Source organism: Hyla sarda, chromosome 5 (assembly GCF_029499605.1).
Source record: "Hyla sarda isolate aHylSar1 chromosome 5, aHylSar1.hap1, whole genome shotgun sequence".
Taxonomy (NCBI): Eukaryota; Metazoa; Chordata; class Amphibia; order Anura; family Hylidae; genus Hyla; species Hyla sarda.
The window spans coordinates 18570967-18636939 of record NC_079193.1 but is presented as its reverse complement, the minus strand read 5'-3'; the positions used below and the strand labels follow the sequence as shown (position 1 = coordinate 18636939).

At 43.4% G+C, this 65973-nt stretch overlaps 1 long non-coding RNA gene across 1 annotated transcript; it reads left to right on the top strand.

Annotated features, from left to right (window-relative positions):
- The first annotated feature begins 7454 nt into the window (after positions 1-7454).
- On the top strand, positions 7455-35463 carry LOC130272919 (uncharacterized). The gene is made up of 3 exons (XR_008843790.1): positions 7455-7560; positions 24701-24811; positions 35120-35463. It is a non-coding gene; the product is annotated as an uncharacterized LOC130272919 (long non-coding RNA).
- Positions 35464-65973: the final 30510 nt, after the last annotated feature.

The window sequence follows — 65973 nt, the reverse complement described above, 5'->3', positions numbered from 1 at the left end:
AAGGGCCCATTTTACCCACAAAATGTTATAAAAATGTTAAGAATATTCTATGCTTATTGCCACAAAATTGGCGCAGACAGATGTCCATTATGGCAGAACCTTATCTCTGGTTTATGGGCTCAGCCTAAGGTCATAAAACACTTTATCAGCTACCAGTGTCGATAAGCTACTGCCATGTATTCTGCAGCGTTCATTTAAAGGGACAGTACACCGTATTTTATTTAGTATTTTCTGACCATCTCATTCAGTGTTTCCCAACCAGGGCTCCTCCAGCTGTTGCAAAACTACAACTCCCAGCATGCCTTCGGTTGTCCAGGCATGCTGGGAGTTGTAGTTTTGTAACAGCTGGAGGCACCCTGGTTGGAAAACACTGAACTAATTCCACGTTTCCCAACCTATGGTTCTCTAGCTGTAGATTATGAGCCTAACACGTAGACGTCTCGGCTGCTCGAGTGCAGGGATGTCTCTTCCGCACACCTGTTCTCGCTGGTGTCAGGGAACATGAAGCCAGATGTCCCCAGGTGTCACCTGTGATGTCACGCGGCGGCTGCACCCTCCTCTTCCTCCTCCATCAGCAGGTTCATTCAGATGGGAGAGGTCACATGGTCCTGCAACGTTAGCACAGACTGGCAGGCAACACTGGTGCACAGAGAGATGCAGAAGAGCTCGATTGGTCAGGTGTAGCAGAGCTGAGTTTGTCAGATAAAGAAGAAGAGTTGGGTTAGTCAGATGTGGCAGAGCTGGGTTGGTCAGGTGTAGCAGAGCTGAGTTTGTCAGATGAAGAAGAGTTGGGTTGGTCAGATGTGGCAGAGCTGGGTTGGTCAAATGTAGCAGAGCTGAGTTTGTCAGATAAAGAAGAAGAGTTGGGTTGGTCAGATGTGGCAGAGCTGAGTTGGTAAGATACTGTAGATAGATGGATATGAGACAGATAGATATGAGATAGATAGATAGATAGATATGAGCTAGATAGATAGATGAGATAGATAGATATGAGCTAGATAGATAGATATGAGATAGATATGAGATAGATAGATAGATAGATATGAGATATATAGATAGATAGATATGAGATAGATAGATATGAGAGATAGATATGAGATAGATAGATACTGTAGATAGATAGATATGAGATAGATAGATAAAAAGATAGATCTGAGATAGATAGATAGATACTGTAGATAGATATGAGATAGATATGAGATAGATAGATATGAGATAGATAGATATGAGATAGATAGATAGATAGATATGAGATAGATATGAGATAGATAGATATGAGATAGATAGATATGAGATAGATAGATAGATATGAGATAGATAGATATGAGATAGATAAATAGATAGATAGATATGAGATAGATAGATAAAAAGATAGATCTGAGATAGATAGATATGAGATAGATATATATGAGATAGATAGATAGATAAAAAGATAGATCTGAGATAGATAGATATGAGATAGATAGATACTGTAGATAGATAGATATGAGATAGATAGATAGATAGATAGATATGAGATAGATATGAGATAGATATGAGATAGATAGATAGATATGAGATACATAGATAGATAGATATGAGATAGATATGAGATAGATAGATAGATAGATATGAGATAGATAGATATGAGATAGATAGATATGAGATAGATAGATAGATATGAGATAGATAGATATGAGATAGATAGATAGATATGAAATAGATAGATAGATATGAGATAGATAGATAGTCGCCAATCATTGTATAAAGTAATGCCGCCATATTCCTGAGTTTTGGATTATATTAATATACAGTCCTTTACTGACACCTGCTGGTTAGTTGTGGTAGGACAGTATTATACAGCGCACAGAATCCAATATATTTATAAGCTGATGGTGTAATCTTATCCTTCATAGTTTTAGTGCTTAGAAGCTTTCAGGGTCTTGTTAGTTACAATATCAATGAATTCCACTGTACATTGATAACATTTTAACATCAGATCACATCTCCAAGAAAAACTACTTATTAGTTCACAAGGCCCAAAATGTCAATTAGAATAAAAAAGATGAAGATTGAAAAAACTATTTATTAGCAGATAAGTGACGAATAGCATTATTATAATATACTAGGATTGTAGTAGTGAGTTATGTAAATTTACACTAATAATCGATTTATTTATTTTTATTTACTTTAATGTTAGGAGTGATGTGATACTTTGTATATGAACCCAGTTGCAGGGGCCCTGTCATTGGGTATCGTTTTATATTGTAATATATTTAAATAAATAGGTACATTATATACCTGAAGCACAATCTTTCTGATATTTACATATATATCATAAAAATATAAATTTTTTTTATAAAATTCAACAGATATTATGCTCTAGTTTATTCATTTAACCTGGTGAAATTCACAAGGACTGGAATTTTGGTTTATTGTAGTGCTTAGAAATTGCACCTTAGGGTTTTGGTGATCATCCAGTTTAACCTGGTTTATTTTAAGTGTGAGCTGCACACATTATGTACATTATAGTAGTTATATTCTTGTATATAGGAGGCAGTATTATAGTAGTTATATTCTTGTATATAGGAGCAGTATTATAGTAGTTATATTCTTGTATATAGGAGCAGTATTATAGTAGATATATTCTTGTAGGTAGGAGCAGTATTATAGTAGTTATATTCTTGTATATAGGAGGCAGTATTATAGTAGTTATTCTTATATATAGGAGCAGTATTATAGTAGTTATATTCTTGTATATAGGAGCAGTATTATAGTAGTTATATTCTTGTATATAGGAGCAGTATTATAGTAGTTATATTCTTGTATATAGGAGCAGTATTATAGTAGTTATATTCTTGTATATAGGAGCAGTATTATAGTAGTTATATTCTTGTATATTGGAGCAGTATTATAGTAGTTATATTTTTGTATATAGGAGCAGTATTATAGAAGATATATTCTTGTATATAGGAGCAGTATTATAGTAGTTATATTCTTGTATATAGGAGCAGTATTATAGTAGTTATATTCTTGTATATAGGAGCAGTATTATAGTAGTTATATTCTTGTATATAGGAGCAGTATTATAGAAGATATATTCTTGTATATAGGAGCAGTATTATAGTAGTTATATTCTTGTATATAGGAGCAGTATTATAGTAGTTATATTCTTGTATATAGGAGCAGTATTATAGTAGTTATATTCTTGTATATTGGAGCAGTATTATAGTAGTTATATTCTTGTATATAGGAGCAGTATTATAGTAGTTATATTCTTGTATATAGGAGCAGTATTATAGTAGTTATATTCTTGTATATAGGAGCAGTATTATAGTAGTTATATTCTTGTATATAGGAGCAGTATTATAGTAGTTATATTCTTGTATATAGGAGGCAGTATTATAGTAGTTATATTCTTGTATATAGGAGCAGTATTATAGCAGTTATATTCTTGTATATAGGGGCAGTATTATAGTAGTTATATTCTTGTATATAGGAGGCAGTATTATAGTAGTTATATTCTTGTATATAGGGGCAGTATTATAGTAGATATATTCTTGTATATAGGAGGTAGTATTATAGTAGTTATATTCTTGTATATAGGAGCAGTATTATAGTAGTCATATTCTTGTATATAGGAGGCAGTATTATAGTAGTTATATTCATGTATATAGGAGCAATATTATAGTAGTTATATTCTTGTATATAGGAGCAGTATTATAGTAGTTATATTCTTGTACATAGGAGAAGTATTATAGTAGATATATTCTTGTATATAGGAGCAGTGTTATAGTAGTTATATTCTTGTATATAAGAGCAGTATTACAGTAGATATATTCTTGTATATAGGAGGTAGTATTATAGTAGTTATATTCTTGTATATAGGAGCAGTATTACAGTAGATATATTCTTGTATATAGGAGGTAGTATTATAGTAGTTATATTCTTGTATATAGGAGCAGTATTATAGTAGTTATATTCTTGTATATAGGAGGCAGTATTATAGTAGTTATATTCATGTATATAGGAGCAGTATTATAGTAGTTATATTCTTGTATATAGGAGGCAGTATTATAGTAGTTATATTCTTGTATATAGGAGCAGTATTATAGCAGTTATATTCTTGTATATAGGAGGCAGTATTCTAGTAGTTATATTCTTGTATATAGGAACAGTATTATAGTAGTTGTATTCTTGTATATAGGAGGCAGTATTATAGTAGTTATATTGTTGTATATAGGATCAGTATTATAGTAGTTATATTCTTGTATATAGGAGCAGTATTATAGTAGTTATATTCTTGTATATAGGAACAGTATTATAGTAGTTATATTCTTGTACATAGGAGCAGTATTATAGTAGTTATATTCTTGTATATAGGAGCAGTATTATAGTAGATATATTCTTGTATATAGGAGCAGTATTATAGTAGTTATATTCTTGTATATAGGAGCAGTATTACAGTAGATATATTCTTGTATATAGGAGGTAGTATTATAGTAGTTATATTCTTGTATATAGGAGCAGTATTACAGTAGATATATTCTTGTATATAGGAGGTAGTATTATAGTAGTTATATTCTTGTATATAGGAGTAGTATTATAGTAGTTATATTCTTGTATATAGGAGGCAGTATTATAGTAGTTATATTCATGTATATAGGAGCAGTATTATAGTAGTTATATTCTTGTATATAGGAGCAGTATTATAGTAGTTATATTCTTGCACATAGGAGCAGTATTATGTTATATTCTTGTACATAGGAGACAGTATTATAGTAGTTATATTCTTGTATATAGGAGCAGTATTATATTATATTCTTGTATATAGGAGCAGTATTATAGTAGTTACATTCTTGTATATAGGAGGCAGTATTAGAGTAGTTATATTCTTGTATATAGGAACAGTATTATAGTAGTTATATTCTTGTACATAGGAGCAGTATTATAGTAGTTATATGAATTCGGGTAGAAAAACAGACATGGTGCACATCTACAATCTTGTATAATGATCTAATTGCTTCTCAGCATAATATCAAAAACTAACAGGTTGTTAGTATACATTTTTGATCAAAAAGTACAAGCCCACTCGCCACGTCAAGGCCACCTATCCAGAGTGGGTCTCTAACGTCCCTAGCATAAAATGGCGCAACACCGGGCGGCGACCACCACCGCCGCGACACCAATGCCCACAGGGGGGGAACGACCCACTGGCAGAGCGGCCCCAATGCCACTCAAACAGTCTATGGGCCGCACCCCCCCCCGCAGACACGGCGCCACGGCAGCAACGGACACCGCACAGCACCACACCAGTGTGAACAAGGTGTAATAGTAGTTATATTCTTGTATATAGGAGCAGTATTATAGTAGATATATTCTTGTACATAGGAGCAGTATTATAGTAGTTATATTATATACTACTGGCAGAGCGGCCCCACTGGCAGAGCGGCCCCAATGCCACTCAAACAGTCTATGGGCCGCACCCCCCCCGCAGACACGGCGCCACGGCAGCAACGGACACCGCACAGCACCACACCAGTGTGAACAAGGTGTAATAGTAGTTATATTCTTGTATATAGGAGCAGTATTATAGTAGATATATTCTTGTACATAGGAGCAGTATTATAGTAGTTATATTATTGTACATAAGGGCAGTATTATAGTAGTTATATTCTTGTACATAGGAGCAGTATTATAGTAGTTATATTCTTGTATATAGGAGCAGTATTATAGTATTTATATTCTTGTATATAGGAGCAGCATTATAGTAGTTATATTCTTGTATATAGGAGGCAGTATTCTAGTAGTTATATTCTTGTATATAGAAACAGTATTATAGTAGTTGTATTCTTGTATATAGGAGGCAGTATTATAGTAGTTATATTCATGTATATAGGAGGAGTATTATAGTAGTTATATTCTTGTATATAGGAGGAGTAGTATAGTAGTTATATTCTTGTATATAGGAGCAGTATTATAGTAGTTATATTGTTGTATATAGGAGCAGTATTATAGTAGTTATATTCTTGTATATAGGAGGCAGTATTCTAGTAGTTATATTCTTGTATATAGAAACAGTATTATAGTAGTTGTATTCTTGTATATAGGAGGCAGTATTATAGTTGTTATATTCATGTATATAGGAGCAGTATTATAGTAGTTATATTCTTGTATATAGGAGCAGTATTATAGTAGTTATATTCTTGTATATAGGAGGAGTATTATAGTAGTTATATTCTTGTATATAGGAGGAGTATTATAGTAGTTATATTCTTGTATATAGGAGCAGTATTATAGTAGTTATATTGTTGTATATAGGAGCAGTATTCTAGTAGTTATATTCTTGTATATAGGAGGCAGTATTCTAGTAGTTATATTCTTGTATATAGGAACAGTATTATAGTAGTTGTATTCTTGTATATAGGAGGCAGTATTATAGTAGTTATATTCTTGTATATAGGATCAGTATTATAGTAGTTATATTCTTGTATATAGGATCAGTATTATAGTAGTTATATTCTTGTATATAGGAGCAGTATTATAGTAGTTATATTCTTGTATATAGGAACAGTATTATAGTAGTTATATTCTTGTACATATTTGGTAGTATTATAGTAGTTATATTCTTGAACATATTTGGCAGTATGTTAGTAGCTAAATACTTGGATATAGTATAGCAGTATTATAGCAGTTATATGCTTTTACACAGAAGCAATATTATAATAGTTATATTTGTGTACATAGGGCAGTATGATAGCTATATATTTGGATATAGCAGGCAGAGTTATATTGAAGCCAGGAAAAATCATTGAAATATTGATCTTGGTAAGGGTTTTTAAATGTATCTGTATTATAAGTATTTATTATAATTATGATGGTTGGCATGTGCCAGGATTTCCTTTATTTGGCAAGTTCCATAAATTGCCTGCTTTTTCAGATTCCTGTTCCTTCTATGCCCGTGGTCATCTGGCACGCTGATAGTTACTCATTTTTATGCGTAGATTTGATGGAGGAGGCAGCTCAGGCCGAACACATGAAACAAGTATCAGAGTACCGTCCGGGGTGTGATTATGTCCGCGTTCTGGAAAGAATAAATGTCACACGGATGGCAGCGGGCTTGTAATGTCACAAAACATTGCGTTTGATGATATCATTGGGACAACCACATTTTCTGTTATAGCCCAGTGACAATTCACACACAGTTCATAGTATAATATATCTACTGGAGCAGTGTTTTCAAACAGTGTGCCTCCAGCTGTTGCAAAACTCCCTCCCATATTCCCTCACATATCCCCCCATATCCACTCACATTGGCCCAGATTTATCAAACTGTGTGAGAGAAAAAGTGGAGGGATTTTCCCACAGCAACCAATCACAGCTCAGCTTTCACTTTACCTCAGCTTGTTGGCTGAGCTGTGATTGGTTGCTATGGAAAAATCTCTCCACTTTTTCTCTCACACAGTTTGATAAATCTGGGCCATTGTCTCCAGTATCCATTTGTGCTCCATCCATTGTCTATGGGCATGCTGAAGATAGTCGAGTACAGTGCCTGGCCATCTTTGGCAGGGCTGCCATCAGGTTGGTGTTGGTACAGCCACTACCCCATTAACCCCTTAAGGACTCAGGGTTTTTCCGTTTTTGCACTTTCGTTTTTTCCTCCTTACCTTTTAAAAATCATAACCCTTTCAATTTTCCACCTAAAAATCCATATTATGGCTTATTTTTTGCGTCGCCAATTCTACTTTGCAGTGACATTAGTCATTTTACCCAAAAATGCACGGCGAAACGGAAAAAAAAATCATTGTGCGACAAAATCGAAAAAAAAACGCCATTTTGTAACTTTTGGGGGCTTTCGTTTCTACGCAGTGCATATTTCGGTAAAAATTACACCTTATCATTATTCTGTAGGTCCATACGGTTAAAATGATACCCTACTTATATAGGTTTGATTTTGTCGGACTTCTGGAAAAAATCATAACTACATGCAGGAAAATTTATACGTTTAAAAATGTCATCTTCTGACCCCTATAACTTTTTTATTTTTCCACGTACAGGGTGGTATGAGGACTCATTTTTTGCGCCGTGATCTGAAGTTTTTATCGGTATGATTTTTGTTTTGATCGGACTTTTTGATCACTTTTTATTCATTTTTTAATGATATAAAAAGTGACCAAAATACGCTTTTTTGGACTTTGGAATTTTTTTGCGCGTACGCCATTGACCGTACGGCTTAATTAATGATATATTTTTATAGTTCGGACATTTACGCACGCGGCGATACCACATATGTTTATTTTTTATTTTTTTTACACTGTTTTATTTTTTTTATGGGAAAAGGGGGGTGATTCAAACTTTTATTAGGGAAGGGGTTAAATGACCTTTATTAACACTTTTTTTTTACATTTTTTTTGCAGTGTTATAGGTCCCATAGGGACCTATAACACTGCACACACTGATCTCTAATGCTGATCACTGGCGTGCATTAACACGCCTGTGATCAGCATTATCGGCGCTTGACTGCTCCTGCCTGGATCTCAGGCACGGAGCAGTCATTCGTCGATCGGACACCGGGGAGGCAGGTAAGAGCCCTCCCGGTGTCCGATCAGCTGTTCGGGACGCCGCGATTTCACCGCGGCGGTCCCGAACAGCCCGACTGAGCAGCCGGGTCACTTTCACTTTCACTTTAGAAGCGGCGGTCAGCTTTGACCGCCGCTTCTAAAGGGTTAATACCGCACATCGCCGCGATCGGCGATGTGTGGTATTAGCCGCGGGTCCCGGCCGTTGATTAACGCCGGGACCCACGCGATATGATGCGGGATCGCGGCGCGATCCCGCTTCATATCGCGGGAGCCGGCGCAGGACGTAAATATACGTCCTGCGTCGTTAAGGGGTTAAGGAGCCTGGTCCCCCCCCCCCCCCCCCGCTGAAACAGCTGCGGAGGATTTTGAGAGCCCAGCCTCAGCGTAGGATGGGCAGAAAGATTAGTGAAATTGTTTTATTCGGCTTTTAAGCCAAATCACCTACTGGGGGCATTACCTACCTGTGGCACTACATACTGGAGGCACTCCCTGGTGCTTACCTACTGGGGGCATTATCTACTATCTACCTACTGGGAGCATTACCTATGACCTACCCACTGGGGGCATTAAGTTCTACCTACTGTGGGCATCACCTACCAACTTTGTGAGTATAGAATACAGGACAGCACTAACCATTCAACGGGGCTTTATTGGAGCATTCCAGTGGTAACGGACAGGTGCATAGGTGAAGGCGAGGGACGTAACTGGGACAGACTGTTTCACGCTCTCACAGCGCTTCTTCAAGCCAGTACACAATTTCTGTACAAACACATTATACACGTTTTATTACAGTATACCAACATAAAGTTTTACTTGTGCAAAAATTATAGACAAAATATATTACTTTGATGATATATACAGACTTTCATTGCACCGCTCTACAGTTCAGGTACATTTTGGAGTTCTCAGTAAAGGTTCACGACTAAAAATCTGGGCAGGAACACTTTCGCATATTTTTACAGGTAAACTTCTTGACAAGTTCGTCAGGCACTTTTCTTAAACATTCCAAAACCAAAAACAACAATGGTTTCTGTACTCAGTCAGTCTCACGACTCAAAAATAATAATTCTTCAAATTTTGTGGCCTGGCAACTTTCCATCCCAACCTCAACGGTCACTTGCTTTCTAGGCTGGGACATGTACCTAGAACCACGAAACTGTGTCCCCTCCATGGGGCTGACATGAGTGTCCCACAGCACATGGGACAAACTGGATTCAGTGATGGTCGGGCTCACAGTGACCACCACCTGGACAGCAGCAGCTTGCGCTACTGGGGGATCACATGTAGGTGCCTGTTGGGCCGGCCAAACTTCCTCCTCAGCAGGAGTAGGCCGAGGCATTTTAGAGGTGCCCGTTGGTTAGGCCAAACCTCCTCGACCACTGGAGTAGGCCTGGGCACATTTGTAGTGGACCCTTGATGTAAATACTTGGGGTCCATAGCAGGTGTCTCAGGATACCATTCTTCTTGGACGACCTTCCCCTTGATGATCGGTGGCAGGAGACTAAATGGATCTGAGTCCCAATCTGTCCCAATAGGTGAAGGGGATTTTCATCGGATTCTTGGGCCTGGTGACGGCTGCTGCCCATTCCCCTCGCAGGCTCTGTACAAGGTTGTATTCTACAATCTCCCCGCTCTCTTCACCGCTCTCCTGTAGACTAGAATAGTATCACCGTGGTGGCAGTCCATTAACATGCCATACCCCCTCACTCTGTCAAACTTGATGACTGTAGCTCTTCGCCGTTCTAGGGGTGGCTCCCCCTCTCGGGTTTGTTCTAGCCTCCTGATATATAAGGCCTCCAGACTCATGGTGTCCTGTTGCTGAACTTGACGAATTTCATACGGCATAACTTTAGGGCCATACTCCCTTCTCCTCTGCTCCCTTTACTCTTCCATTATGGCAGCCACTTTGGCCTCACGTTTGGCCTTCTCGGCCTGGGCTGCTGGGACAGGAGGATGGGACTTCCCTGGCAGGGGTAGGAGATGGTCCCTCATGAATTGAACTAGTGCTGGCTCGTCGCCAAATAACCACTTGGGTAGCAGTGGTGACTGGGGACGTGCTGGGGGCTGCCGGGCCTGGGGCACTAGCTCTGGACTGGGGGTAGAAAACGCGGATTCAGCTGGGGTACTCACTTCTGACTCCTCTGTGTTGATCTCCTCCCAGGATCCCCAGGTCCGTTGGTGGGGTGATAGCCTCACCGACGACGGATCTCCTGAAGACTTCAGCGTACATTCCACCGGGGTTGCAGGCCATTCTCCGTCGTCCTCGGGCAGCGGGACTTGATAGCAGGCCTCCTCAGCCCCGATGAAGATCTGGAGACGGTCCGCTAACTCCTGGAACATGTGTGCCGCGGCCGTGTCGACTCTCCGGGTCTCTGGCGCCGTCTTGGGACTATGTGCATGGGTAGTTTGCTGCACATCTGTCAGGAACTTCTTGCTCTCACCAGGAACTTCCGCAAGACTAAAGAGGTCGTGCTCCGCTCCGCTTCTTATACCGGTCTCCAGCAAAATGGCAGCTGTCCGGAACTTCGTCATCAGCAGGGCCCGGAAGTGACTCAGCGATACATCCTCTTCTTCCGTCATCCTGGCAACAAGGGGCGGACCTTTCAAGTAACACTTGGGACTAGGAACTACGACTTTGCTTCCACACCTGGGGGTGGGATGCTGGCCATGATGGGATCCTTTTGCGCGCTTTTCTTGCAACAGATTAACCCTTTCAGGTATGGCACCAGACATCTTGGGATGTAACATTACTTCAGGGCGAATTTTGCACATGATGTGCACGACAGGGATCGACCGATATAGTTTTTTTTAGGGCCGATACCGATAATCTGTGGAGGTTGGGGCCGATAGCCGATTACTTATACCGATATTCCGGTATAAGTTATCGGCTATTTACCCCCCCCCCCCCCCCCACACTGCTGCACATCATTGATTTAAAGCGGGCGCTTTAAATCAATGAACTGCAGCGGCTTTTGCGGTGCCATAGACCGCCGCCGCCACCCGCTTCTCTCCCCCTGCCTGTCCGGGGGTCCTGAGTCCTATCACCACCACCACGACCGCCCCCTTCCACCGCTCCGCGTCGCACCCCCCACTGCACCGCCCCAGCCCCATTGCCTCCCCCATCCCCAGTCTTATAATTACCTGTTCCCGGGGTCCACTCTACATCTGGCTCCGATGGCGTCCTCCTGAGCTGTCACTGTGCGCACTGACGGTGATGTTGCGTCGTGTCACGTCGTTCTGTCTTTGCGCACAGCGTAACTCAGGATGCAGCAGGAGCCAAAAGTAGCGTTGACCCTGGGCCCCGGGAACAGGTAATTATAAAACCGGGGATGGGTTAGGCAATGGGGCCGGGGCGGAGCGGTGGGGGGTGCGAAGCGGTGCGGCGGGTCGTTGGGGGGGGCAGTCGTGGTGCGGTGGGGGCGGTGCGGGGGGCAGGGCATTATCGGCATATCGGCAAGGTAATTGCCGATACCGATAATGCCCAAAATCGTGATTATCGGCCGATAGTATCGGCCAAACCGATAATCAGTCTTTTCTTCACCTCCCCTCTATTTCACAAGCGCTACGAGTAAAACACTTTTCATAGACAAAGTCCCGTACACTTTCTGGCACAAACTTTACCAGCATCGGCATGCGATTTTTTTGTAGACAATATTGGACACAGTTAAGACTAGGGGGAAGGACTTGTGGCATAAGGTACACAACCGTATCCTGTTAGTGACGCCAAAAGTTTTGGCGATGGGGTGTGTGGTGCAGGGCAGATGTTGTTGCCCTAGGGGCAGATGGTATTAACCCCTTGTGTTCGTGACGCCAGGGCATGACTTAGCCTTAACCACCCAAAGGTATACCACTGGATCCTGGGCTAGGGAGAGGGGCAATTACTGAACACGGACAATGGTAGCTTTACTGAAGGTAGTCAGTTGTTACAGTCTATGCTGTACAGCCAAGGCCTGAGGAGGTGACCAGTGACACAGACACCTCGCAGGTTTGCTGGGACTTGTAGTAGACAGGAGAATTTAGTGCAGGCCACACTGGATAGACAGAAGACTTGACTGACAGGACTGTGACTTTAGCTTACTTTACACTTGACTTGTGACTGCAGGACTTGACTTGTGGCTGCAGGACTAGTCTTGAGGCTGCAGGACTAGTCTTTACAAATATGCAGTTTCTCTAGAGGCAACCGGGACACAGGATACCTCACAGGCTTGCTGGGACTTATAGTATTGAGATTTATGCAGGCCACTGTGCTACTAGTATTATTCTTGAGTTGAGTAGTAGTCACTAGAATTGTAGATAGAGCTTGATAACTCATGTTTTGAAGTGGCTGCAGGTTCTTCAGGCTTTGGCCTGGCTGAGATGAATTTAGACAGTACCGGTATTGTGCTTGTCTGAAATCCAGGAGATAAGAGAGAGTTTAGAGACTTCAGCCCCTTATGTACTAGGGGGGCCGGACTAAAGCCCATTGGTTGCTAAGCCTGTGGTTCCTGTGCCCATGGCACTCTGGGTAGTGGCACATGACAGTGGTCCACATGACTAACCTCTATACATTTGTACAACTTTATGTTTAATGAACAATATGTACGCAACACGTTTCCAATGCATTAACAAAAAGTGAGCAAGGGGTGAGCCCTGCAGGAGAGCCCTATGGACTACAGGGACTCTTCCTGAGGGGACTTAGGGATGGTACAGGACCATGTCCTGTACCGGGACACCACAACGACTTGACTGCACTTGACCTCAGGAACAAGAGAGAGAACTAGCTCCACCCATGGTTTATATGGGGGAGACTAGCAGGGAGACCATAGGTCACCTTTGGGGTCAGCTGGTCCCTAGTACCTCCTGGGTAACAATCACATGGCACATTTATTAAAGATACAACACACATTATAATACACAACATATTTACATGGGGAAACAACTACAGGGGGCCCTGGGGACACTGAGGGACACTGCCTGACAGGGCAGGAAAGGTACAGGGAAACACCCTCCTGTACTGGGCCACCACAAGTGCGTCTGAGCGATTCTTCCCCCGCTCTATGTCTATGGGACTGAGATGGCCCCACAGACCTGCATTATGAGACTGTCTCGGTCACTTGGTACAAATCTTTTAAAGAATGCACTAAATATGTATGACCTCTATCTCTATGGAACACTCACTTTTGATATGCCTCTACAACATTAATAAGTGTGCCCATTTAAGAATCTGAAGACAAAAGTTTTTTAATATAATCCATATGGAACCCAAACCCTGAGAACCTATGTATACCGCTATATAGGGTGATTGGTTGTGTGTATCGGGCAGAGTCTACCTATATGAACTGTAGGCCCAAGGAGAAGTGTTTATTCTTTTGTATATTCATATGTCAACCAAACAGTCATAGTGCTGTGGGCATGAGAGGAGGACAAGAAGGGGATTTTATTTTTTATTATTAGGGGAGGTTGTTTCTTTTTTGTAAAAATGTAAACATTTTTATTTTTTCATTTAAAATTTTTATGTGCAATCATTAGAGGGCATTCACTGTACAATGCTGCGCCTATTGCACATCATTATACAATGAGATCGGCGGTCCACTGACACAGCCTGGGCAAATTCAGGGGGGTCATGAATGGGTTAATATTACGTTTTCTCTTTCATTCATTCATTGAACCCAGAATAAAACTCTTAAAGGGGAACTGTGGTGGAAAACGTTTTTTTTTTTTTTAAATGAACTGGTGCCAGAAAGTTAAACAGATTTGTAAATTACTTCTATTAAAAAAATCTTAATCCTTTCAGTACTTATGAGCTTCTGAAGTTAAGGTTGTTCTTTTCTGTTTAAGTGCTCTCTGATGACACGTGTCTCGGGAACTGCACAGAGTAGAAGAGGTTTGCTATGGGGATTTGCTTCTAAACTGGGCGTTTCCCGAGACAGGTGTCATCAGAGAGCACTTAGACAGAAAAGAACAACCTTATCTTCAGAAGCTCATAAGTACTGAAAGGATTAAGATTTTTTAATAGAAGTAATTTACAAATCTGTTTAACTTTCTGGAACCAGTTGATATATATAAAAAATTTTTTTTTCCTGGATAACCCCTTTAATCCTTTCAGTACTTTTTAACTTATTAACAGCTGCATGCTACTGAGGAAAATCTTAATTTTTTGAATTTCTTTTTTGTGTTCTCCACAGTGCTCTCTGCTGACACCTGATGCCCGTATCAGGAACTGTCCAGAGCAGGAGAAAATCCCCATAGCAAAGCTATGCTGCTCTGAACAGTTCCTGACATGGACAGAGGTGTCAGCAGAGAGCACTGTGGACAAAGCAAAAAAGAAAATCAAAAAGTAAAGAATTTCCTCTGTAGCATACAGCTGCTAAAAAGTACTAAAAGGATTGAGATTTTTTTTATTAGAAGTAATTTACAAATCTGTTTAACTTTCTGGCACCAGTTCAAAAAAAAAAAAAAAAAAAAAGTTTTCCACCGGAGTACCACTTTAAGCAGAAAATCTGCAATGAAATCCTCAGCATCAAATCCACAATCCTTGTGTAAAATCTGCAGCATATACTCTATGGGCAAACATACTCTAAAAGGGAGTTCACTGCATGTATTATATGGGTCTGTGAATGGAAAAATAAGAAGGGTTGTGTCTCTTAGAAGGTGAAGAAAAATGAAAATTGCTAAATGGGTTGTGTCCTTAAAGGGGTACTCCGGTGGAAAACTATTTTTTTTTTTATTAACTGGTGCCAGAAAGTTAAACAGATTTTTAAATTACATCTATTTGTTTAAATCTTAATCCTTCCAGTACTCATAAGCTTCTGTATGCTCCAGAGGAAGTTGTATAGTTCTTTCCAGTCTGACCACAGTGCTCTCTGCTGACACCTCCATCTGTGTCAGGAACTGTCCAGAACAGGAACAAATCCCCATAGCAAACCTATCCTACTCCGGATAGTTCCTGACATGGACAGAGGTGGCAGCAGAGAGCGCCTGTTGAACGCTGCATCTAAAGTAACAAAAATACACTCCTGGCAGCTAAGTCGGGCTGATCGGGACCATCTCGGCGAAATGGCGATGTTCCGATCAGCTAGAATACGAGCGGAGGTCCCCTTACCTGCCTCCCTCGCGTCCGATCGGCAATTGATTGCTCCAAGCCTGAAATCCAGGCTTGAGCAATCGACCGCCGATAACACTGATCATTGCCATGTTAATGCATGGCAGTGATCTGTGTAGAAGATCAGTATGTGCAGTGAAATAGCCACTAGAGGGGGCTATAACACTGCAAAAAAATAAAAGTGTGAAAAAAAAAAGTTAATAAAGATCATTTAACCCCTTCCCTAATAAAAGTAAGAATCACCCCCCTTTTCCTATTAAACAAAAACTGTGTAAATAAAGATAAACATATGTGGTATCGCCGCATGCGGAAATGTCCGATCTATGAAAATATATTGTTAATTTAACCGCACGGTCAATGGTGTACGCACAAAAAAGTTCCAATGTCCAAAATAGCGTATTTTTGGTCACTTTTTATATAATGAAAAAATGAATAAAAAGTGATCAAAAAGTCCGATCAATACAAAAATGGTACCGCTAAAAACTTCAGATCACAGTGCAAAAATGAGTCCTCATACCGCCCTGTACATGGAAAAATAAAAAAGTTATAGGGGTCAATTTTAAACGTATTCATTTTCCTGCATGTAGTTATGATTTTTTTCAGAAGTACGACAAAATCAAACCTATATAAGTAGGGTATCATTTTAATTGTATGGACCTACAGAATAAAGATAAGGTGTCATTTTTACTGAAAAATGCACTGCGTAGAAAACGGTAGCCCCCCAAATGTTACAAAATGGCATTTTTCTTCAATTTTGTCGCAAAATTATTATTTTTTTCTGTTTCGCCGTGGATTTTTTGGTAAAATGACAAATTTCACTGCAAAGCAGAATTGGTGGCGCAAAACATAAGCCATAATATGGAACTTTAGGTGCAAAATTGAAAGGGTAATGATTTTTAAAAGGTAAGGAGGAAAAAACAAAAGTTCTAAAACGGAAAAACCCTGAGTCCTTAAAGGGTTAAAATAAGAAGTTAACAAAATGAATCTGTTCAACCGTGCAGTTTTGTTATTTTACAACATTCACTCAGAAATCAACAAGCCCTAGCCTGCACTCGCTTACATCACGCGTGACCAAACTATGTGAGTGAGTTACGCTTTAAAACGGTTTTACCTTGAAGATAAATAGGTAAAAGGTGTAAACTCATGCATTATGTGAAATTAAACATATTTCCAATGTACAAGTGTTTCTGAAAATGCCCTGTGAGAGAGATATACACTTACTAATACCCCCCATGCGCCGTCTCTGTTCTGCCCTGTTGCCCTTGGTTACGACAATCTTAGGGCATCCATTGAGATGGTCGCACGTGCTCAGTTCAAGCGCATATTGTTCGTTAGCTTAAAGTGTGGATACAAGCAAGGGGGATTGTGGGAAAGTGTGTGCTCTGTTACCTGGCAACCGCAGGGACACAGTTTGGAGGAAGGGATCAGATTCATGGGGGAGAACATTACAGGGGTGTAGGGCATTATAGCTGAAAACAGACCATTTGTTCTCCTTTACACACACATACAATGGGGATCAAAAGTTTGGGCACCCCAGGTAAAAATTTGTATTAATGTGCACAAAGAAGCCAAGGAAAGATGGAAAAATCCCCAAAAGGTATCAAATTACAGATTAGACATTCTTTTAATATGTCAACAAAAGTTCGATTTTATTTCCACTCATCATTTACACTTTCAAAATAACAGAAAACAAAAAAAATGGCATCTGCAAAAGTTTGGGCCCCCTGCAGAATTTATAGCAGGCACTGCCCCTTTGCAAAGCTGAGACCTGCCAGTGTCATGGATTGTTCTCAATCATCATCTGGGAAGACCAAGTGATTTCATTCTCAAAGGTTTTAAATGCCCAGACTCATCTGACCTTGCCCAAACAATCAGCACCATGGGTTCTTCTAAGCAGTTGTCTAGAAATCTGAAACTGAAAATAGTTGAACCTCACAAAGCTGGAGAAGGCTATAAGAAGATAGCAAAACGTTTTCAGATGTCAATATCCTCTGTTCGGAATGTAATTAAGAAATGGCAGTCATCAGGAACAGTAGAAGTTAAAGCAAGATCTGGAAGACCAAGAAAAATATCAGACAGAACAGCTCGCAGGATTGTAAGAAAAACTATTAAAAACCCATGTTTGACTGCACAGCCCCTCCAGAAAGATCTGGCAGACACTGGATTTGTGGTACACTATTCCACTATAAAGAGATACTTGTACAAATATGGTCTTCATGGAAGAGTCATCAGAAGAAAACCTCTTCTACGTCCTCACAACAAAAATCAGCGTTTGAACTTTGCAAATGAACATATAGACAAGCCTGATGCATTTTGGAAACAAGGTCTATGGACCAATGAGGTTAAAATTTAACTTTTTGGCCGGAATGAGCAAAGGTACGTTTGGAGAAGAAGGGGAACAGAATTTAATGAAAAGAACCTCTGACCAACTGTTAAGCATGGAGGTGGATCAATCATGCTTTGGGGTTGTATTGCAGCCAGTGGCACAGGGAACCTTTCACGAGTAGAAGGAAAAATGGATTCAATAAAATTTCAGCAAATTTTGGATGCTAACTTGATGCCATCTGTGAAAAAGCTGAAGTTAAAGAGAAGATGGCTTCTACAAATGGATAATGATCCTAAACAAACCTCGAAATCCACGGGGGGTTACATCAAAAGGCGTAAACTGAAGGTTTTGCCATGGCCTTCACAATCTCCTGACCTCAACATAATTGAAAATCTATGGATAGACCTTAAAAGAGCAGCGCATGACAGACAGCCCAGAAATCTCGAAGAACTGGAAGACTTTTGTAAGGAAGAATGGGCAAAGATACCTCAAACAAGAATTGAAAGACTCTTGGCTGGCTACAAAAAGCGTTTATAAGCTGTGATACTTGCCAAAGGGGGCAGTACAAGATATTAACTCTGCAGGGTGCCCAAACTTTTGCAGACGCCATTTTTTTTACCTGGGGTGCCCAAACTTTTGATCCCCACTGTATGTATATATATATATATATATATATACCGTATTTATCGGGGTATATCACGCACCGGCCTATAACACGCACCCTCATTTTACCAAGGATATTTGGGTAAAAAAAGTTTTTTACCCAAATATCCTTGGTAAAATGAGGGTGCATGTGTGTGCATGCGTATACCCCGATACACCCCCAGGAAAGGCAGGGGGAGAGAGGCTGTCTCTGCCCGCTTCTCTCCCCCTGCCTTTCCTGGGGTCTAGAGCCCTGCTGCCGGCCCTTCTCTCCCCCGGGCTATCTGTGCCGCTGCCCGTTCTCTCCCTCTGACTATCGGTGCCGGCACCCCATTGCCGGCGCCGATAGCCAGGGGGAGAGAAGCGGTGCCGGCAATGGGGCAGCGGCGCCGATAGCCAGGGGGAGAGAAGGGGCAGCGGCACCCATTGCCGGTGCCGCTGCCCCGTTGCCTCCCCCATCCCCGGTTGTATAATTACCTGTTGCCGGGGTCGGGTCCGCGCTGCTTCAGGCCTCCGGTGTGCGTCCCATGCGTCGTTGCTATGCACTGCATGGCACGACGCAATGATGAGTGACGTCATTGCGTCTCGCAGTGCATAGCAACGATGCAGGGGACGCACACCGGAGGCCTGAAGCAGCACGGACCCGACCTGGCAACAGATAATTATACAACCGGGGATGGGGGAGGCAATGGGGCAGTGGCGCTGGCAATGGGTGCCACTGCCCCTTCTCTCCCCCTGGCTATCGGTGCCGCTGCTCCATTGCACCGATAGTCAGGGGGACAGAACGGGCAGCGGCGCAGATAGCAGCCAGGGGGAGAGAAGGGCCGGCAGCAGGGCGCTAGACCCCAGGACAGGCAGGGGCAGAGAAGCCGGCAGCGACAGCAGGTCTCTGCACCTGCAAAGCCGTTACAGTTCATTGATTTAAAGCGCCCGCTTTAAATCATTGAACTGCAGCGGCTTATCGGCGTATAACACGCAGGTAGACTTTAGGCTAAAAATTTTAGCCTAAAAAGTGCGTGTTATACGCCGATAAATACAGTATGTATATATATATATATATATATATATATATATATATAGGTCACATCAACTTCACTTTGTAGCAAAATCGGGGCAAGTGTTCTGGTTTCCCTGATTAGCGAGTAAATTATAATGCGGGCTACCCAAACTGCCCATATTATGACCCACTGGGCCAGGTGGATTGGGGGTCAGGGCCATTTGGTCGCTGATTGAGTCCTCCTGTCCTCCAAGCCCCACAGTACTCATGTACCCCGCCTATGGTAGGTATGCCGCTGTTGTGTATGCATCTCTATACAGGAACAAGGGCAGCATGTAAGGGGTTTATCCGCTGGGACCCCTGCGATCTCCCGAACGGGGAGCCGGCATTGCCGCAGCTGTGCGCGGCTAATGCGTGTGTTGTCAACCTCACTGTGGTCAACGACATGCCCCTCCCCCTACAGCTCTATGGGAGAGGCGTAGATGCACGAACGTTGCATCTCCGCCTCTCCCATAGAGATACATGAAGGGGGCATGTCGGTCACAGTGTCATGCTGCGGCTGACACGCCTCCTGTACGGGAAAGCCGCAGCAGAGTCGAGGCTCTGTACATGAGATTAAGGGGGTACCTGTGTCTGACACTGCAGATCTCCTTTAATACTGGGCTGGTGGAGCAAGTTTTGTACCCCCTAACCTGAGGACTGTTCGTGCTCACCGAGTCCCATCCAACTTCTTGCCTGTCCCTGGGCGCTGGCAACTCATGCTACGCCATTGCCTTTTTTATTATTTGCATAAGTCAGACATTGCGTAACATAATATTATTGTGGCAGAGGTGAAGTTCCCCTCCTGTTTGGAGCGGAGCAGCCATGTAACGTGTTGTGCACCATGCTGGCTTACAACCTATTAGTGATGCCCATAGTATTCGATCAGGCGGGCTGCCCAGCATCTTATATGTGCACCCCACAATGCACTGACACCCCGGGCTCCCCCAGCATCACAAGGTCAGACTACATCACAAAAAATATATATCTACTCATATGATAAACATGAGGTATTAGTTGATATTTTGGCCAAAATACACAAGCTAGCAACCCACAGCAAGGGTCCTAAGTCTTTTACGAGTCCCTACACTAACATTATAGAAAAAAAGCCACAGAAAAAGTGATATAAATCACAAAAAAAAAATATATATAGCAAAAAAAATGACTAAAATGACTAATTTATATATCTTGGGATGACAGTCTGTAGCTCAGACTGTCATAATCCTTTTAACCCTATCAGGGAGTAACCAGTTTTGGTCTTAACATGTTCTCCCACTATTAACACCAATCCCCTGTCTACAAGAGGAAAAGTGTGTAAGGGATAAACCTGGGTCCCTCATGATCTTGCTAACAGGGTTCTCAAGTCTTCCTTCAGAATCAAGTGGCAGCCAAATATCCCATTGCTGTTCTATCCACTGTGTCTGCAAATTATAGCCTAAATAGCCTGGGCTGTCTACATGCATTCTGAGCATGTATACCTTCTGCAAAGGATCCATACTCTGCCTGAAAGGTAAATCAAGGCTTCCCTCTTATATCTGACCACCCATAAGGTTCTAGTCAGCTGTCCCTTGTCTTATCACTAAGTTCACAATGTTGCTCCCTCCTACTGTTAGTCATTATCATCACTATCTCCTTCTTTGCTGTGATCCTGCTGCTGTTTTCCTTTCTGATCACATAGCACTATACAAATCCAGTGCATCAGAAACCCCCTTCCCATCCCAACACTTGTCATCTATAGTCATGCTCTGTAAATCATCAGCCCAGCACAAGTGCACATTCACCAGCACTATGTCATAGCATAACAGTGTGGAGTATGGGCTGACCTATGACTGGCCAGACAAGTAAGAAAAAGGAAGCACTATGTGTGTACTTCTGGCAAACAGCCCAGCTCTGGTGGAATGAGAAATAGCTGTGAACCATGAAGGGGGCTCTCTGGGGCTCAATAACAACAGAGTTAATCTAACGGTATGCCATTTCCATTGAAGACAAGTCTTTCGAACCCAATCCAAACCAAACTGCAGTCAGAGTGTCTATCAGACGCTTGCAGAGTTTTCATGAACTCTATTTCATTCGAGCGCTTTTGTGTTCCCTCCTGATACTGTGTTCTCAGCTCATTTTCCATATTTTTTACATGTTTATTTTGACGCCCACTAAATGAGCTTATCTAAATAACGCCTGTTGCAGATGAGATACGGCCGGGCAGAGACTTTGGCACAATGAGACTTTTATCTTACAAGATGAATGCTGGACCTTATTGTCAAAGACCGGTTTTATGTGCGATTGGCGGGAGCCTCGGCTGCTTTTGTTGGGAAGGAGTGAAGATATTTATAGAATGGAGAGGCTGTTATCTGTGAGCGGGGAGAAGGGAGATAAGAGCAATCCAATTCTTCCTGGGAGAAGCAATAGAGGAGATGTGTGCGCGCCGAGAGAGACTTAGGGGGTAAGGACCATTTAATGAAAGTCTAAGGATAAACAAAGGTTTTATGGAGGAACGCCGCCAAGACCTCATTCCGTCATTACAGTAAGGACCTATATACAGTGTAAGGCTCCGTTCTCATGTGGCGTGAAGTGCCAATGATTTTACCGGTGGATCCGTGCAGCTAAATTCTGCAATGAGTTACAGTTCAAGGGGGTGAGATCTGACGTTTTCTGCATGTAAATCTGCAGAATTATTATTATGTGGTGGATTTGTTGCAGATTTTCTCCTCTGTCGTTGTAGCAGGGGTAATCCTGAGGACAGGCCATCGATGTAATAGTCCTGGTAGATATCTTTAATCCTTAAAGGGGTACTCCGCTGCTCAGAATTTGGAACAAACTGTTCCCGAACGCTGGAGCCAGTGTCGGGAGCTTGTGACATCATAGCCCCGCCCCCTCATGACGTCACGCCCCACCTCCTCAATGCAAGTCTATGGGAGGGGGCGTGACAGCCGTCACGCCCCCTCCCATAGACTTGCATTGAGGGGGCGGAGTGTGACATCATGAGGTGGCGGGGCTGTGACGTCACAAGCTCCTGGCACTGGTTCCAGCGTTCGGGAACAGTTTGTTCCAAATGCTGAGCAGCGGAGTACCCCTTTAAAACACTGTAGACCTGCCACGCTATTAGATGTCAACCAATACATTCCCTAGACCACTAAAGATGTTACCACTGACTACTTCACCACACTAGACCACCACAGATATTGTGGTACCACAGTGGTGTAGGAAAATACCTGATCACTTTGTGACGCCAGGGCACCCTTATCCTTAACACGGTCCGAGTTTGGAGACAGCTTCTCCTGGGCCAGACACGGGGAGTAAATGCACACACTGATGTCAGATTACGGATAACTGTCTTTTCAATCACTGGAAATGAAGGTGAACTTCCGGCTCCCAACATGGGTAAAATCCCAAATTTTATTCCAAAAAAGTAAAAATCCAAGTGCAGTATATACAGAAAATAAAAACACACAAACGAAACGCACCAAACGGTGCGTTTCGTTTGTGTGTTTTTATTTTCTGTCTCGGCTGCACTTGGATTTTAACATTTTTTGGAATAAAATTTGGGATTTGACCCATGTTGGGAGCCGGAAGTTTACTACGGTTAGTACCATTACTAATTCACCACCCTAGATCTCCAGAGATATTACCACCGTAGACCACCACAAAATATAACCACAGACTACTCCACCACCCTAGAACACAATGGATATTATCAATGAGTACGCCACCACTTTCACAAGCACAGATATTGTGCTTAAAGGGGGTTATCCACCATAAGGGGATTTTAGTACGTTCCTGCCAGACAGTAATGGACATGCTTAGGAAGGATCTGTCCTTGTCTTGGGGCTAAATGTTCTGAGATTACCACAACACTGTGACTATCTTTTTTGTGAACTGGGTATTTCCTTTTGGAGTTTGTTCTCTCAAACTACATATCCTATAGTTCCTTGTTTGTAAGTGTGAGGTCACTTTTCTCCCTCCCACACATCAGCCACCCCACCTACTGAAACACAAATGAGAGTTGCATTCCATTCAAAAGGTCAGTGTTTTCTGCCTCCAGCTGTTTAGTTGTGTACAACTACAAATTTAGTTGTAGAAGGATCTATCTCCCACCCAGCAGTTGCTCCACCTATTGAAGCAGGATAGGCTCCCTCTGATCACCTGATTAGTGATGTCATGTCTTGGCCACACTGCAACCTGGGAAAACTTAAGACCTGAGTAATTTTGCATGCTGTTAGAAATAAATATTGAGGCAAAAATCTCTGAAGAATTGTGAGACCACCATGAAACACAGGGACAGACACTATATTATCAACTACACTAACTTTACAGCCCCTGTAGCACAGTCAAATAAAAAAAAAAAATCCTGGAATACCCCTTTAACTACTTCATCACCCTAGACCATTATCAATGACTACTTCCCCACCCTAGACCACAATATATATTACCATTGACTATCTCTCCCCATAGATCACAACAGATGTTGCCATTAACATTGCCAATATGCACTTTAACACCATAGACCCTTAGGGGCATTACCAGTTTACTTACTCAGTAAACCACCCTATGTATCTAATGTACTTAGATTGTAAACACCACCATTTTTCCAGGGACAATATAATTTATGCTTCAAACTCCCTAAAGACACAATTCTATAATAGCATGAATCATAGTTCTCATATGTGAAGCCTGTATTTTGCCCTGTCACTGCAAAGCATTCTGGGAGGCAGGCCCAAATCAAGATCTCCTAAAAAACACAAAACAAAACATTTGTGTGGGCTTTTCTGAAGGAAAGTATAAATTCTACAAATGATTAACACAGAAAAATTATGCTTTGGTCACATGGTGAAGTCTCTAGTCCAACCTCTTTATCCCAGGAGAAGGGGTAGTTCTAATTGGTTCAGGCCTGGTCTTTGCCAGAGCAACATCTCCTAGCCCCTAGTATTGTTAGACATACTTACACCTAGGCCACATATTTTCAACCTATCAAAAGCTATCTACAATCAAGTAACTGTCTCTGATTCTGTCCAAGCTGTAAGGATATCGTGCTAGAAGTTTTTTTTTTATCTTCACAGAGGGAGAATATTGTCTATGCCAGAAAGGAGAAGGCTTAACAAGGACCTCTCTTCAATACACTAATCTCATGTTGGCCTATGGTCGGAGTTAGTGCTGCTGTCTACTGTCAGGTAACTGTTACTGCTACTGTGCAAGCTGTGAGGATATTGTGCTACAAGTTTCTTCATCTCCTAGAAGGAGAATATTGTGTGGTAGCCTGGGGTTGTAGGGTATATGGTGTATAGCTGTGCGGTAACTAAAGGGTGCTTGTTTAACCCTTATCACTCGTGACGCCAGGGTGAGGGCTCCTCTGTATATTCTTGTCCTATCGCCACCCGTCCCAAGAACGAAAGGGAGGTATAATAAATGATTGTCCACAACTGGAGATTTTCAAAAAACTGTCGGAACCTTTACTGCAGCTTTTATGCAACATTAAACAGGAGCAGTCTTTGTACAAGAGTCTATTACGATCCTGACAGTTGGTTGGGACCTCGTGAGTTCTGAGCTTAGAAAAGGAATAAGTACTGATTTAGGGGATTGAGTTTAGGTCTAGCAGTCACACTAGCTTTAGCGGGGATTGTTATCGTAACTCACGATTAGATTCAGGCTGAGGCTGGCAGACTTCAGGCCTAAGCTTGTCTTTGTAAGTTGCACGGATCATTTCTCTCTCTCCACTTGTCCGGAACCCGAGAGATATGCTGTTACTGCTTTGCAGTACAGGAACAAGAGCGCAAGAGAGCAAGGATTGTCTGGCAGCTCCCTTATATGGGCAGTGGCTGGCCTTAAGCTCACCGGTCCATACCGTCTGTCATTCACTTTACAGGGAATTGTGGTCTAACCATGTGACCATGCATGAGACCTCCAAAGGTCCTTCAACACACCTTACTAGAATTAACATGAGTCATGCGACCTAAGGTCCTGCGACACAATATAGCTAATTAGATATACAATTATTTATACATGTAAACATTACAGAATTGCATAAGAAAGAGGCGACTAGGGGCTATCCCACCAGGAGGATGCTACTGCAGCGAAGTAACTCTGACTTTGGGGTCCATCACACAAGGTACGGTATACAATACGGTACCAGGACACCAGAATTGTCTATGCCAGAGAGAAAAAGACTGAACAATGATCTCTCTGCAATACACTAATCTCTTTGTTGGCTTATGGTTGGAGTTAGTTAGCTTTTTTGGCACCATGTCCCAAAGATTTCCCTGGATACATCCTTATGGTATTCTGTCATAGGACTATAGTTGTGAAGTAAAGAAAAGAGTCTACATATTGCATCACATTAGAAAAACATAAAATGATACTCATCAGCACATATGAGAACATATCCATCAACATTGGACATTACACATACATGCGTTAGGAGCACCATAAAGATTGCTTATTTCACTAAAGCTGCTATAAAAGTTATGAGTAAAGGGACAGTGACCAAATATCTATTCTATCTACGCTACAAGTTTCTTCATCTCTGAGAGGGAGAATATTGTCTATGCCAGAGAGAAGAAGGCTGAACAAGGACCTCTCTGCAATACACTAATCTCTATGATGGCCTACAGTCTGAGTTAGTGCTGCTTGGCTGCCACATCAGGAAGATTTCCCTGGATACATCCTTATGGTATTGTGTCATATGACCCCCGTTGTGTGAGGAAAGTAGGCAAACCACAGTAGGCCAAACCTATGAAGATTCTCAAAGGCAGATACAGAAATTTCGGACTGAGAACTTGAGAGAACATATCCATCAACATTGGACGTTACATATACAATATACACGCTAAGAAGCACCATAAAGATTGCTAAATTCAATAAAGCTGATATAAAAGTAATAATTAAAAGGACAGTGACCAAATAATTGAAGCGAATATACACATCAACATTGGATTTAACATACAGTATATGCGCTAAGAAGCACTATGAAGATTGTTAAATTCAATAAAGCTGCTATAAAAGTAATAAAGGGACAGTGACCAAATAATTTGAGAGAAAATTTACAACAAGAACTGGAGAGAAGATATACATCAACATTGGCTGTATCAAATACAGTATATGCAATAAAAAGCACCAAAAAGATTGCTAAATTCACTAAAGCTGCTCTAAAAGAAAAAAAATGTAAGAGACAGTGGCCAAATACATATTGTTCCTAACCCTAGCCTGACTCTCCAGAAGTGCCTAAAGAAGTGGTCTTCAAACTGTGGACCTCCAGCTGTTGCAAAACTGCAACTCCCAGCATGGCTGGACAGCCGTTGGCTGTCTGGCCATGCTGAGAGTTGTAGTTTTTCAACATCTCAAGGTCTACAATTTACACCATACACTAAGTAAATAACTAATTACATCCAGATATGACAGGTTTCCTTGTAACGCTCGGCCTGGCAGCAGCTACGATGTTCTTATTCAGTAATTAACACGGCCATTAATGTTACATTGTATTGACTTGATATGGAAACCTTAAAGATTGCTAAATTCAATAAAGCTACAATAAAGTAATAATTAAAGGGACAGTGACCAAATAATGAGAGAACATATACATCAAGAATATGAGAGAACATATACATCAACATTGGATGTAACATACAGTATCTGCGCTAAGAAGCACGATAAAGATTGCTAAATTTAATAAAGCTGCTATAAAAATAATAATTAATACATATACATCAACATTGGATGAAACATACAGTATACAGTATATGCGCTAAGAAGCACCATAAAGATTGCTAAATTCAATAAAGCTGCTGTAAAATTTATAATTAAAGGGACAGTGACCAAATAATTTGAGAGAACATATACATCAAGATTTTGAGAGAACAAATACATCAACATCTGACGTTACATATACAGGATACGTGCTAAGAAGCACCATAAAGATTTCTAAATTCAATAAAGCTGCTGTAAAATTAATAATTTAAGGGACAGAGACCAAATAACATACAGTGGGGATCAAAAGTTTGGGTACCCCAGGTAAAAATTTGTATTAATGTGCATAAAGAAGCCAAGGAAAGATGAAAAAAATCTCCAAAAGGCATCAAATTACAGATTAGACATGACTTATAATATGTCAACAAAAGTTAGATTTAATTTCCATCATTTACACTTTCAAAATAACAGAAGAAAAAAAAATGGTGCCTGCAAAAGTTTGGGCACCCTGCAGAGTTAATATCTTGTACTGCCCCCTTTGGCAAGTATTACAGCTTGTAAACGCTTTTTGTAGCCAGCCAAGAGTCTTTCAATTCTTGTTTGAGTTATCTTTGCCCATTCTTCCTTAAAAAAGTCTTCCAGTTCTTTGAGATTTCTGGGCTGTCTGTCACGCACTGCTCTTTTAAGGTCTATCCATAGATTTTTAATTATGTTGAGGTCAGGAGATTGTGAAGGCCATGGCAAAACCCTCAGTTTACGCCTCTTGACGTACTCCCCCGTGGATTTTGAGGTGTGTTTAGGATCACTATCCATTTGTAGAAGCCATCCTCTCTTTAACTCCAGCTTTTTCACAGATGGCATCAAGTTAGCATCCAAAATTTGCTGAAATTTTATTGAATCCATTTTTCCTTCTACTTGTGAGATGTTCCCTGTGCCACTGGCTGCAATACAACCCCAAAGCATGATTCATCCACCCCCATGCTTAACATTTGGACAGAGGTTCTTTTCATTAAACTCTGTTCCCCTTCTTCTCCAAACATACCTTTGCTCATTCTGGCCAAAAAGTTCAATTTCAACCTCATCGGTCCACAGAACTTGTTTCCAAAATGCATTAGGCTTGTCCATCAAGCTTGTCTATATGTTCATTTACAAAGTTCTAACGCTGATTTTTGTGGTGAGGACATAGAAGAGGTTTTCTTCTGAAGACTCTTCCATGAAGACCATATTTGTACAAGTATCTCTTTATAGTGGAATAGTGTACCACAACTCCAGTGTCTGCCAGATCTTTCTGGAGGGATTGTGCAGTCAAATGTGGGTTTTGAATTGTTTTTCTCACAATCCTGCGAGCAGTTCTATCTGATATTTTTCTTGGTCTTCCAGATCTTGCTTTAACTTCCACTGTTCCTAATGACTGCCATTTCTTAATTACATTCCGAACAGAGGATAATGACATCTGAAAACGTTTTGCTATCTTCTTACAGCCTTCTCCAGCTTTGTGAGCGTCAACTATTTTCAGTTTCAGATTTCTAGACAACTGCTTAGAAGAACCCATGGTGCTGATTGTTGGGGCAAGGTCACATGAGTCTGGGCATTTAAAACCTTTGAGATTCACATCACCTGGTCTTCCCAGATGATGATTGAGAACAATCTATGACACTGGCAGGTCTCAGCTTTGCAAAGGGGGCAGTGCATGCTATAAATTCTGCAGGGTGCCCAAATTTTTGCAGACGTCATTTTTTTGTTTTCTGCTATTTTGAAAGTGTAAATGATGGAAATAAAATCTAACTTTTGTTGTCATATTATAAGAATGTCTAATCTGTAATTTGATGCCTTTTGGAGATTTTTCCATCTTTCCTTGGCTTCTTTATGCACATTAATACAAATGTTTACCTGGGGTACCCAAACTTTTGATCCCCACTGTATGTTCTCTCAAGTTATTTGGTCACTGTCCCTTAAACTATTAATTTTACAGCAGCTTTATTGAATTTAGAAATCTTTATGGTGTTTGTTAGCACGTATCCTGTATATGTACCGTATGATGTTGATGTATTTGTTCTCTCAAAATCTTGATGTATATGTTCTCTCAAATTATTTGGTCCTGTCCCTTTAATTATTATTTTTATAGCAGCTTTATTGAATTTAGCAATTTTTATCGTACTTCTTAGTGCATATACTGCCAATGGCTGTCCGGCCATGCTGGGAGTTGCAGTTTTGCAACAGCTGGAGGTCCACAGTTTGAAGACCACTTCTCTAGGCACTTCTGGAGAGTCAGGCTAGGGTTAGAAACAATAGATATTTGGTCTGCAAAAGTTTGGGCACCCTGCAGAATTTATAGCATGCACTGCCCCCTTTGCAAAGCTGAGACCTGCCAGTGTCATGGATTGTTCTCAATCATCATCTGGGAAGACCAGGTGATGTGAATCTCAAAGGTTTTAAATGCCCAGACTCATCTGACCTTGCCCCAATAATCAGCACCATGGGTTCTTCTAAGCAGTTGTCTAGAAATCTGAAACTGAAAATAGTTGACGCTCACAAAGCTGTAGAAGGCTATAAGAAGATAGCAAAACGTTTTCAGATGTCTTTATCCTCTGTTCGGAATGTAATTAAGAAATGGCAGTCATTAGGAACAGTGGAAGTTAAAGCAAGATCTGGAAGACCAAGAAAATATTAGATAGAACTGCGCGCAGGATTGTGAGAAAAACTATTCAAAACCCACGTTTGACTGCACAATCCCTCCAGAAAGATCTGGCAGACACTGGAGTTGTGGTACACTATTCCACCATAAAGAGAAACTTGTACAAATATGGTCTTCATGGAAGAGTCATCAGAAGAAAACCTCTTCTATGTCATCACCACAAAAATCAGCATTTGAACTTTGCAAATGAACATATAGACAATCCTGATGCATTTTGGAAACAAGTTCTGTGGACCGATGAAGTTAAAATTGAACTTTTTGGCCGAAATGAGCAAAGGTACGTTTGAGAAGAAGGGGAACAGAATTTAATGAAAAGAACCTCTGTCCAACTGTTAAGCATGGGGGTGGATGAATCATGCTTTGGGGTTGTATTGCAGCTTGTGGCACAGGGAACCTCTCATGAGCAGAAGGAAAAATGGATTCAATAAAATTTCAGCAAATTTTGGATGCTAACTTGATGCCATCTGTGAAAAAGCTGAAGTTAAAGAAAGGATGGCTTCTACAAATGGATAATGATCCTAAACACACCTCAAAATCCACAGGGGATTACATAAAGAGGCGTAAACTGAGGGTTTTGCCATGGCCTTCACAATCTCCTGACCTCAACATAATTAAAAATCTATGGATAGACCTTAAAAGAGCAGTGCGTTACAGACAGCCCAGAAATCTCAAAGAACTGGAAAACTTTTTTAAGGAAGAATGGGCAAAGATAACTCAAACAAGAATTGAAAGACTCTTGGCTGGCTACAAAAAGCGTTTACAAGCTGTGATACTTGCCAAAGGGGGCAGTACAAGATATTAACTCTGCGGGTGCCCAAACTTTTGCAGACACCATTTTTTTTGTTTTCTGTTAATTTGAAAGTGTAAATGATGGAAATAAAATCTAACTTTTGTTGACATATTATAAGAATGTCTAATCTGTAATTTGATGCCTTTTGGAGATTTTTCCATCTTTCCTTGGCTTCTTTATGCACATTAATACAAATGTTTACCTGGGGTGCCCAAACTTTTGATCCCCACTGTATGTTCTCTCAAGTTATTTGGTCACTGTCCCTTAATTAATTTTACAGCAGCTTTATTGAATTTAGAAATCTTTATGGTGCTTCTTAGCACGTATCCTGTATATGTAACGTCAGATGTTGATGTATTTGTTCTCTCAAAATCTTGATGTATATTTTCTCTCAAATTATTTGGTCACTGTCCCTTTAATTATAAATTTTACAGCAGCTTTATTCAATTTTGCCTTATTGTTGACATCTTATTATTTTAAACTGTTCATTCTGGAGTGGATTGCCGGCATCCACTCTAGAACTTATTGTATTCTAATTAACTCAATAAATTTGTTATTAACCTTTTCCTTATTGTCATACATACTTTTGTCGACTGTTATTAATTTAGAGGCACATTACAGACACATATAATCATTACATTACATTTTTCAGCCATTCAGCACAACATTCAGCCAGCACATTCATTCACCCACCTCCACACATTTCATCCATCTATACACTCTTTTCTCATAGCCAATCTCACATCTTTCATTCTCTCTAATATCAATAAAATCCTTGAGAACGGCACAATTCTTCCATTATATTAAATTTTTGTAATTTACTCAGTGCCTGACATTACTAAGTGCAACTACTGGGGGTTTGCACTGTGCTAGTTTCTCGGACAATTGGGTAGATCGAGCACACTCACCATACAATTTTTTCCAGATTTTTCCATCTTTCCTTGGCTACTTTAGGCACATTAATCCCCACTGAATACTATTGATCCCCACTGTATACATCAAGTACTTAAGAGAACATATATATTAACATTGGATGTAACAAATACAGTATATGCGCGAAAATGCTCCAAAATGATTGATAAATTCACTAAAGCTGCTCTAAATGCGACAATTAAAGGGACAATGACCAAATATCTATTCTTCCTAATGCTAGTCTGACTCTCCAGAAGTGCCTAGAGAAGTCTTCTTCAAATTGTGTACCTCCAGCTGTTGCAAAACTGCAACTGCAACATCTCAATTTACACCATACATTAAAGGGGTACTCCGGTGAAAACCTTTTTTCTTTTAAATCAACTGGTGGCAGAAAGTTAAACATATTTGTAATTAAAAAATCTTAATCCTTCCAGTACTTATTAGCTGCTGAATGCTACAGAGGAAATTCCTTTCTTTTTAGAACACTGATGACATCACGAACACAGTGCTCTCTGCTGACATCTCTGTCCATTTTAGCAATCGTGCATAGCAGATGTATGCTAAGGGCAGCATGGTGGCTCAGTGGTTAGCACTACTGCCTTGCAGTGCTGGGGACTTGGGTTCAAATCCCACTAAGGACAATATAAATAAAGCGTTATTATTATTATAACGTCAGCAGAGAGAACTGTGGTCGTGATGTCATCAGAGAGCATTCCAAAATGAAAAGAATTTCCTCTGTAGTATTCAGCAGCTAATAAGTACAGGAAGGATTAAGATTTTTTAATAGAAGTAATTTGCAAATATGTTAAACTTTCTGCCACCAGTTGATTTAAAAGAAAAAAGGTTTTCACCGGAGTACCCCTTTAAGTAAAGAACTAATTACATCCAGATATGACAGGTTTTCTTGTAACGCTCGTCCTGGCAGCCGCCACAATGTTCTTATTCAGTAATTAACACCGCCAGTGATGTTACATTGTATTCACTTGATATGGAAACTGCAAACAAGCCCCCTATTACATACAGACATGTGCGTACGCAGAAGCATTCCGCGCCCCACTATATGTCCATATGGTTACCCGCTCCTTACAGCAGAAATCACATATGGTGCAATTCCCCTTTAAGCCATATCATGCACATAGGATGGAACAATAGCAGAAAATCTAGATAGTAATCTTTCGGCGGACATATGTTACATTAGAGGCTGGTGCTGTATGGTGGAGAATACGAGGCCTGCTGTGTGAGCCGCGGGGATAAAGAAAAATCCACTCTAATAAGGTGTTCACAGCCCTCTCCTCCGGGCCCCGAGGCCCATACATCTCTATGACAATCACCCAACATCCCATTAATATGCAAATAACATGTGAAGGTAAATTACAGAATAATAAGACCTGGTGTGGTCAGGAGGGTGATTGGAAGAGACAATAGTGGAAATGATCTATCTATTTCGTATTTATCTATCTATCTCATATCTATCTATCTATCTCATATCTATCTATCTATCTATCTATCTATCTCATATCTATCTATCTCATATCTATCTATCGCATATCTATCTATCTATCTATCTCATATCTATCTATCTATCTATCTCATATCTATCTATCTACAGTGACCCCCCGACCTACGATGGCCCCGACATATGATGAAATCGACATACGATGCTTTTTTATGTCGGGGCCATCGCATTAAGTGCTATCCGGCAGCGCCAAATGCTTAAGCTGCTGCCGGATAGCAGTTTAATGTTCCCCGTGTGGTGCGGTAAGTATTACTTACCCCTCCACGATGCTTCGGGGTGCCCTACGGGTCCAGCGCTGGTCTTCCGGCGTCTTCTCGGCCCTCTCCGATGACGTCAATACGCTGCTGCGCACGTCATCCAATAGGAATGGGGTACGCAGCAGCGTAATGACGTCGCTACGCAGGCCCAGTAAGGCCTTGCGGAAGACAGAAGAGGACCGGAGAAGACAGAAGAGGACCGGAGAAGACAGCGGAGGACTGGAGAAGACAGAAGAGGACCGGAGAAGACAGAAGAGGACCGGAGAAGACAGCGGAGGACCGGAGAAGACAGCAGAGGACCGGAGAAGACAGCGGAGGACCGGAGAAGACAGAAGAGGACCGGAGAAGACAGCGGAGGACCGGAGAAGACAGCGGAGAGCCCAGCGGAGGCCCGGGATCACCATCGGGAGCAGCGGGGACACCATCGGGAGCGGCGGGGACAGGTGAGTACAGCTTCCTATACTTTACATTGCACGGATCCCTCAACATACGATGGATTCGACAAACGATGGCTCGTTTGGAAAGAATTACCATCGTATGTTGAGGGACCACTGTATTTCATACCTATCTATCTCATATCTATCTATCTATCTAAAATTGCAATAGAAACAGCACATCCAAAAATATATGGCAAGAAGAGAAAAGTGGTGCACGCATGTTCCGAACCTCGGCCCACTGGTTCTTCAATCCACAGAAAAAATGCTGGTGTGCTGCCTGCATTTTTTTCTATCTATCTATCTATCTATCTATCTATCTATCTATCCATCTCATATCTATCTATCTATCTCATATCTATCTATCTATCTCATATCTATCTATCTATCTATCTTTGTTTATAGTCATTGATATGGTGTCAAATGTATATATTACTTGTGTATGTAGCAGAGCTTGTGTCATCACGCGTGCAGCAGAGCTGAGGTAGTCGCTGACACAGCACGTGACAACTATACATATACAAATGCACAGAGCTGAAGTGGTTATTCATACAACATCAAGGAGTCAAGTGCCATCTTGTCTGCATACATATTTACAGATGCAGCAGAGCTGAGGCGGTCATTCATACTGCGAAGATGTTCAGTGCTATCTATCCTACATCGTATATATATATGCATATGTAGCAGGGCTGAGTTAGTCAGATGCAGCAGAGCTGAAGTTGTTTCATATCTACAGTTCTATAAAAGCCTGATGGATCTATAGAACAGAGCTAATCTCCTCCGCCATGTGCCTGTCACACACACAATCCATCTCATTACTCTAGAAGCCATTGCCGGGATTTTTTTTTTCGGCAGACACTCAGCAGGATGAGATGGACTATTGCGCACAATGCGAGTAATTAAAAAAGGATTTCTTTCCGTATTCCCCCCCCTTTTTTTTTTTTATTAATACCAACCATTTTATTAATTCCGTATATTAAAATTCTATAGACACTGAGTAACAACTTTCATAATCTTCATTTCATTATCTTAATGAGATCTTTTCTCCATTATCCCGCAGTTTAATTCTGATCACATTAATGGTGGTACACAGTCAGAGATCTGCGGGGCTGTTTTTTCCCCCCTCTTTTATGTCTGTTTTGCTTTGGCAGGTTTTATAATTGCTAAGTTGTAATTTTGTTTTCTTCTTTTTTAGCTGCAAGTTTATTTTTGACTGTGTTTAGGCCTCAAGCAAATGGAGAAATCTGAGATAATGATAGAACCGGCTGCGTACCGGAGTTATGGTGTCTGGAATTATCAGGGACTGAGTTCCGTATATCCATTGGAATGTGTTCTTTATAGGATTTTTATATAATCATCATAAGGTTACATTCACACCTACTGCATATGCTGTGGATTTGATGTTACTTCAATATCATTTAAACAGTTAAAAGGTACTCCGTTGCTAGACATTCAGAATCCTGGGTTGGGACGGCCGTGGTTGTGACGTCAAGCCATGCCCCCTCCATTCATGTCTATGGGAGGGGACATAGACATGAATGGAAGGGGCGTGGCGGGACGTGGTGTGATGTCACGACCACATCCGCCCCAACCCAGCATTCTGAACATTATGGGGCTGCCCGGAGATTGTGGGGGTCCCAGCGGCTTTTGGACCATTTGGACCTTTGGATAGGGGATAAGATGTCTAGCAGCGGAGTATCCCTTTAAACACTGAATTAAATCCACAGCAGATGCGAGTAATGTAGCTTTAGGCCGGGGTCACGCGCTGCGGTTCTTTTGTGTTGTTATAGCATTTTTCATGTCATAAGAAACATGATTAAAAAAGTGTTTATAAAGTGCTGCGAAAAAAAAAGACAGATTTATGCTTGATAACCCAGTCTAAAACAATACTGCAAAAAAGTGTGCGCCAAAATTCCTCCACAGCAATATGAAAGACTCATTGCCTGATAACGCTTGATCGCAGTTGTTGCTGCTGAGGGCGGTGCAACCAGTTATTGTAAGTGGCACTGAAGAAGTGGATCCGCTGAACCTGTGTGGATGATGGCGTGAGCCGTACCAGGGAGCGGAGTCTAAGGTGTCGCTGGTATTCACCAGAGCCTGCCGCAAAGCGGGATGGACTTACTGCGGCAGGCGGAACCCATGTTGCTACCCCTGGCACGACTTGTCCAAACAGGCTGCCGAGGTGACACGTGGCACTGGAAGGATGAAGCGAACTCGTAGTCAGGAAAAGCAGAAGGTCAGGGCAGGCGGCACAGGAGTGTAGTCAGGAACGAAGCAAGGAGGTCAGAACACAGCAAGGCCCTTTAAATCACAGAGCCAGTGTGCGTGTGCCCTAGAGGCGACCTGGGACAACAGCCCAAAGTTCGCATGCGGGCGCATTCCACGATTTGAACTGCAGCACCGTCGGCAGAGGAGGACGGGGCAGGAAAGCACTTGTGGACAGGGTGTCTGGTCGGAGCACTAGTTGTAACAGTTATTAGGTTTGGGGGCAATTACTTTTTCACATAGGGCCATGAAGATGTGGACAGCTTTTTTTCAACATAATAAATAAAATGATTACTTGAAAACTTTTGTGTTTACTTGGGTCGTTGTGTAATATTTAAATTTGTTTGATTATGTGAAACTTTTAAGTGTGACAAATGTGCAGAACAATAAGAAATCGGGAAAGGGACATCTACTTTTTGTGGCCATGTAGCTAGTTTGGAGACATGGTTATTGTCAGAATGATTTTAACAGGAGAAACAAGTTTATTTTATTTTTTTTTTTACAAATGTTAAACTCATGCTGCCAATAATCACATCTCGAAATAAGAAAAAATAAATCAATCAATCAAATATGTGTAGAATTACTATGATCAAAATAAATTGCTTCAAAATAGATGACCTCTTGGGTTCAAAGTAAAAATGCATGCAGTTATGGCAATCTGTTTGCGCTTCAAAATGCAAAAAATTAAAATAAATAAAAAATAAATAAAAAAATCAAATATATGTAGAATTACTAAGACAGAATCAATATAAATTGATTCAAAATGTGCCACCACTGCGGTCGAGATTTAAAATGCATGCAGTTATGGAAATTAATTTACCCTTGAAAATGCAAATAAATAAATGAAAAACAAAATGCAAAGAAATAAAAACATAAAAAAATCTAAAACATTAAAAAAATCTAATATATGTAGAATTACTAAATTACTAAGACATAATCAAAACAAATCGATTTAAAATATGCAACCACTGCAGTCGGAAGTAAAAATGCATGCAGTTATGGAAATCAATTTTACCCTTTAAAATGCATAAAAAAACAAAGAAAAAATCTATTATATGTAGAATTACGAAGAACTCATCAGCATCAAAATAAATTGATTCAAAATAGGTAACATTGTAAGAATCTTTAATAAAGAAAAAACAGGCACAAACTAGATGAAAATATAAAACCCACACAAAAACCTAATTTATATGTGCTCAGCCATAAAATTCATTTGTATGTAAAGCAGTATTTTTGGGGGAATAACACCCACAAAGAGGGTTGGGCAATTTTATGTGCTTGGATTGTACTTATTACAATAGTAGGATCAAGGGCAAGTCATAACATCAGTCAGTGGAGATTTAGAATTATTGATCACATTCCTCCCCTCAGAGGAGGGGCTGATCAAAAATAGGATTTACAACAAGAAGAAATAAAGGGGTTCTCCGCCCCTAGACATCTTATTCCTTATATAAAGGATAGGGGATAAGATGTCTGATCGAAGGGGGGGGGGGCCCTTGATCTTTGGCACAGCAGTGCAGTCAGTGGTGCAGGGAGCAAACTCTGCTCTGTGCTAGGTGACTGGCTACCACGGCCACCATGCCCCCTCCATTCATGTCTATGGGAGGAGGCGTGATGGCTCTGTACACAGCCCATGGACATAAATGGAGGAGGCGCGTGGCGCAAGGTCACAAACACTGAAGCCCCAAGCTTCTGTGTTCAGTACGTCTGCGGTGCTGGCCCGGAGATCGCGCGCGGGGGGTGGGGGTTTGTTGTCCCAGTCCTTTAGATAGGGGAAAAGTTGTTTAGGGGCGGAGTACCCCTTTAAGGTGGATTCATAGACTACATACAGTACACCCGGCCGGGATGAATGTAGACTTAACCCCTTAAGGACAGAGCATTTTTCAGTTTTTGCACTTTCGTTTGTTAGGAGTCGCGCCGCGGTCAGACATGCTGTACTGCGATTTGCATCCCACGATGCGATCGTATTCAGCCCTCCGTTCCTCACCTCCCTCGTCCTCCTTTTGTGCTTCCTGCTTTAAAGGGACAATACGCAGTTAATTGGTTCTTGCTTCCCTATGACCCTATAAGTACAAGCACTTCCTTTTGACCCTTGCCGGATCTTTGTGCCTTATCAGCCTTGGAGAAAGCATTCAGTTTTGTGTATTGCTTTGCTGTGTATCTGACCTTATTGCTACATATCCTGACCTTGCTCCTGTGCTGCCTGCCCACTGACTTCTTGCTACTGTGCTGCCAGCCCTGACCTCCTGCCTGTCCAGACTTCGTGCTGCCTCTTCCTTCCTATGCCCCGTTACACCTCGGCCACCTGTGTGGACGAGTCATATCAGGGGTAGCGACCTGCTGCAGCAAGTCCATCCCACTTTGCGGTGGGCTCTGGTGAAAACCAGCGGCACCTTAGGCTCTGCTCCCTGGTACGCCCACGTCATCATCCTTACAGGTACAGCGGATCCACTTCATCGCCAGTCGTAACAGTAAGATTCAGCCATGGATCCTGCCAAGGTGCCACTGCCTAGTGTCGAGGACCTCTCCTCAATTGTGGCCAGCAGTCACAACAGCTTGCTCAACAGGCTCAGTAACTGAATCAGCTGTCCACCATGATGCAGCAGCTGCTTTCCATACAGCAGCAGCAGCGTCAATCCGCTCCTGTGGCCCCTTCGGGAACAGTAACTACTGGGTCATCCCTTGGTCCCAAGCTTCGCCTTTCTCTGCCCACCAAGTACGAAGGGGACCCTAATTTGTGCAGAGGCTTTGTCACCCAGTGCTCTATGCACGTGGAACTCATGTCTGACCAGTTCCCGTCTGAACATGTAAAAGTGGCTTTCATGGTGAGCCTTCTTTCCGGGAAGGCGCTGGCCTGGGCTAATCCTCTCTGGGATAAAGGTGATCCAGTGACGACCAATCTGCAGTCTTTCCTTTCGGAGTTCTGCAGTGTCTTCGAGGAGCCAGCACATTCTTCCTCGTCACAAACCGTGCTCCTGAACCTCCGTCAAGGGGATTCCTCCATAGGCAACTACGCGGTCCAATTCCATAGCCTCTGAATTGGATTGGAATGATGCGGCCCTGTGTGCCACCTTCAAAAAGGAACTTTCTAGCAAGGTAAAGGATGCCCTGGCAACACGGGACCCACCATCTTCTCTGTCTGAATTGATTCTGCTGGCTACCCGCATTGATGTGTGTTTTGCGGAGAAGCAAGAGGAGCTCCGTCAAGAATGTAAACCTGCCTGTTCACACCATCAACCCCATTTGGCTCTGGTGTTTCAGCGGCCACCTCTGCCTACTTCTCCACCTTCTGCTGAAGAGCCCATGCAGGTGGATCAAGCTCATCTGAGAGGACACGCCGACGGGAAGAGAATCTGTGCTTGTACTGTGCCAGCCCTGAGCATTTTCACAATAACTGCCCTCTTCGGCCTCAGCGTCCAGGAAACGCACACACCTAGGGCACGTGGGAGAGGTGTCTCTAGGTGTGAATACTCTCTCTCCTCGCTTATGCATGCCTGTTTGGCTTTTCTCTTCTGGTTCCTCGTTTATGCTTTTGTGGACTTTGGTTAAGCAGGGAACTTTGTGGATGCTTCTCTGGTCCATAAATATCATCTCCCGGTCACACTGCTCCCTAAGCCTCTGTACATCTCCACTATCAATGGAGAGTGCCTAAATTCCGCAGTGAAGTTTATCACTGAACCTCTGAAAATGCAAATGGGCGCTATGCACAGAGTGGATCAAGTTCTATGTGCTTCCTCACTCTTCTTCCTCGGTTCTCCTCAGTTTGCCATGGCTGCAACGCCACGCCCCAGTTCTTAATTGGCACTCCGGAGAAGTCTCCCGTTGGGGCCAGGATTGCCGGAACTGCTGTTTGGTGACAATTCAACTGAAGCATCCTATTCCTTGTCCCCCTCTGCTGGGTCTGCTTACTCCGTATCAAGACTTTGCTGACGTGTTTTGCGAGAAGCAAGCAGAGGGTCTTCCTCCTCATCGACCCTACGATTGTCCAATTGATATTCTGCCAGCTTCTTCGTCCCCCCGGGTAAGAATCTATCCTCTGTCGGCTCCTGAGACACAGGCCATGTCTGAATACATCAGAGAGAACCTACAGTGATGCCATTTGGTCTCTGTAATGCCCCGGCCGTTTTTCAAGAACTTGTCAATGACATTTTATGATGTCTCCCTTACACTTGCCTTGTGGTATACTTGGATGACATCTTCATCTTCTCGCCCAACTTGGAAGTTCATCGCACTCATATGTGTCTGGTCCTGAGATGCCTTCCAAGCAACCGCCTCTACGCCAAACTCGAGACATGTCTCTTTAAGAAGTCGTCTCTACCATTCTTCAGCTATATTGACTCTAACCAAGGCCTCTGAATGGATCCTGATAAGCTGTCTTCAGTTGTAACCTGGCTGCAACCTTCTGGTCTGGGGGCTATTCAACCGCATTTCTCCACCCTGGTAGCTCCGATTGTGGCTCTTACTAAGAAAGGTGCCAATCCCAAGTCCTGGCCACCTACAGCGGAAGAAGCTTTTTCTCATTTGAAGCATTTGCCTCCGCACTCGTTCCGACGAGACCATACCTGGATAAGCTGTTCTGCCTTGAAGTGGATGCCTCTTCTGTAGGTGCCGGAGAAGTTTTGACTCAGAAATCCTCCAAGGGCAAAATCGTGACTTGCGGCTTCTTCTCTAAAACATTTTCTCCTGCAGAGAGGAATTACACCATCGGTGATCAGGAACTCTTGGCCATTAAGCTCGCTCTGGAAGAATGGCATCACTTATTAGAGGGAGCAACTCATCCTATCAATATCTATATGTGTCACGATGCCGGCTGGCAGGTAGTGGACCCTCTGTGCCAGAGAGGGATTGGCGTGGACCGTGCTAGTGGACCGGTTCTAAGCCACTACTGGTTTTCACCAGAGCCCGCCGCAAAGCGGGATGGTCTTGCTGCGGCGGTAGTGACCAGGTCGTATCCACTAGCAACGGCTCACCTCTCTGGCTGCTGAAGATAGGCGCGGTACAAGGGAGTAGGCAGAAGCAAGGTCGGACGTAGCAGAAGGTCGGGGCAGGCAGCAAGGATCGTAGTCAGGGGCAACGGCAGAAGGTCTGGAAACACTGGCAAGGGACACACAAGGAACGCTTTCACTGGCACTAAGGCAACAAGATCCGGCAAGGGAGTGCAAGGGAAGTGAGGTAATATAGGGAGTGCACAGGTGATAACCCTAATTGGAACCACTGCGCCAATCAGCGGCGCAGTGGCCCTTTAAATCGCAGAGACCCGGCGCGCGCGCGCCCTAGGGAGCGGGGCCGCGCGCGCCGGGACAGAACAGACGGGGAGCGAGTCAGGTAGGGGAGCCGGGGTGCGCATCGCGAGCGGGCGCTACCCGCATCGCGAATCGCATCCCGGCTAGCAGCAGGATCGCAGCGCCCCGGGTCAGAGGACGTGACCGGAGCGCTGCAGCGGAGGAGGTGAAGCGAGCGCTCCGGGGAGGAGCGGGAACCCGGAGCGCTCGGCGTAACAGTACCCCCCCCCTTGGGTCTCCCCCTCTTCTTGGAGCCTGAGAACCTGAGGAGCAGACTTTTGTCAAGGATGTTGTCCTCAGGTTCCCAGGATCTCTCTTCAGGACCACAACCCTCCCAGTCTACTAAAAAAAAATTTTTTCCTCTGACCTTTTTGGCAGCCAAAATCTCCTTGACCGAGAAGACGTCCGAGGAGCCGGAAACAGGAGTGGGAGGAACAGATTTGGGAGAAAAACGGTTGAGGATGAGTGGTTTGAGAAGAGAGACGTGAAAGGCATTAGGGATACGAAGAGAGGGAGGAAGAAGAAGTTTATAAGAGACAGGATTAATTTGACACAAAATTTTGAAAGGACCAAGATAGCGTGGTCCCAACTTGTAGCTAGGGACACGGAAGCGGACATATTTAGCGGAGAGCCATACCTTGTCTCCAGGGGAAAAAACGGGGGGAGCTCTTCTTTTCTTATCCGCGAACCTCTTCATGCGTGAAGAAGCCTGTAAGAGAGAATTTTGGGTCTCTCTCCATATAATGGAAAGGTCACGAGAAATTTCATCCACAGCGGGCAGACCAGAGGGCAAGGGGGTAGGGAGGGGGGGAAGAGGGTGACGGCCGTACACCACGAAAAATGGGGATTTGGAGGAAGATTCAGAGACCCTGAAGTTATACGAGAATTCGGCCCATGGAAGGAGATCTGCCCAGTCATCCTGGCGGGAGGAAACAAAATGTCGCAAATAATCACCCAGGATCTGGTTAATTCTTTCTACTTGTCCATTGGACTGGGGATGATATGCAGAGGAAAAATTTAATTTAATCTTGAGTTGTTTACAGAGAGCTCTCCAGAATTTAGACACGAATTGGACCCCTCTATCCGAGACAATCTGCGTAGGCAACCCGTGAAGACGAAAAATGTGTACAAAAAATTGTTTAGCCAACTGAGGCGCAGAAGGAAGACCAGGAAGAGGAATGAAATGTGCCATTTTGGAGAATCGATCAACGACCACCCAAATAACAGTGTTGCCACGGGAAGGGGGTAAATCAGTAATAAAATCCATACCAATCAGCGACCAAGGCTGTTCGGGGACAGGCAGAGGATGAAGAAAACCAGCGGGCTTCTGGCGAGGAGTCTTATCCCGGGCACAGATAGTGCAGGCTCGCACAAAGTCCCCAACATCCGTCTCCAGAGTCGGCCACCAATAGAAGCGGGAGATGAGTTGCACAGATTTCTTGATGCCCGCATGACCTGCGAGATGGGAGGAGTGACCCCATTTGAGGATTCCGAGGCGTTGGCGTGGAGAAACAAAGGTCTTTCCTGGAGGAGTCTGCCTGATGGAGGCAGGAGAAGTGGAGATCAGGCAGTCAGGTGGAATGATGTGTTGCGGAGGGAGATCAACTTCTGAGGCATCCGAGGAACGAGAGAGAGCATCGGCTCTAATGTTCTTATCGGCAGGACGAAAGTGAATCTCAAAATTAAATCGGGCAAAGAACAGAGACCACCGGGCCTGGCGAGGATTCAGCCGTTGGGCCGACTGGAGGTAGGAGAGGTTCTTGTGGTCGGTGTAGATAATAACAGGAAATCTTGATCCCTCCAGCAGATGCCTCCATTCCTCAAGTGCTAATTTAATGGCTAGAAGCTCTCGATCCCCGATGGAGTAGTTCCTCTCCGCTGGAGAGAAGGTCCTAGAGAAAAAACCACAAGTGACAGCATGCCCGGAAGGATTTTTTTGTAGAAGAACAGCTCCAGCTCCTACAGAGGAGGCATCAACCTCCAATAGGAAGGGTTTGGAAGGATCAGGTCTGGAGAGCACGGGAGCCGAAGAAAAGGCAGACTTGAGTTGTTTAAAGGAGTCTTCTGCTTGAGGAGGCCAGGACTTGGGATCAGCATTTTTTTTGGTTAAGGCCACGATAGGAGCCACAATGGTAGAAAAATGTGGAATAAATTGCCTGTAATAATTGGCGAACCCCAAAAAGCGTTGGATAGCACGGAGTCCGGAGGGGCGTGGCCAATTTAAGACGGCAGAGAGTTTGTCTGGATCCATCTGTAGTCCCTGGCCAGAGACCAAATATCCTAGAAAAGGAAGAGATTGGCATTCAAACAGACATTTCTCAATTTTGGCATAGAGTTGGTTGTCACGAAGTCTCTGAAGAACCATACGGACATGCTGGCGGTGTTCTTCTAGATTGGCAGAAAAAATTAGGATATCGTCCAGATATACCACAACACAGGAGTATAAAAGATCACGAAAAATTTCATTGACAAAGTCTTGGAAGACGGCAGGGGCATTGCACAGTCCAAAGGGCATGACCAGATACTCAAAGTGTCCATCTCTGGTGTTAAATGCCGTTTTCCACTCGTCCCCCTCTCTGATGCGGATGAGGTTATAGGCGCCTCTTAAGTCCAATTTAGTGAAGATGTGGGCACCTTGGAGGCGATCAAAGAGTTCAGAGATGAGGGGTAAGGGGTAGCGGTTCTTAACCGTGATTTTATTAAGACCGCGGTAGTCAATGCAAGGACGTAGGGAGCCATCTTTTTTGGAGACAAAGAAAAATCCGGCTCCGGCAGGAGAGGAGGATTTACGGATAAAGCCCTTTTTTAGATTCTCCTGGACGTATTCGGACATGGCAAGAGTCTCTGGGGCAGAGAGAGGATAAATTCTGCCCCGGGGTGGAGTAGTACCCGGGAGGAGGTCGATAGGGCAATCATAAGGCCTGTGAGGAGGTAGAGTCTCAGCTTGTTTTTTGCAGAAAACATCCGCGAAGTCCATATAGGCCTTAGGGAGACCGGTTACTGGAGGAACCACAGAGTTACGGCAAGGGTTACTGGGAACCGGTTTTAGACAGTTCTTGGAACAAGAGGACCCCCAACTCTTGATCTCCCCAGTGGACCAATCCAGGGTTGGGGAATGAAGTTGAAGCCAGGGAAGTCCAAGGAGAATCTCCGAGGTGCAATTGGGGAGGACCAAAAGTTCAATCCTCTCATGATGAGATCCGATGCTCATAAGAAGGGGCTCCGTGCGGAAACGTATGGTACAGTCCAATCTTTCATTATTTACACAATTGATGTAGAGGGGTCTGGCGAGACTGGTCACTGGGATGCTGAACCTGTTGACGAGAGAGGCCAAAATAAAATTTCCTGCAGAACCAGAGTCCAAGAAGGCCACTGTAGAGAAGGAGAAGGCAGAAGCAGACATCCGCACAGGCACAGTAAGACGTGGAGAAGCAGAGTAGACATCAAGGACTGTCTCACTTTTGTGCGGAGTCAGCGTACGTCTTTCCAGGCGGGGAGGACGGATAGGACAATCCCTCAGGAAGTGTTCGGTACTAGCACAGTACAGGCAGAGGTTCTCCATACGGCGTCGTGTCCTCTCTTGAGGTGTCAGGCGAGACCGGTCGACCTGCATAGCCTCCACGGCGGGAGGCACAGGAACAGATTGCAGGGGACCAGAGGAGAGAGGAGCCGAGGAGACGAAACGCCTCGTGCGAACAGAGTCCATATCTTGGCGGAGTTCCTGACGCCTTTCAGAAAAACGCATGTCAATGCGAGTGGCTAGGTGAATAAGTTCATGTAGATTAGCAGGAATTTCTCGTGCGGCCAGAACATCTTTAATGTTGCTGGATAGGCCTTTTTTGAAGGTCGCGCAGAGGGCCTCATTATTCCAGGACAATTCTGAAGCAAGTGTACGGAATTGTACGGCATACTCGCCAACGGAAGAATTACCCTGGACCAGGTTCAACAGGGCAGTCTCAGCAGAAGAGGCTCGGGCAGGTTCCTCAAAGACACTTCGGATTTCCGAGAAGAAGGAGTGTACAGAGGCAGTGACGGGGTCATTGCGGTCCCAGAGCGGTGTGGCCCATGACAGGGCTTTTCCGGACAGAAGACTGACTACGAAAGCCACTTTAGACCTTTCAGTGGGAAACAGGTCCGACATCATCTCCAGATGCAGGGAACATTGGGAAAGGAAGCCACGGCAAAACTTAGAGTCCCCATCAAATTTATCCGGCAAGGATAAGCGTATCCCAGGAGCGGCCACTCGCTGCGGAGGAGGTGCAGGAGCTGGCGGAGGAGATGACTGCTGAAGCTGTGGTAGCAACTGTTGTAGCATAACGGTCAGTTGAGACAGCTGTTGGCCTTGTTGCGCAATCTGTTGTGACTGCTGGGCGACCACCGTGGTGAGGTCAGCGACAACTGGCAGAGGAACTTCAGCGGGATCCATGGCCGGATCTACTGTCACGATGCCGGCTGGCAGGTAGTGGACCCTCTGTGCCAGAGAGGGATTGGCGTGGACCGTGCTAGTGGACCGGTTCTAAGCCACTACTGGTTTTCACCAGAGCCCGCCGCAAAGCGGGATGGTCTTGCTGCGGCGGTAGTGACCAGGTCGTATCCACTAGCAACGGCTCACCTCTCTGGCTGCTGAAGATAGGCGCGGTACAAGGGAGTAGGCAGAAGCAAGGTCGGACGTAGCAGAAGGTCGGGGCAGGCAGCAAGGATCGTAGTCAGGGGCAACGGCAGAAGGTCTGGAAACACTGGCAAGGGACACACAAGGAACGCTTTCACTGGCACTAAGGCAACAAGATCCGGCAAGGGAGTGCAAGGGAAGTGAGGTAATATAGGGAGTGCACAGGTGATAACCCTAATTGGAACCACTGCGCCAATCAGCGGCGCAGTGGCCCTTTAAATCGCAGAGACCCGGCGCGCGCGCGCCCTAGGGAGCGGGGCCGCGCGCGCCGGGACAGAACAGACGGGGAGCGAGTCAGGTAGGGGAGCCGGGGTGCGCATCGCGAGCGGGCGCTACCCGCATCGCGAATCGCATCCCGGCTAGCAGCAGGATCGCAGCGCCCCGGGTCAGAGGACGTGACCGGAGCGCTGCAGCGGAGGAGGTGAAGCGAGCGCTCCGGGGAGGAGCGGGAACCCGGAGCGCTCGGCGTAACAATATGGACCATAAAAATCTTCTTTACTTACAGTCCGCTCAATGATTGAACCCTCGGCAGGCCAGGTGGTTGCTTTTCTTTTCATGGTTAAATTTTCTCCTTCATTTTCGACCTGCACACAAGAACGTCAGACCCGATGCCCTCTCTCAAGCTTCTGATGTGGTAGGACAGGAACCTATACCTCGTCATATTGTGCCTCCTGATCGTTTGGTTTCGGCAGCACCGATCAATCTTCAGCAAGTTCCCCCGGGTAAGACCTTTGTACCAACTCGCCTTAGGATTAAGATGCTTAACTGGGGACATTCTTCCTTATTGGCCGGTCCCCCAGGGATATGGAAGTCAACTTTGCTCATCACCCGTCATTACTGGTGGCCGAACCTGGAGTGCGATATCGCTGACTTTGTCCATTCCTGCACAATTTGTGCTTGTGACAAGATGCATTGTAGCAAACCGACGGGTCTCCTGCAGCCTTCACCCGTCCCTGAGTCTCTATGGACCCACATTGCCATGGATTTCATCACTGATTTCATCACTGAGTCAACAAGTACCTCTCCATTCTTTATTGTTTACGGTCATCATCTTTGTCCTCCACCAGCAGTTGAGGTTTTGGTTCAGGACTTTCAATATATTTGGCGTTCTTTAGCTGTCGCCTGCTCCCCCATGAAGTCCCAAGCTGACAAGAAGAGGAGGTCTCCACCAGTTTTTCCCCCCCGGAGACAAGGTTTGGCTCTCTGCAAAGTATGTCCATCTGAAGCAACCTAGTTACAATTTGGGTCCGCGTTTCTTGGGTCCTTGTAAAGTCCTACGCTGTATCAATCCTGTTGCGTACAAGTTACATCTCTCTCCTTCCTTGTGTATCCTGAAGTCCTTCCACGTCTCCCTCCTCAAGCAGTTGGTCCTTAACCGGTTCTCTCAGAAGAACATCTCTCCTACCCCTCTTTCTGGGGCCTCTGATGTGTTTGTAGTCAAGGAGATACTCGGCACCAAGTCCATCAGGGGGAAACGTTACTTCCTGGTTGATTGGAAGGGTTTTGGTCCTGAGGAGAGCTCCTGGGAACCTGAGGAGAACATCTTGGACCGGGATCCCGTGCTCAGGTTTCTCTGGCCTAAAAAGAGGGGGAGACCTAAGGGGGGGGGGGGGGTACCTCTTGCTACGTGACCTGACCTTGCTACTGTGCCACCAGCCCTGATCTCCTGCCTGTCCAGACTTTGTGCTGCCTCTTCCTTCCTGTGCCATGTTACACCTCGGCCGCCTGTGTGGACGAGTTGTGTCAGGGGTAGCGACCTGGGTGCCGCCTGTCGCAGCAAATCCATCCCGCTTTGCTGCAGGCTCTGGGGAAAACCAGCAGCACCTTAGACTCTGCTTCCTGGTAGAGCCCACGTCATCTTCCACACAGGTACAGTGAATCCACTTCATCGCCAGTCGTTACATCGTTTTTAACTTCTTACCTTCTAAAAATCATAACCCTTTCAATTTTGCACCTAAAAATCCATATGATGGCTTGTTTTTTGCACCACAATTCTACTTTGTAATGACATCAGTCATTTTACCCAAAAATCTACGGCGAAATGTAAAAAACACAATTTTGTAACTTTTGGGGGCTTACATTTCTACGCAGTAAATTTTTTGATAAAAATTACACCTTATCTTTGTTCTGTAGGTCCATACAATTAAAATTATACCCTACTAATAGGTTTGATTTTGTCTTACTTCTGGAATAAATGCATGCACGAAAATTAATAAGTTCAAAATTGTCATCTTCTGACCCCTATAACTTCTTTATTTTTCTGCGTACTGAGCAGTTTGAGGGCTTATTTTTTGCACCCTGATCTGACGTTTTGATTGGACCTTTTGAACATGCTATTTTGGAATTTGAATTTTTTTTTGCGCGTATGCCATTGACCGTGTGGTTTAATTAATTATATATTTTTATAGTTTGGACATTTCCACATGCGGCGATATCACATATGTTTATTTTTATTTACACAGTTTTTTTTTATGGGAAAAGGTGGGTGTTGGGTTAAATGATCTTTATTAACTTTTTTTAAAACTTTTTTTAAGCTGTCTTACAGCCCCCCTTATCTTTTATACTGATCATTGTTATGCAATAGCATAGCAATGATCAGTGATTCTGCTGCTTGATTGCTCCTGCCCGGATCTCAGGCACGGAGCAGTCATTCTGCATTGGACGCGCAGGAGGCAGGTAAGGGACCCTCCAGATGCATCCTAGCTGATCCCAATCAGCACGACTGAGCAGCCAGGAGGGATTTTTTACAACTTTAGACTCGGCAACTCACCGCATCTAAAGGGTTAATAGCGCGCGGCACCGCGATCGGTGATGCGCGCTATTAGCCACGGGTCCTGGCCGGGCCAGACCCACTATGATGTGTGGTCACGGTGTGATCCCGCGTTATAGAAAGTGAGTGGACTCAGGGCCTACATGTACGCCCTTGGTCCATAAGGGATTGAAGGGGTACACCACTTCAATTTGTTTTTATTAAAAAAAATTTTTTTAAGCAGTCTTATAGCCCCCCTATCTTTTATACTGATCATTGTTATGCAATAGCATAGCAATGATCAGTGATTTTGCCGCTTGAGTGCTCCTGGACGGGGGGGGGGGGGGGGGAGGGGTAATACCCAGGACGCACACAGCACGAGTCTTGTGTGAGTACGCCCATTACTGCCATCTAAGAGTTAGAGCAAGCTATGGATTGTTTGCCGTGTATAGTGATGAGCCGCACAGGCCGCGCGCGCAGCTGCTCTTGAGTTGCTTACAAACAGAGCGAACACGTAGCGATCTCCACTCCTACATGGGGGTTTATTCTCTGTAGAGATGATTGCTTAGGTGGTGAGTACATGGGGAGTCTCCTTCTAGGTTTCACAATATGTTTATTACATCTAACACATCAAATGTATGTGAAGTAATAGAGGGGTGGATAACAGTCTGAGTGTCCAATGGACAGAAAGTAGGTAGTGTTTAGTAATCACCAGAGGTCAAATCCTGGGAAAAAAAAGTGTGGGAACTCACCCAAGATTTCCACTCAAGTCCTGGTCCTGCAGGACTTCTGCCGATGGGAACGGTGTACCTGCTGTGGAAAAAGTGCAGGAATTCTGTTCCCAATGCGTTCCTGCAGGACATGAGCCCTGGTAATCACCATGATAACATTTACATAATTTTGAGCCAATTTCACATCCTAGATATATGTACAAGAATGCACCTCTACAGTTATAAGGGTAGGGTCACACGTAACGGATCCACAGAGTATTTTATGCTGCGAATTCACCGATGACCGACCCTAGAGCGAGCCCCCTGCTTGTGCCCGTGTCCACTCGTAGCAGCAATCCGCTGCTACGAGCAAACACACACAGGCATATGCGCAACCGTAGTAAACTGCACACACATGCGCAGTTTACTCTGGGACATCGCTCCACTCTGTTCACTGAGCTAGGCACAAAGTGGCTGCAATGTCTAGGAGTAAACTGCGAATGCGCGGGCAGTTTACTACAGTCGCGCAGATCCCTGTGTATGTGCGGACACATGGGCACAGGCAGGGGTCCTGTCATCGGGGGATCCACAGCAAAAAATATGCTGTGGATCCATTATGTGTGACCCTACGCTAACAGCTATCCAATGGTGACTGCAGCTCTTAGCAGCAAATACAGCTGACAGATTCCCTTTAAATATGGAGGGTTGTGAGACAACCCTTGTCCACACGTACAAATAGGATTTATGGACATAATTGTGTGGGAGAGGGTCATTTGCTAGAGACCTCCCCTTTATGAGTCATAACCGTGGACTGGTGGACTTGAGACACCCATATACCACATAGACAGACCCTGGCTCCAGAAAGTTAAACAGATTTGTAAATTACTTCTATATAAAAATCTTAATCCTTCCTGTACTTATCAGCTGCTGTATGCTGCAGAGGAAGTTTTGCAGTTCTTTCCAGTCTGACCACAGTGCTCTCTGCTGACACCTCTGTCCATCTCAGGAACTGTCCAGGGCAGGAGAGGTTTGCTATGGGGATTTGCTTCTACTCTGGACAGTTCCTGACACAGACAGAAGTGTCAGCAGAGAGCACTGTGGCCAGAGAGAAAAGAACTACACAACTTCCTCTGGAGCATACTACTGCTGATAAGTACTGGAAGGATTAAAATTTTTATATAGAAGTAATTTACAAATCTGTTTAACTTTCTGGCATCAATTGATTTTAAAAAAAAAAAATGTTTTCCACCGGAGTACCTCTCTAAAAGGCGAAGTAAAAATAACAAAATCACTGCAGCAGAAAGGAGTTAAATAAAATGTATGGACAGTATTAATTTAGCTCCTGAGCTCCCTCTAGTGGTGGTTGTAGACAGAAGTATATTGGTCTATTACTATCCAAGGGATTTTGAGAAAAAAAAAAAAAACAATTGAGCTAGGACTAATGTAGAAATAAATTATGGAATTGATCAGCATAAAACATTGTACCTAAAAACAAAATCACTTCAATATAAAATTCACTTTAAATAAAATCAAAAATTTATATCCTTATGTAACATTCTAAGTCTCAGTAATGCAGAATTAAAATGACCAATATTATAATCTTTTCCATTTTTTCTGGTAGAATTACATCTGATAACTACTCCTAAAAGCCTGGCTCACAGAAAATTGTTGAGCAGGAAAAAACATATATTAAAAAATAAAATCTAAGAAGGAAGGATTTTTCCCCATCTTTCTCATCTAGAACTAAACACTTCTGGGAGTTAAAAAGAACATCCTTTTCATTTCCAAGGCTGATAAATCAGAAGTGGTTTTCAAAGCTGCTCCAGATTACTAAGAAGCTACTTTAAAGTATATCTCCGGCACTTTAGAAAATGAATTCCACTCAAGAATCCACCAACCTGTATATTATTATTGGGCGCTCGGCCATTGAATGCAATTGGAACAATATATATTTTGTTACACTACAGCGTGGAATGCAGCGGGGTGAAGAACGGGCTGAAGTGACACACGCAGAGCTGAATGTCGCGGATATTTAACACATATAGAGAAGGATGAGTACTTAAGGAGGAAATAGAAAAACTTTTAAAAAGAACATGAAAATCAATGAATTTTTTTTTTTTTTTTTAAAGAAATGGCGAAGACCAGAAAATGATGCTTTTGGACTACTTTGACCATTTATTTTTTATTTTTCAGCTAGACGGGTGTAGGAGAAAAAGATGTCAAAAAACCTCGGCCATAACATCAACTCAAGTGAATGTCAAAGGACAAGAATATAACTACTATAATACTGCTCTTATATACAAGAATATAACTACTATAATACTGCCTCCTATATACAAGAATATAACTACTATAATACTGCCTCCTATATACAAGAATATAACTACTATAATACTGCTCCTATATACAAGAATATAACTACTATAATACTGCTCCTATATACAAGAGTATAACTACTATAATACTGCTCCTATATACAAGAATATAACTACTATAATACTGCTCCTATATACAAGAATATATCTACTATAATACTGTCTCCTATATACAAGAATATAACTACTATAATACTGATCCTATATACAAGAATATAACTACTATAATACTTTCTCCTATGTACAAGAATATAACTACTATAATAATGCTCCTATGTACAAGAATATAACTACTATAATACTGCTCCTATATACAAGAATATAACTACTATAATACTGCTCATATATACAAGAATATAATTACTATAATACTGCTCCTATGTACAAGAATATACCTACTATAATACTGCCTCCTATATACAAGAATATAACTACTATAATACTGCTCCTATATACAAGAATATAACTACTATAACACTGCTCCTATATACAAGAATGTAACTACTATAATACTGCTCCTATATACAAGAATATAACTACTATAATACTGCCTCCTTTATACAAGAATATAACTACTATAATACTGCTCCTACATACAAGAATATAACTACTATAATACAGCTCCTATATACAAGAATATAACTACTATAATACTGCTCCTAAATACAAGAATGTAACTACTATAATACTGCCTCCTATATGCAAGAATATAACTACTATAATACTGCTCCTATATACAAGAATATAACTACTATAATACTGCTCCTATATACAAGAATATAACTACTATAATACTGCCTCCTATATGCAAGAATATAACTACTATAATACTGCTCCTATATACAAGAATATAACTACTATAATACTGCTCCTATATACAAGAATATAACGACTATAATACTGCCTCCTTTATACAAGAATATAACTACTATAATACTGCTCTTCTATGCAAGAATATAACTACTATACTGCTCCTATATACAAGAATATAACTACTATAATACTGCTCCTATATACAAGAATATAACTACTATAATACTTCTCCTTTATACAAGAATGTAACTACTATAATACTGCTCCTATATACAAGAATGTAACTACTATAATACTGCTCCTATATACAAGAATATAACTACTATAATACTGCCTCCTTTATACAAGAATATAACTACTATAATACTGCTCCTACATACAAGAATATAACTACTATAATACTGCTCCTGTATACAAGAATATAACTACTATAATACAGCTCCTATATACAAGAATATAACTACTATAATACTGCCCCTATATACAAGAATATAATTACTATAATACTGCCTCCTATATGCAAGAATATAACTACTATAATACTGCTCCTGTATACAAGAATATAACTACTATAATACAGCTCCTATATACAAGAATATAACTATTATAATACTGCTCCTATATACAAGAATATAACTACTATAATACTGCCTCCTATATGCAAGAATATAACTACTATAATACTGCTCCTATATACAAGAATATAACTACTATAATACTGATCCTATATACAAGAATATAACTACTATAATACTGCCTCCTATATGCAAGAATATAACTACTATAATACTGCTCCTATATACAAGAATATAACTACTATAATACTGCTCCTATGTACAAGAATATAACTACTATAATACTGCCCTTTATGAATCTTGTTCACATATTATGTTACTATAGTTCCCCTGTTTGTTGTTGTTTGCTGACCTTTCGTATTATGTAATACATGTAATTATTTCAGTGTATAGTATACAGTATATATAGCAGTATAATTTATATACAGTATGTTGCGCTCAGCAGGATATGTTCTTCTTCTCTACAATAGCTTCCAGACTTAATGTACTCTTCTCTTCTGTCTCAGTTAATTACAGATCCTATTCCCGCCGTATCGACGACGCATTATAATGTTATTGCCGGTGACATTGCAGGAGAATCTGTAACAATAGAAGGCGGTGTTATATATTTATGTATTGACGTCCGCTGCAGATTTACAAGTCACTGTAAAGGAAAGGAATTCCAATGAAATGTAACCTGAGTAAATCATGTGTAAGCGTGCGGATGCTGCGCGGCTCATCATTGATTTGTCATATCTTTTGTGAGACGCTAATGAAATGATCGCCCCATGTGACTTTGGCTCGGTTTATTTAAAATCATTATTTTATGCTGCACGTTGACCTTGTGACAGTGGGGACCGAACACCCCGTCCACTCACATTCTCTGCTAGAGATCACCAGGAAGGGGAAGAATATTCTCTGTTTTAAAGGGAAGCAAACATTCATAGATGTAGATATAGACTCACAATGACTAATTCCTAGATTCTCTTCTAATCTCAGACTAAGACTGTATTTCCTGTTTGAGCAGTTGCTCAGTACTACAATTCCCAGAAGCCATTGTTTTCCCTCAGCTCTTTATCACAGTCCTTCCACCCTACCTACTTCTCTTCCACAGTATTTATGCCAGTTCCCCACAAAAGCTGGGGTGAAACATCTTCACAGTCGACTATCACACAGTGAGTTTGCAGCACCTGTATTTATTCCCTGACTGCTCCTCTGCCTATGGCATTGCTCAGCACAAGGCAGCATGCTGTATACACACCTCCCCCCCTAAATGTTCTTATAATGATATATATATATATATATATATATATATATATATGTGTGTATATGACAGGGAGATGGTGATGTAGCTATGGGGACTGGTCATAGGTGGGGACATAACTCAGGCGGTTCTAGAGCTCATAAACAAGATCCAGCCACACCTCCTGACAAAGCAGAGAATGTAACATAGTGTTGGGAGAGAGGAAGGTACTGCTGAGACAACACCACACTGACCAGAGAGGGCTACACAACTTCCTGTCAGGAGAGAGGGAGAAGCAAGGGAGCTGCTGAGACAACACAACACTGACAATTAGAGGACTACACAACTTCCTGTCTGGAGAGTGGGAGGAGCCGGGACACTGTTGATGCAACAGCACACTGACAATGAGAGGACTACACAACTTCCTGTGAGGTGTATTTTAAAGGGGTTATCCACCATAAGGTCATATTAGTACTTTCCTGCCAGCGGTGTGTATGCTACATACACGTTACTACTTATCTTTGGGACTTACCTTTATTCCCTGAAATTGTTGTATGTATGAGCGGCTTCTATTGTTATATGTGAGTGGTATGGGCAGGCCTCTTGTACCCTGTAGGAGGCAGCACTAGTTGATATTATCTAGTACTGCATTCACCTTGATGTATTTAAGTATATTGTGATATTGGTACATTGATTATTTACATCTCTACTATGTACTGTGACAACCCCCCCCCCCCCCACCACCATGTTTTTTATTTGTCTTATGTGTATATTTTTTTTATGGGTAATTTGTTTTCTAATCTTTTGGCTTATTATATGTAGAATTTATAGCCCTAAAACTGTCCAGGCTGCACAGAGCCCAAAGACAGCAAACACTTGACTTACTATGTTCCTGCTAGGACCTGCCCTATAGGCTAGGACTCCTGAAGATGTCATTGCATGTCTTGGCAGATACATTGTAAGTCTGTGCTGTGTATGGGCTCTGTGCAATGGATATAGAAAGGAGAAGGTAATAGGAGAAATTATTATTATTACCGTATTTTTCGCCGTATAAGACGCACTTTTTCTTCCCCAAAACTGGGGGGAAAAAGTCGGTGCGTCTTCTACGGTGCGTCTTATACACCCCTTTCGCGGCGGTCCCTGCGGCATCAACGGCCGGGACCCACGGCTAATACAGGACATCACCGATCGCGGTGATGCCCTGTATTAACCCTTCAGACGCGGTGATCAAAGCTGACCGCCGCGTCTGAAGGGAAAGTGACACTAACCCGGCTGTTCAGTCGGACTGTTCGGGACCGCCGCGATTTCACCGCGGCGGTCCCGAACAGCCCGACTGAATAGCCGGTTTAGTGCTTACAGGACACCGGGAGGGACCTTACCTGCCTCCTCGGTGTCTTCTCCGTTCAGGGATCCCCTGTATGGCCGGCGCTCTCCTTCCTCGTCATCACGTTGTCGCGTACGTGCGTCGGCGTGCGGCCGGCAGCAGAGACGTTCCGGAGCAACGGGGACACGGCGACATCGATGGAGCGACATCCAGGGCAGCGGTGACGGGTCCGGAGCGGCGGGGACACGTGAGTATTACCTCCTATGCAGTGGTCTTCAATCTGCGGACCTCCAGATGTTGCAAAACTACAACTCCCAGCATGCCCGGACAGCCAACGGCTGTCCGGGTATGCTGGGAGTTGTAGTTTTGCAACATCTGGAGGTACGCAGGTTGAAGACTACTATTGGGTTCAAAATCTTTATTTTTTTAAGATTTTGCACCTATAAATTGGGTGCATCTCATATGCCGGTGCGTCCTATAGGAAGAAAAATACGGTATATTCTTTTTTTTTTGGGGGGGGGGGGGGGGTGTTTAAAGTATTTAATCACTGCACATATATTGCTGCCTAACCAGTGTGGAACCAGTAACAGATATTGTGGGGGGTGATTTAAGATTTTAACCCCTTATTACTTATTATTACTGACAGGCAGCACTGAGAAGATCACTGTTATAGTAAATGTGGGCGCTATTACTGACAGGCAGCACTGAGAAGATGACTGGTATAGTATATGTGGGCGCTATTATTTACAGGCAGCACTGAGAAGATCACTGTCATAGTATATGTGGGCACTATTACTGACAGGCAGCAGTGAGAAGTTCACTGTTATTGTATATGTGGGCCGGAGGAAGTGCATCCTTAGCACGAAACTGAGCTTTTGTCGCCTATGTAACCCCCCTACGTCTGTTCCCTACCCCTGAATTTATGTGAGTACAATAAAGCAAGAAATATGAGAAGAACGGTGAGTGCCGGCTTTATTTCTATTACCTTGTATGTTGGATTACTACGAACACTTGTCTACAAGCCAGAGCACCATAGTACTTTCAGCAGTGTTTCCCAGTAAACTGTATCCTCCCACGTCCTCAGTGCCATATGCACATCTATGAGTGATCTCTGTGGGCGCTATTACTGACAGACAGCACTGAGAAGATCACTGTTATAGTATATGTGGGCTCTATTACTCACAGGCAGTACTGAGAAGATCACTGTTATAGTATATGTGGGTGCTATTACTGACAGGCAGCACTGAGAAGATCACTGTTATAGTATATGTGGGCGCTATTACTGACAGGCAGCACTGAGAAGATTACTGTTATAGTATATGTGGACGCTATTACTGACAGGCAGCACTGAGAAGATCACTGTTATAGTATATGTGGGTGCTATTACTGACAGGCAGCACTGAGAAGATCACTGTTATAGTATATGTGGGCGCTATTACTGACAGGCAGCACTGAGAAGATTACTGTTATAGTATATGTGGACGCTATTACTGACAGGCAGCACTGAGAAGATCACTGTTATAGTATATGTGGGTGCTGTTACTGACAGACAGCACTGAGAAGATCACTGTTATAGTATATGTGGGCGCTATTACTGACAGGCAGCAGTGAGAAGATCACTGTTATAGTGTATGTGGACGCTATTACTGACAGGCAGCAGTGAGAAGTTCACTGTTATAGTATACCTGGGCATTATTATTGATAGGCAGTACTGGGAAGATCTCTGCTATAGTATATGTGGGCGCTATTACTGTTATGCAGCACTGAGAAGATCACTGCTATAGTATGTGTGGGCACTATTACTGACAGGCAGCAGTGAGAAGATCACTGTTATAATATATGTGGGCACTATTACTGACAGGCAGTACTGAGAAGATCACTGTTATAGTATATGTGGGCACTATTACTGACAGGCAGCAGTGAGAAGATCACTGTTATAGTATATGTGGGTGCTATTACTGATAGGCAGTACTGAGAAGATCACTGTTATAGTATATGTGGGCGTTATTACTGACAGGCAGCACTGAGAAAATCCCTTTTATAGTAAATGTGGGCGCTATTACTGACAGGCAGCATAAGAAGATCACTGTTATGGTATATGTGGGCGCTATTACTGACAGAGAGCATGAGAAGATCACTGAAGCAGTACTGAGAAGATCACTGTTATAGTATATGTGTGCGCTATTACTGACAGGCAGCACTGAGAAGATCACTATTATTGTATATATGGGCATTATTACTGAGAGGCAGCACTGAGAAGAAAACTTTTATAGTAAGTGTGGGCACGATTACTGAGAGGCAGCAGTGAGAAGATCACTGTTATAGTATATGTGGGCACTATTACTGACAGGCAGCACTGAGAAGATCACTGTTATAATATATGTGGGCACTATTACTGATAGGCAGTACTGAGAAGATCACTGTTATAATATATGTGGGCACTATTACTGATAGGCAGTATTGAGAAGATCACTGTTATAATATATGTGGGCACTATTACTGATAGGCAGTATTGAGAAGATCACTGTTATAGTATATGTGGGCACTATTACTGACAGGCAGCACTGAGAAGATCACTGTTATAGTATATGTGGGCGCTATTACAGACAGGCAGTAGTGAGAAGTTTACTGTTATGGTATATATGGGCATTATTACTGACAGGCAGCACTGAGAAGATAACTTTTATAGTAAGTGTTGGCACGATTACTGAGAGGCAGCAGTGAGAAGATCACTGTTATAGTATATGTGGGCACTATTACTTATAGGCAGTACTGAGAAGACCACTGTTATAGTATATGTGGGCGCTATTACTGACAGGCAGCACTGAGAAGATCACTGTTATAGTATATGTGGGTGCTATTACTGACAGGCAGCAGTGAGAAGATCACTGTTATAATATATGTGGGCACTATTACTGATAGGCAGTACTGAGAAGATCACTGTTATAATATATGTGGGCACTATTACTGATAGGCAGTACTGAGAAGATCACTGTTATAATATATGTGGGCACTATTACTGATAGGCAGTATTGAGAAGATCACTGTTATAGTATATGTGGGTGCTATTACTGACAGGCAGCAGTGAGAAGATCACTCTTATAGTATATGTGGGCACTATTACTGATAGGCAGTACTGAGAAGATCACTGTTATAATATATGTGGGCGCTATTACTGACAGGCAGCACTGAGAAGATCACTGTTATAGTATATGTGGGTGCTATTACTGACAGGCAGCAGTGAGAAGATCACTCTTATAGTATATGTGGGCACTATTACTGATAGGCAGTACTGAGAAGATCACTGTTATAGTATATGTGGGCGCTATTACTGACAGGCAGCAGTGAGAAGATCACTGTTATAATATATGTGGGCACTATTACTGATAGGCAGTACTGAGAAGATCACTGTTATAATATATTTGGGCACTATTACTGATAGGCAGTATTGAGAAGATCACTGTTATAGTATATGTGGGCACTATTACTGACAGGCAGCACTGAGAAGATCACTGTTATAGTATATGTGGGTGCTATTACTGACAGGCAGCAGTGAGAAGATCACTCTTATAGTATATGTGGGCACTATTACTGATAGGCAGTACTGAGAAGATCACTGTTATAGTATATGTGGGCGCTATTACTGACAGGCAGCAGTGAGAAGATCACTGTTATAGTATATGTGGGCACTATTACTGACAGGCAGCAGTGAGAAAATTACTGTTTATCTCTGTGCGGTGACAATTACTGTATAAAGAACAAGGTGACAGTATTAGGTTAGGGCTACATGGCAAAAATGGGTTGCACAGTCAAAGATCGCCATGTAGCTCTACTTGAATTGTGCTGAATCTCAGCTAATGTCAGTAAATGTAGACACACGTAGAGAAATCCAGCGTAAATCAGTTCTTGCTCTTTAGGTGGTTTATTAAACGCTTAAAACGGCATCATAAAATGTATGGTCTCAGGAAGCCACAGGGTCACAGGAATCCATACATTTTATGATGCCGTTTTAAGCGTTTAATAAACCACCTAACGAGCAAGACCTGGTTTGCGCTGGATTTCCTGCAGAGGGGGGAGCTGAGCTGATTTTACTTCATGGGGTTCACGTTGCAACCCCCAAATTACCACAGCCACAAATTCATCCTGGATGAAATTATTACGTTTCTCATGTTGTAGTCACATCTATTTGTGGTTGGCAGCACAATTCAGGGAGCGCAACATGGTGATCTTTGGTCATGCCATCTGGGGGCCCCATTTTGAGTTTTTACCCAGGGCCAGACTTAGTCTAAAGCCAGCCCTGATTGTAGGAGCTCAGCCAAGTCCAACACATGCCCTTTTTATTACCGCACCATGTTTGATTGACAGCCACTAGATGATGAGGACAGGGGTGGGACTTTCCTTTGTTCTTGCTATGCTGGGGTACACCCCCTGGGCACTTGACACTCATTTGCATAGTGAAGAAGCCTACAACTTGTATGGTACTGTTGTAGGTTTTTTGGGGGTGGGGGTGAAGGAGATGACAGCAGACCTGCCGGTATGACATGTGACCTCTGATGTGTCCAATGTACGCGGTGCCGCTGCAGCATTCAACCAGGGACCCAGGACCAGTGGCGGTACTGCTAATCTGGTGGCAAACTGTGGGGTGAGTAAATACTGTACATATATTTTATTAACCTGGTCCCTGCAGAGTGTTCCGCAATAGGTTGTTCAATAGGATTTTTGGTTGATACGCCTGGAAATCTATGCCAGCTCCAACCTGGCAGTGATTTAAGCTCTAATTTGTGCCAGCACACTGGCCTGGTAAATTGGACAGCCCCCCTCCCCCCCATTTATGCTGCAGTCTGCACACAACTAAGCATTGACCACAGTGCTCTCTACTGCCACCTCTGTTCATCTCAGGAACTGTCCAGGGTAGAACCAAATCCATATAGCAAACCTCTCCTGCTCCGGACAGTTCCTGACATGGACAGATGTGGCAGCAGAGGTCACCATGTCTAACTGGAAAGACTATTCTGAAAATGAAGGATTAAGATTTTTAGTACTTTAGGAAGTGATTTACAAATCTGTATATTTCTCTGTCACCAGTTATTTTGAAAACAATCTATTTTATCCTGGGATTCCCGGATAAAAAGACTTTCCTATGCTAGAGGAGAATATTCAGCAACATGGCCGGAGAGGACAGGCTGTACAATGATTTGGGATATTTTTATTTTATTTTAGGGGAGATGCTCTTTAAAGTCTTTGAGGTTGATGCTTCGATGGAATGTTGAGGGAGGAACAAGTGATCTTTATATAATCATAAATTTCGCTTTCCTTGCATGTTCCGCTCTACAATAACGAAATGTCAATGACCGAGTATCCGGGAAATAAAGTAAAATATCAAACTTAATATCATCCAGAATGTACGGAAAACAAAAAGATCAAGAACACAAGAAAGCACGGAAAGGAGATTCTGAGTATCCTGGCAAATGCCAGCGGTGTATCCGAATGTATGTGCACTACAAGTACCTTATGTGTCCATCATAAATGTATCCATTATATGTCTACTGTGTAGTAAGTACTGTCACGATGCCGGCTGGCAGGTAGTGGATCCTCTGTGCCAGAGAGGGATTGGCGTGGACCGTGCTAGTGGATCGGTTCTAAGTCACTACTGGTTTTCACCAGAGCCCGCCGCAAAGCGGGATGGTCTTGCTGCGGCGGTAGTGACCAGGTCGTATCCACTAGCAACGGCTCAACCTCTCTGGCTGCTGAAGATAGGCGCGGTACAAGGGAGTAGACAGAAGCAAGGTCGGACGTAGCAGAAGGTCGGGGCAGGCAGCAAGGATCGTAGTCAGGGGCAACGGCAGGAGGTCTGGAACACAGGCTAGGAACACACAAGGAAACGCTTTCACTGGCACGATGGCAACAAGATCCGGCAAGGGAGTGCAGGGGAAGTGAGGTGATATAGGGAAGTGCACAGGTGAACATACTAATTGGAACCACTGCGCCAATCAGCGGCGCAGTGGCCCTTTAAATCGCAAAGACCCGGCGCGCGCGCGCCCTAGGGAGCGGGGCCGCGCGCGCCGGGACAGGACCGACGGAGAGCGAGTCATGTACGGGAGCCGGGGTGCGCATCGCGAGCGGGCGCTACCCGCATCGCGAATCGCATCCCGGCTGGAGGCGGTATCGCAGCTCCCCGGGTCAGTGGATCTGACCGGAGCGCTGCAGTGAGGAGAGTGTAGCGAGCGCTCCGGGGAGGAGCGGGGACCCGGAGCGCTCGGTGTAACAGTACCCCCCCCCCTTGGGTCTCCCCCTCTTCTTAGAGCCTGAGAACCTGAGGAGCAGACTTTTGTCTAGGATATTGTCCTCAGGTTCCCAGGATCTCTCTTCTGGACCACAACCCTCCCAATCAACTAAAAAAAAGGTTTTCCCTCTGACCTTTTTTGATGCCAGAATCTCTTTGACGGAGAAGATGTCCGAGGAGCCGGAAACAGGAGTGGGGGGAACAGATTTGGGAGAGAAACGGTTGATGATAAGTGGTTTAAGAAGAGAAACGTGAAAGGCATTAGGAATACGAAGAGAAGGAGGAAGAAGAAGTTTGTAAGAGACAGGATTAATCTGGCACAAAATTTTGAAAGGACCAAGATAGCGTGGTCCCAACTTGTAGCTAGGGACACGGAAGCGGACATATTTAGCGGAGAGCCATACCTTGTCTCCAGGGGAAAAAATGGGAGGAGCTCTTCTTTTCTTATCCGCGAACTTCTTCATGCGTGATGAAGCCTGTAAGAGAGAATTTTGGGTCTCTCTCCATATGATGGAAAGATCACGAGAAATTTCATCCACAGCGGGCAGACCAGAGGGCAAGGGGGTAGGGAGGGGGGGAAGAGGTTGACGGCCGTACACCACGATAAATGGGGATTTGGAGGAAGATTCAGAGACTCTGAAGTTATACGAGAATTCGGCCCATGGTAGAAGATCTGCCCAGTCATCCTGGCGGGAGGAAACAAAATGTCGTAAATAATCACCCAAGACCTGGTTAACTCTTTCTACTTGTCCATTGGATTGAGGATGATATGCAGAAGAAAAATTTAATTTAATCTTGAGTTGTTTACAGAGAGCCCTCCAGAATTTAGACACGAATTGGACGCCTCTATCCGAGACGATCTGCGTAGGCAACCCGTGAAGACGAAAAATGTGTACAAAAAATTGTTTAGCCAACTGAGGCGCTGAAGGAAGACCAGGAAGAGGGATGAAATGTGCCATTTTGGAGAATCGATCAACGACCACCCAAATAACAGTGTTGCCACGGGATGGGGGTAAGTCAGTAATAAAATCCATACCAATCAGAGACCAAGGCTGTTCGGGGACAGGCAGAGGATGAAGAAAACCAGCGGGCTTCTGGCGAGGAGTCTTATCCCGGGCACAGATAGTGCAGGCTCGCACAAAGTCCACAACATCCGTCTCCAGAGTCGGCCACCAATAGAAGCGAGAGATGAGTTGCACAGATTTCTTGATGCCTGCATGACCTGCGAGATGGGAGGAGTGACCCCATTTGAGGATTCCGAGGCGTTGGCGTGGAGAAACGAAGGTCTTTCCTGGAGGAGTTTGCCTGATGGAGGCTGGAGAAGTGGAAATCAGGCAGTCAGGAGGAATGATGTGTTGCGGAGAGAGTTCAACTTCAGAAGCATCCGAGGAACGAGAGAGAGCATCGGCCCTAATGTTCTTATCGGCAGGCCGAAAGTGAATTTCAAAATTAAATCGGGCAAAGAACAGGGACCACCTGGCCTGGCGAGGATTCAGCCGTTGGGCAGACTGGAGGTAGGAGAGGTTCTTGTGGTCGGTGTAAATAATAACTGGAAATCTTGATCCCTCCAGCAGATGCCTCCATTCCTCAAGTGCTAATTTAATGGCTAGAAGCTCTCGATCCCCGATGGAGTAGTTCCTCTCCGCCGGAGAGAAGGTCCTAGAAAAAAAACCACAAGTAACAGCATGCCCGGAAGAATTTTTTTGTAGAAGGACAGCTCCAGCTCCCACTGAGGAGGCATCAACCTCCAATAGGAAGGGTTTAGATGGGTCAGGTCTGGAGAGCACAGGAGCCGAAGAAAAGGCAGACTTGAGCCGTTTAAAGGCGTCTTCCGCTTGAGGAGGCCAAGACTTGGGATCGGCATTTTTTTTGGTTAAAGCCACGATAGGAGCCACAACGGTAGAAAAATGTGGAATAAATTGCCTGTAATAATTGGCGAACCCCAAAAAACGTTGGATAGCACGGAGTCCGGAGGGGCGTGGCCAATCTAAAACGGCAGAGAGTTTGTCTGGATCCATTTGTAGTCCCTGGCCAGAGACCAAGTATCCTAGGAAAGGAAGAGATTGGCATTCAAACAGACATTTCTCTATTTTGGCATAGAGTTGATTGTCACGAAGTCTCTGAAGAACCATACGGACATGCTGGCGGTGTTCTTCTAGATTGGCAGAAAAAATCAGGATATCGTCCAGATATACAACAACACAGGAGTATAAGAGATCACGAAAAATTTCATTAACAAAGTCTTGGAAGACGGCAGGGGCGTTGCACAGGCCAAAGGGCATGACCAGATACTCAAAGTGTCCATCTCTGGTGTTAAATGCCGTTTTCCATTCATCCCCCTCTCTGATGCGGATGAGATTATAAGCACCTCTTAAGTCCAGTTTGGTAAAGATGTGGGCACCTTGGAGGCGATCAAAGAGTTCAGAGATGAGGGGTAGGGGGTAGCGGTTCTTAACCGTGATTTTATTAAGACCGCGGTAGTCAATGCAAGGACGTAGAGAGCCATCTTTTTTGGACACAAAGAAAAATCCGGCTCCGGCAGGAGAGGAGGATTTACGGATAAAGCCCTTTTTTAAATTTTCCTGGACGTATTCAGACATGGCAAGAGTCTCTGGGGCGGACAGAGGATAAATTCTGCCCCGGGGTGGAGTAGTGCCCGGGAGGAGGTCGATAGGACAATCATAAGGCCTGTGAGGAGGTAGAGTCTCAGCTTGTTTTTTGCAAAAAACATCCGCAAAGTCCATATAGGCCTTAGGGAGACCGGTTACAGGAGGAACCACAGAGTCACGGCAAGGGTTACTGGGAACCGGTTTTAGGCAGTCCTTGGAACAAGAGGGCCCCCAACTCTTGATCTCCCCAGTGGACCAATCCAGGGTTGGGGAATGAAGTTGAAGCCAGGGAAGTCCAAGGAGAATTTCAGAAGTGCAATTGGGGAGGACCAAAAGTTCAATCCTCTCGTGATGAGGTCCGATGCACATTAGAAGGGGCTCCGTGCGGAAACGTATGGTACAGTCCAATCTTTCATTGTTTACACAATTGATGTAGAGGGGTCTGGCGAGACTGGTCACCGGGATGTTGAACCTGTTGACGAGGGAGGCCAAAATAAAATTTCCTGCAGATCCGGAGTCCAAGAAGGCCACAGCAGAGAAGGAGAAGGCAGAGGCAGACATCCGCACAGGCACAGTAAGACGTGGAGAAGCAGAGTAGACATCAAGGACTGTCTCACCTTTGTGCGGAGTCAGCGTACGTCTTTCCAGGCGGGGAGGACGGATAGGACAATCCTTCAGGAAGTGTTCGGTACTAGCACAGTACAGGCAGAGATTCTCCATGCGGCGTCGTGTCCTCTCTTGAGGTGTCAGGCGAGACCGGTCGACCTGCATAGCCTCCACGGCGGGAGGCACAGGAACAGATTGCAGGGGACCAGAGGAGAGAGGAGCCGGGGAGAAGAAACGCCTCGTGCGAACAGAGTCCATATCCTGGCGGAGCTCCTGACGCCTTTCGGAAAAACGCATGTCAATGCGAGTGGCTAGGTGAATGAGTTCATGTAGATTAGCAGGGATTTCTCGTGCGGCCAGAACATCTTTAATGTTGCTGGATAGGCCTTTTTTAAAGGTCGCGCAGAGGGCCTCATTATTCCAGGATAATTCTGAAGCAAGAGTACGGAATTGTACGGCATACTCGCCAACGGAAGAATTACCCTGGACCAGGTTCAACAGGGCAGTCTCAGCAGAAGAGGCTCGGGCAGGTTCCTCAAAGACACTTCGAATTTCCGAGAAGAAGGA